A 72,089-nucleotide genomic window follows, 5' to 3' on the forward strand; every position below is an offset into this window, starting at 1 on the left:
CTCATTGACCACGAGAATCTTCTAAGTCTAAGGTCACTTGAGATGGATCACCGGCACCCCCAAGAAGGTAAGTGCCAAATGCTGAGCATTGTACATCTGTGGCAAGTATCACAGCACTCATCCATCAACAGGAACACATTCATAACCGTGTACTGTCATGACTGCATATTCAGAATCATATGCACTCCAGCCCAGGTACACTTTTCATAGGAGAAGGGTCCAGAGTCCAGTTATTGGTATATCTCAGGAGTAAGATGAGCATGATGAACTTTGGCACTCCCCATTTTTCAACACCATAGCCAACACATCACTCACTTCACAGGTTAACAATGGAGAAGGTTTATTTGGTGAAGGTAGAGCATTGTCCCTGGGGTATTATGAAAGGAACAAATATGTTAATCGGAAACACAGTCACACGGAAGCTTCTCCTGACACGCTTGAGGATATAAAACTCCGCGTACTCCTTTGAGCAGATGGCATTGATCTATGTATGCGGGCGTCCAGTTCATTTGATTCTGCAACGAGCTTTATGAGGAAAAGTCTGGATATTCCAAAGGAGTCTGTGTCTCAGATTTCGAGCGACCTGATCAAAATGTGTCAGGCAAGCGTGTCTACAGTATGAAGTGCAGCAAATGCCACAAATTGTGCACGATGTAGCTGACTCAGTGAGATAATAAGCAAAGTGTTTGTATTATGTTCTTGCATGGCAGCTATGGAATCTGTGGGAGTAAAAAAATGCAAAAAGTTTTGAGGGCCAGCTTCTATTCATTAGGATCTATACTGCAGACGACCTTGCAACAGGGAGTCCCTAAGTTCATACCGGTGGATCGTTTTGAACTGCAATAGACCAGTGTTCCTCATGAAACTGTGGCCTCTAGTGGTGTGAAGAATGACAGGGCTCAGGATTTACTAGTTGGTGCTCTTGTTGGCAGCAGTTTTGTGCAAACACCAAGGCTAGCACCAGTGTCAGTGGAACACATCTCAGGTCCGTGAGATGTTGCGGTTCATCGCAGCAAGCTCCTGGGATTGATAATGCTGCCATTGGGCTTGTTTGCAGAAGGTCCTAATTTTGCTTAAAATTAAATCTAGGCATTTCACAGCCATCTGTTCATGGTACCCCGTTCTCCCAGGGAGCACAGCAAGTAAAAGTAGATTATGACACACAGATTACAGAAACATGATTAGGACCACAAGAGCCATTAGCTTACATAAGCACAGTCAATTCATCTCTGGTGATCATTTGGTGCCACCCAGTTCCATAATCTTGCATAGAAATCTATGAATAAAAATAAAACTTTTAATATCCACACACTATTGCACAGTCACTTGTAATAGGCATAGATACATCAGGGTGCTGCTCAGTACAGCATATTTTTATATGCACAATAAGTGTTGCCACTAGTTGAAACAACATGCGGTCTTTGCCTGGTCTACAGAGGCCAAATCATATCAGCATATGCTCATTAGTGATCATTACTGTTAAAATGTAGGGCAGCAGTAATCACAGCAGCCGCACTTACCAGAAATATCTTTACTCGGAACAAAATAAACTCCCGAGGGATGAAATGACACCCACCGAGGGATGAAGTGACACCAATTGAATGATAAAATAACACCTGCTGAGTGATAAAATATTTCCAATTGACCCAAGGAGAACGGGATGCCATTGTAGAATTTCTTTCTTTCAGCAGTGTGTACTTCCAGTCCGTGTTAGTAGCCTTGAACAAGCCCTTAATTGGCATTAATTAGCAGCGGGTGTTAAACTAACTCCAGATTGTTAGTGCTAATAAAGTCAAATTTCACAGGGTGGAAAATCAGTGATAAAAGCTCCAGCTGATGCTATTACTATTTTCCTAGTTTTCTGTCCCATTTAATCCTAATTTCTTTTGGCGCTAACAGGAGAAAACATACCATAGATGTTTTTTTTTCCGATGTATATTATGTAACTTGAAACGCTTTTAATAGCAACAGGCCAGATATATACATAGAGATAAACGGAAAAATCATAAATGCTGACATCTGAAATAAAACATAAAATGTTGGAAATGCATAGCACGCCAACCAGCAATAGAAAGAGAAAGGCAGACTCTGATAAATTCTGATGAAGGGTCATACGCAAAATGTTATGTATCTTTCTCTTTTAGATACTGGCTAACCTGCTGAGCAATTACCAGAATTTTTTTTTACATATAGACCTGGAGTTATCATAGTATGTTACAGCTCAGAAGGAGGCCATTTCGCTCGTCGTGCCTGTGCCTGCTCTTTGAAAGAGCTGTCCAATTAGTCCCACACCCCTGTCTTTCCCCATAGTGCTGTAATTTTTTTCCCTTTTGAAAGTTATTAATGAATCTGCTTCCACCACCCTTTCAGGCAGTTCATTCCAGACTATTACAACTCGCTGCATAAAAAAATGTTTCCTCATGTCACCTCTGGCTCTTTTGCCGATCACCTTAAATCTGTGTCCTCTGGTTACTGACCCTTCTGTCATTGGAACAGTTTCTTCTAATTTACGCTATCAAATCTTCTCTTAACCTTCTCTGCTCTAAGGAGAACAACCCCAGCTTCTCCAGTCTCTCCACATAACTGAAGTCCCTCATCCCTGTTACCATACTAGTAAATCTCTTCTGCACCCTCGCTAATTCTTTGACATCCTTCCTAAAGTGTGCTGCCGAGGCCTAACCAGTGTTTTATAAAAATTTAGCATAACTTCCTTGCTTTTGTACTCTATGCCTCTATTAATAAGCCCAGGTCCCATATGCTTTTTTAACAGCCTTCTCAACTTGTCCTGCCACATTCAAAGATTTGTGTACATACACCTCCAGGTCTCTGTTCCTGTACCCCTGTTAAAATTGTTTAGTTTATATTGTCTCTCCTCATTCTTCCTAAAATGTATCACTTCACACTTCTCTGCATTAAATTTCATCTGCCATGTGTCTGCCCATTTCACCAGTCTGTCTATGTCCTCCTGAAGTCTGTTACTATCTTCCACATTGTTTACTACATTCCCGAGTTTCGTGTCACCTGCAAACTTTGAAATTATATCCTCTATACCCAAGTCCAGGTCATGAATATATATCAAAAAGAGCAACGGTCCTAATACCGACACCTGGGGAACACCACTGCATATTTACATCCTGTATGAAAACAACCATTCACCACTATTCTCTGCTTTCTGTCCCTTAGCCAATTTTTATCCACACTGCCACTGTCCCTTTAATTCCATGGGCTTTAATTTTGCTTATAAGTCTATTATGTGGTACTTTATCAAATGCCTTTTTAAAGTCCGTAACACATCAAATGCACTACACTCATCAACCCTCTGTTACTTCATCAAGGAACTCTATCAAGTTAGTCAAACATGATTTTTCTTTAACAAATCCATGCTGACTTTCATTTATTAGCCCATACTTTTCCGAGTGCCAATTCATTTTTGTCTCAAAGTTACCCAGATGTTAGGCTGACTGGCCTGTAATTGCCGGGTTTATCCCTCTCCCATTTTTGAACAGGATTGTAACATTTGCAATCCTCCAGTCCTCTATGACCACCCCCGTATCTAAGGAGGATTAGAAGATTGTGGCCAGAGCCTCTGCAATTTCTACCCGTATTTCCCTCAGTAACCTAGGATGCAATCCATCTGAACCAGGTGACTTTTCTACTTTGAGTACTGCCAATCTTTAAGTACCTCCTCTTTTTCTATTTTTACCCATCCAATATCGCTACTACCTCCTCCTTTACTGCTACATTGGCAGCATTCTCTTTTCTAGTGAAGACCGATGCAAAGTATAAATTTAGTACCTCAACCATACCCTTTGCCTCCACAAGAAGATCTCCTTTTTTGTCCCTAATTGGTCCCACCCTTGCTTTCACTACCTTTTTACTATTTTCTGTTTATAAAAGACTTTTGGGTTCCCTTTTTTGTTAGCCGCTAATCTATTCTCATACACTCTCTTTGTCCCTCTTATTCCCTTTTTTAGACCTCCTCTGTACTTTCTGTATTTAGCCTGGTTCTCTACTGTATTATGAACTCTACATGTGTCATAAGCCTCCTTTTTCTGTTTCATTTTAAGCTCTTATACCTTTAGTCATCCAGGAAGCTCTAGCTTTGGGTGTCCTTCCTTTCCTCTCATGAGAATGTGTGTACTCTGTACCCGAACCCATCTCCTCCTTGAAGGCCTCCCATTGTTCAGTTACTGTTTTGCCTACCAATTTTTGTTTCCAATCCACCAGGGCAAGATTCCTCTTTAACTCACTGAAATAAGCCCTGCCCCAGTTAAGTATTTTCACGTTTAATCGTTCCTTGTCCGTTTCCATAACTATTGTAAACCTAATGATATTATGATCACTGTTTTCCAAATGCTGCTGCACTGAAACATACTCCATTTGCCCCACTTCATTCCCCAGAACTAGATCCAGCACTGCATGCTTCCTCGTTGGACTGGAAACACACTGACCAAGAAAGTTCTCTTGTTGGCATTTCAGGAATTCCTCCCCCTCTTTGCCCTTTACACTGTTACTATCCCAGTCTATACTGGGATAATTAAAGTCCCCCATTATCACTACTCTATAGTTCTTGCATCTTTCTGTAATTTGCCTACAAAATTTCTCATCTATCTCCTTCCCACTATTTGGTGGCCCATAGCTCAATAGCTCCTCTTTTGTTCCTTAATTCTAACCAAATGGATTCCTCAACCACATCATCACATTCCAGTGCTATAATAGTTTCTTTGATCAATTCTACCACCCCCCTCCTTTCTTTCCTTCCCTATCTTTCCTGAATACCTTGTCGCCAGGAATATTAAGTACCCAATCCTCCCCTTCTTTGAGCCCGGTCTCTGTTATTGCCATTATATCATAGTGCCATGTGGTGATTTGTGCCTGCAGCTCACCAATCTTATTTACCATCGTATGTACATTTATGTACATGCAATCCAAACTCATCTTAGGCTGCCTCGCATTCGCCCCCTGTCTGATCCCACCTATTTCTGAACTATTCTTTACTCTAGTGCTATTTGTCTCTCCCAGTCCTTTGTGCACCTTGTTTCTCCTCTGTAATGTTTCATCCTGGTGCCCACCCCGGTGCTAAATTAGTTTAAACCCTCCTTCACAGCACTAGTTAATCTCCCCGCGAGGACATTGGTCCCAGCTCGAGGGGTGTAACCTGTCTGGCTTGTACAGGTCCCTCCTGTCCCAGAATTGGTCCCAATGTGAGTGCCACACTCCCAGGGGATTCCTGCACTGCCTGCCTATTTCTACTAGTCTACCTGGTGGTCACTCACACCCTCTCCTCCTGAACTCTCTGTAGCTGCGGGGTGACCACCTCCTGAAACGTGCTCAAGCTCAGAAACTCTGAGCTTGAGCAGTTAGCAGCACTTCCTGCGCATGTCGTTTTCCAGGACATACGAAGTGTTCTGGAGTTCCCACATGGCGCAGGATGTGCATGCAATGGACCCCAGCTGTCCTGCCTTGTTAGTTAACAGTTACTTAAAACTCTTTTTTTAGATTTAAGGCTATTTTAACTGTTTAGTTAACACTAAACACAAAGTCTAACCAATCAACTAAATACAACAACAACTTGCATTTATATAACGCCTTTTATGTAGTAAAACATCCCAAGGCGCTTCACAGGGGTGATTTTCAAACAAAATTTGACATCCAGCCACATAAGGAGATATTAGGACAGATGACCAAGCTTGGTCAAAGAGGCAGGTTCTAAGGAGCATAAAAAAGAGGAAATAGAAGCGATGGGCTCGGGTCCGGAGCCCATCTAACACTAACCACCAAAAATTCTAACCAATAAACTACATACTTACCTGTAACTTACCCCTGCCACTCCTGCTTGTGTTGTGACGTCACTTTTTGATTTTTCTGTCCGTTTGAGACTCCGCGCTCGCGCCGCTTTATGGTCTCTCTCAGGTCCCCACACTCTCACCGCTTTATGGTCTCTCTCAGGTCCCCACACTCTCACCGCTTTATGGTCTCTCTCAGGTCCCCACACTCTCACCGCTTTATGGTCTCTCTCAGGTCCCCACACTCTCACCGCTTTATGGTCTCTCTCTCAGGTCCCCACACTCTCACCGCTTTATGGTCTCTCTCAGGTCCCCACACTCTCACCGCTTTATGGTCTCTCTCAGGTTCCCACACTCTCACCGCTTTATGGTCTCTCTCAGGTCCCCACACTCGCTGCTTTATGAATGAAGACAATGATAAAATGTGAACTTTTTTCACTGGGGCTGATTTTCACCCGCTCTGATGGGCACAAATGGGGTTAAAACGGCAGCGCAGTATTTGCCACCCCGTTTGGGCTTCCGTGGTGCCCGCTGCCATCTTTACTCAGATTAGGACCTAGGTGCCCACAGGTATCTGGTGTTTAAACAGGGGTCCTATCATGCAGATAGGATCACGTTGCAATTTTCCAGTGATTCAGCAGGACTACCATTGAGGGCAGAACTCGCACAGGAAACTGGACATTGCAGGAAGTTGAGAGTATGTTTACAGTGCTATTGAAAGGGGCACTCACAGGTAAGTAGCTCTGTTCTAGTAGGAATTATTGATTTCTCCAAAGTGCTGTATTAGTGTGGGAGAAGTTGTTGAACAATTTTTCTGGACTTGAAGAGCCTCTTGGGAGGTAGAAGGTCTCATTAAAATTGAAGGAGTTTTGGCTACCCCTATATGGTTGATGGAGGAGGAAGAGGAGCAGCAGCAACAACTAGATGAAATGAAAACCACACACCATCATTCACACATATCACCTGAAAACTAAGGCTCTGATAATGTGGAATTACTGCGTACACATGCACACACGAACGAACGCATGCACACAATCCAAAGGTTCCACTTCTTTACTGGCTTCAACAATTGCCACCAAACAACACAGTTTGGAGCCTATAAAGCACCATTAATAGGATAATCGCTTAAAATGGACTTGTATAATGGAGATCAAAAGTAATCAAACTAATTGTGAATGTGGATTATAAAAAGGCCTTGAGACAAAGGTATATAAGGTGAACAGAAGAAAAGAAATAAACAGGTCAAAATTTTATGGGAAATTACTTGTTAAATTGACTCATCAAAAATCTTTGAATAGAATTTAAATTTAAAAAAATAAACTGATGTCAAATTTTCCTATCATTTGGTGGGTGGTGAATATTACCGACACCAAAGAAACTACTCAAAGATGCATTCTGGCTGTGTTTTCAATTAGGAACCAGAACAGGATCCCTATGAAGGTTCAGTATTGCATGAACCAGCTAAAGTCTCTGCACAACTTGCCTAATAAGTCCTGAGAGCCAGTTGGCATCTTCACCCAGAGCTGATGAGGCATCTGAGAGAAAGAATGCAGGATGCATAATGAAATTCTATAGTCTTGTAATCTCCCTGACATAGCTGCTTGGAGAGACATTTACCATTCATTATTGAAACGTATGTCCTAAAATAGGAGACCGTGGGTCTTATAAACCAAAGCTAATATTGTGTCTATTTCATGTGGTTGGTAGTCTTGGAAATCAAATTGTAAATAAACCTGTTTAGGATTGTTTCATTACCAGCAACATACCAGGTATCATATATCAAAAAATGAATTCATTGCTGTCTCAGAATGTTCAGAATTGGATATTTTTTTAATCCTTTTGCTCAAGGATTGAAGCATTGGAGCAAGCCTGTTGCAGATACCAGGGGAAAACAGTGGCAGTCAAAACGAGAAAATGTTAGGTCTGTGAGGTCAGACCTCTTACATCTCAACTGACTGTTTCTAGTTATCACAAATGTTGCTTTGACTTGTATCTGATAGTGTTATTGATCTGACAGAAAATATACTCACTATAACTTGTATTAGGATATCTACCTTGAATTCTCTGTGGCCTACAATGTCATTTATATATGTCCGGAAATCCTGCCAAAACCTAGCATGTGGGAATTCAGCTGAAAACAGTTGAAGAGATAGTATCACATTGTTAGTTTTATGCAATCTTCAGTCTCAAGCAATCAAAAGTCAAATTTGCATAAAGTAATTTGTAGCATTCGCCTAGAGAAGTATCCAAGTAAATTGCTTTAATCTAATTTCAATACAAAATATGCATATATATTAATAAAGTTGGGATGAACTGGACTTTTGCCTGTGTTTGGATTTATTATTGGACATGATGGCATTTTTGTGAGCTACTTCATGTAGCTGTGAACAGTGGAGAAGCCCCAGGGGCACATTTCTGAGAAATGTTGCTTTATCTGGCTCTGCCCACTTGTATGCTCTTCCTTTAGCATCTAATTTTGACCTTCATTAGAAACTTAATTGTCCTGTGTTCTAATCTGCTTAATAGTCACTGAATACCATATAGTTTTGAACCAAAATTTTACCTTTCTTATCACTGCCCACATAATGAAAATGTGTTTGAAGATTAGTTGCATAGTGGTGAATCAAACTGGTATTTTAATCTTACAAGTAGAGCAATGGACTCCATAAAAGTTTATGACTGTGAATTTGCATTATTGTCAAAGGACTGCCAAACTAAGTAAATAAATTTTTAAAAAAAATCTCAGCAGGAGGTGGAAACTTTGGACATATATTAATCGCTAACACAAGGCAATATGCACATATCACACTAATATTTTTCAACATGTAAGACATAGGATGGTTGAGAAGAGGCATTATCCTGGCTTTCCTAATCTGAGTGGAATCCTTACATTGCACAGTATGTTTGAGAACAAAAAAATTGGTAAGAGGATCATAGAAATGTTATCATCATCCTGGGGAACTTTCAGGATATTTAAGATTTCTTCAGGATATTCCCTTAGGCCTGGTGCAATCTCATTGTTTTCATGACTAGTGATCTCATTGAATAACACATCTAACAAAATCCTTCAAATTGTCTTGCCTAATTTTATGTTATAATGCAGCAGCTTACAAAATACTAGATAACTTCTAGCTCAAATTCAAGATGCTTTGTTGATGACTCCTGAAAATCATTTAACAAACCTGTTCTCATCATCATTTGTTTTTGTTAATGACTATCCTTTTTAACTAAACTGTATAAAATGAAATTTCCCAACTATTGGACGAAAAAAAGTAATTAAAACAATGAGAAAAGGAATATTTTTAAATGTTCCTACACGATTCTGTAGCTATTCAGTTATGGTTACATTTTATCCCAGCCCTCGACACATAGCAAACTCAATAAGTCAGTGCAGCCCCATGAAAGGCAGCTTGCCTGAGTGCACCTGTTTCCCAGAATCAGTTCATCAATAAAAGCCCTGACCTGCTTTCCTTTCTAATTATCGCGATAGAGTGGAATAGATGAACTGACATTCGCCAAATTGCAGCAAAGCTGTCCTCGAGCACGACCAGATATCAAAACACAAGATTATATTGTGCCAAACGGGACTTCAGTCAGGGTGGTAACAGTGGCGTCGTTCAGCTGCTGTGTGAGCTAGGAGGCAGGAGCAGGAAGGAAAAGATCTTCCCCGTGTGTGTGTGTGTGGTGAGCGCGCTGCGATTGCTCGGAGCTATCGGGATAAAAAAAAAAGCGCGTTTATTCGTGGTTACCTCTGGCAATTCGGGGCCAGTGTTTCCCCCTCCCTGGATTCTTCAAACTATCATCACCATTAACTGCATTTCCAGCTTGCCTAAGTGGAGTCGCCTCAATACCACTGACGGAGGGGACTCCAACACATACTTGTGTTTTCTCTAAGAGACGATAATTGTCATGTAAGAAAAAGAAGCCGCTTGCGTTTGACAAACTCGAAACGCGTTGACATGTTGAAGAGAAGACGTCTGCTCGAGGTAAGAACTCACTTGTGTTTTTTTTCCCCCCTTCAAATTGCCCTTCTTCTCGCTTCGTGTGTTTTCTTGCTCAGTATTGGTGACTTTTCCTCCTGAGAGACAACAGACAAATTTTTTTTTTTAAAAAAGAGTTCCCAGATCATTTACTATATAATCACATATTTTCTGTATCGGTTTATTAAAAGAAACACGGATGCCTCTAATAATTCAAATACGAAACTTGTTTTGGACGTGTGTCGCGCATCAGAATATTCGGCGAAAGTGAGTGAATGGTGTTAATTTGCACCAATTGACTCACCATCCGGGAGGGAAAGGAGCGCGGAAATCCAGGTGATGATAAATATTCAGAGCGAGCTCCCCACCACGTAAGTCACATTTACACGGCTCTCGTGGAATGCTAACTGTGCCGCCAAAACCAAGCCCCCCCCCCCTTCAAAAAAATATTAAAAATTAAAAAAATAATCTGCACTTCTGGTATTATGTTGGAAAGCCCCGGAGCGCTCCTACACTGCAGTCACAATGCTGCTTGTAGCCGGATAGGATGCTGTCAGTTTGATACACCAACCGAGCGTGCGGTTTGTGCTTATTCTGTTTCATGGGGCACAGCTAAAAAATACTGCAAAAAGTGGGCATAATTGCTAAAGAGCAAAAGCTATGAAATGCGTAGTCTTGGACGTCCATCGTTTGTAAACCAGACTGATCTATTTCCTTAAAAATATTTGTATTGTGTTTTCAAATAGAAATCAATGGCTTGCCTTATCTGCTGTTTGCTTTATGCCAAAGGCTGTTACAACTCTAGTGTTGAGTTTTAAAAACAAATCTAAAGCCCGCACAACTGTCTGGGAAACCTCAATATTATTCATGTCTTAACCATGATGCCATACTTCATACAGTATCTATTTGAGTAAGTTTTATTTGTAAATTATATTTCAGGACTAAAATATCATTTGTGTGAACCATCTTATTTAATGCTGGTGCTAAACATATAGCAGAATGTTTCCATCTTGGCAACATTGTGCTTTATTTTACGAGATCAATTGTCATATTTTAACATAAAAATGATCTTAAATGTGATGTATTGCATGACCATTGGGACTGTAATAAGACTTGTATTGCTAAAGAATATTGGATGCAAACTATAGGTATAGGGGGGCAATGATAAAATAAATGTGAAATATGGCATGTTAGAAATAGCATTGACGTTTTGGGTTAAACTATAACTGAATTGACTGATTACCTTTATTGGTGTGGATGTTTAGTGAAAAGTACAACTGCATAATTTTGCAGTTTTTATCATAAAAATTAAATGGGTTTGCTTTTAAATGAGTACAGTGAAATTGCCTTCAAATTCTTTGTACTTTTCATGTTTTTTTTTAAAACTCTTACTCTGTTGTGTTTGTTTACTTTTGTTACTAATTTTCCTGTCTAGGCAATGTTTCATAGGCAACACTTTTGAAGATGTGTATGTAATACTGTCAGCACAAAGCATTATGGATGCTGTAGTTTTCCTAAGCATTTTTTTTATTATCTTGAATGGAAATCTGACTATTGAAAATTTAAAGCAGCAGAAAACACTCCTCTAATCTCAAACTGAACTTTGAAGTGGGGAAGAAAGTCACCCTTCAAAAAATACTAACAATCTTGTGGTTTGAAATTAGAGGTTCAAATGACATTATTAAAATCTATAAAGCAGTTACATAAACTTTCTGCATGCTGTGACTGGATGGAAGAGATGTTTGGATGGGAAAATAGAAAATGCATTTTATTGAATATTCAAACCATTCTATTCAATTTTATGTATTTATTCCCCTCATCCACATATGCATTTGAAGGAAGTTTCTTTTGATTCTCAACAATTAGCTAATTGTTAATTGATTTAATTTTTTCTAAGTGTGAATGGGAACTGAAAGTATTTTTTACTTAACATTTCAAAACAAACTCAGAAGGTTGCTGTTGGGCTCTGGAAGAATTTTGTTAGCCAGAACAAGAATACGTAGATAATTCTTTCTTCTTTTATTAGATGAACACCTGGTAGACCTGTACAAATGTTATCTGATTCCCACATCACGTTGCACTGCTTCCCTGTTCCATCTTCGTTTTACATGCTGCACCTCATTTGACAATGTTTCTAAAAGGCAACACTCTGGGACTGTGGGATGTAAGATGTAGGATGGTTCCAGTTCCAAGATCAAAAGGACAACATCATATCTGGCAGATGAATGGAGAACCACCTCCCTTGATTTGGACTGCTCCAGCTGTACCTGGTCTTTTCAGAATAATTGGCCCTCCCCAGCTTCATCCTCTGCCCTCTCCACACACCCCTCCTGAGTTTCTACAGGTTCCATTGGGATGGCAGGTCCCTTACGATTCTTTCATTCCTTTGATGGTGATGCCTTCTGCACCAGAACCAGCTGTTCTCCAGCTTCCACTTCCAAATATGCAGGTAGGGAATGTGATATGCAGTACACTTCAACATAATTCATAATTTGATGTGATTACACAAGGAATGCTCTTAGGAAATATGGGAAGATACACACAAAGTGCAAGGAACTGAATATTGCTTAAAAGAAAATCACTTAACAATATGTTATTGTTAATCTATTCAACTTAAAATTGGAAGGAGAAATTGTTTGCAAAGCTGACAGAAAATAATATCTCCTTGCTACTACTACTATTGTATAAATAATAAAAGCACTAGGATATATATTTGTTTTATTTCACTTGGGGCTTTCTGGATACTGAATTATCAACAGCTGTTGACATTTCTATAGTGCTTCTGATCAACAGAGATCTTGGAGAACTTTACAAGATGTGGATAATGATTGGATATTAAGCAGGGTGGAAAAAGAGCAGTTAGGAGGGAGAGAAAGCATGGTGACAGAGAAGGACCTTTGGGAGGGTTTAGTAGGCAGGGAAAGAGGTGACAAGGTGGAGATGCTAAACAAGGGGTGGGAGTCATAATAGCTGAAACAGTGACTGCTGATAGGGGAGCAGAGGGAGCAAAGAATGAGAAATAGACTGGTATTGGAAGTGTGGAGGTTGCTAACAGGGATAAGTGGTCTAGATTGCAGATAGAGAAGGGTGAGGCTGTTGGAGAGGTTTGAAGATGAGGAAGCGAATCTTAAAGTCGATCTTCTGAAACACTGGTCATTTGGCAAGGTGATGATAAGACAGGTCTTAGTATGGTTGAGAATATAAGATCCAATGTTCTGATTGACATTTTATGGAGGGTGGAAGTGAGAAGATGATGTTTGAGAGGTGAAAGAAAGCAGTCTTGGGTGATGGATCGGATGTGAAGAGGAAGCTGAGTTCTGAGTTGAGCAGGATGCACTCTGGACTTAACCTGACCTTGCAGCTGGGGAGGTTGATGGAGTCAACATTGGAGGTGCATAGGTGTTTGTGATGTATAACAGATGGACAAATACCAAGCATGAAATGTTTAAGAAGATAAAGCAAAATACTGTGGATGCTGGGAATCTGAAATAAAAACAGAAAATGCTGGAAATACTTCGCAGGTCCAGATAGCATCTGTGGAGAGAGAAACAGAGTTGACGTTTCAGGTCAATGACCTTTCGTCAGAACTGGAAGAAGTAAAGCTTTTAACAGTTTTTAAGCAAGTACAGAGGCAAGGGAGGGGAGGAAAGAACAAAAGTGAAGGTCTGTGATGGGGTGGAGGACCGTAGTGATTAAATAACAAAAGGAATGAAGGTGCAAGACAAAGGAGGGTGGTAAAGGGACAAGTAAAGAACTAAAAGATGGGTCTAGAGGAGCTGTAAATGGCAACAGCGGAACCATTACTGGCACCTGTTGTCCGAAAAAATGGGAGCAGTGGTTATGATCTGAAGTTATTGAAATCAATGTTGAGTCCGGAAGGTTGTAAAGTGCCTAATCGAAAGATGAGGTGCTGTTCCTTGAGCTTCCGTTCAGCTTCATCGGGTCAGAGTGGGAGTGGGACGGAGAATTAAAATGGCATACAACTGAAAGCTCAGGGTCACACTTGCGGACTGAATGGAGGTGTTCAGCAAAGCAATCACCCAATCTGCATTTGGTCTCCCCAATGTATAGGAGGCTGCATCATGAGCAGTAAATACAGTATACTAAATTGAAAGAAGTACAAGTACATCGCTGTTTCAACGGGAAGGAATGTTTGGGGCCCTGGACGATGGGAAGAGAGGAGGTGAAAGGGCAGGTGTTGCATCTCCTACGCTTGCACAGGAAGGTGCCATGGGAAGGAGAGCAGGTGTTGGGGGTGAGGAACACAGATGCTGCTTGACCTGCTGAGTATTTCCAGCATTTTCTGTATAAATGTTTAAGATATATGTTTTAGGGAAACTTGATTTGTATAGAAGTTACAAAAGGAATTATTGAATTTTATCCTACAAATGTTAAAGTAAATGTTGATTCCCTTTAACTGACATACATGAAGCTTATGAATTAGTTTTAATTAGAAGCCCTGAATGTTTGTTTAGAAAAATATTTTAAATAATGCTATATAATTTCCAAGTATGATAGTGTGAAAAATTGTTCTAAATCATTGCTTTTTTTCTCTGGTAGCATATATCTAAGAACCTCATAAATGCTGTTGTAATGCTTCACTGTGTCACATGATATAACCATTGCTACTGTATTCATAAGACTATCATAGCAAACAATTGCTTAGGCTTAGCGCTTTAACCATTTGCAAATATATTATGAATTGGTGAGTTACACAACAACAACTTGTATTTATATAGACACACTGGAACACCATCACAGACTTGAATGATAATTTACAAACTGCTCCATCTTTGCATTTGTGGTATATGATCATCAGAATTTCTCAATTGTATTAAGACCGTGTATTAGAATCCAATCTAATTATTCTTCTGTGTATTTATAAAGCAAAAATGTGACATGGCCGAGCACAGACTTTGTTCTGGTTTCAAAAGGAGATTTATAGTGAGTCATGGATTCAATATTACCCTATGAAATGTGACATTTGGAAATTTTTATTGTCATAAGCACAAAGTTGTGCTATTGCAAATATAACTTTTACCAGCATGCTCATAACAATCCTCATACAGTTAGATTTTTGTTAAAATCTTAGCATACATCTTTGTCAATTGACTAATGTCTAAGATGCTTATCTTGCATTGCTCTCCTCCAGTTTTGAGGTTGTAAAGATTGATTCATGATTCCAAAAGCCAATGAGTTTTCACCTGAATGTATATTCTGGTACTTTGGTTATTCACATGATCTTAATAGTAACATGGCAGTGAGGGGAGAGTTGGGGTGTGACATAGTTAGAGGTAGAAAATATGCTTTGTGCTTTATTGCTTAGGGTACTGCAGCCCGTAGTGTCAGGTACAGAGGCTCAAGATGTACACTATGCCTGATCTGCTGAGCACAGGGAAATGTGGATTAGTGCTGGAACCTTGTGCACAAACTGGTATGCCAGGCTTATTAAGGAATCTTACAACACCAGGTTATAGTCCAACAAATTTATTTTAAAATCACAAGCTTTCGGAGATTATCCCCTTCGTCATCTGACGATTCATCTGACGAAGGGGATAATCTCCGAAAGCTTGTGATTTTAAAATAAATTTGTTGGACTATAACTTGGTGTTGTAAGATTCCTTACATTTGTCCACCCCAGTCCATCACCGGCATCTCCACATCAAGGCTTATTAAGGATCAATTTGTGATGGAAATTAGGCTAGTTCCCCATACTGCACTGGTGCCCTTAAGAAGCAAACCAATTGATCAGTGCCCATTAAAAGCAACTATATAGAGCTACCCCAATAACGAGAGATAGAACTATAGACCAGTTAGCTTAACATCAATGATGTATGTATGGTGTGTAAATAGCAAATGAATTTCAATACAGATAAGTGTGAGGTGATGATTTTGGTAGGAGGAATAAGGAGGCCACATACTCTTTGGAATATAATATTCTAAATAGGGTAGCAGAGCAAAGGGATCTAGGGGTACAGATTCACAAATCAATAAAGTAGCAACACAGGATAACAAGGCCATGAAAAATTCAAACAAAGCATTGGGGTTCATTTCTAGAGGAATATAATTGAAAAGCAGAGAGGTTATATTAATCTTGTATAAACTTTGGTTAGACCCCACTTAGAGTGCTGTGTAAAGTTCTGGCCTCCATATTACAAAAAGGATATGGAAGAAACTAGAGAAGGTGTAAAAAAAATTACAAGGATGATACTAGAACTGAGAGATTATATCTATCAGGAAAGGCTGAGACATTTACTCTAGAAAACAGAAGACTGAGGGGTGACCTAATAGAGGTCTTTAAAATCATAAAGGGGTTTGATAAGGTAGACGTAGAGAAGATATTGCACTTGTGGGGGAGTCGAAAACTAGAGGTCATAAATGTAAGATAGTCACTAATAAATCCAATAAGGAATTTAGGAGAAACATTTTTACCTAGAGTGGTTAAAATGTGGAACTTGCTACCACATGGAGTAGTTGAGGCAAATAGCATAGATGCATTTAAAGGGAAGCTAGACAAGTACCTAAGGGAGAAAGGTATGCTGATGTGGGAGGAGGCTCGTGTGGAGCATAAACACAGGCATAGACCTGTTGGGCCGAATGGCATGTTGGTGTGCTGTAAATTCTGTGTAATCTGTAGGAACACAAATTTATGCAAGGTGGTGACTCATCAGACTTTTTAATAATTATTAAAAATGGAAATCTAAGAATGTTTGCAAAGAACTAGGCATATGTGGTATGTGGTATAACTTAAAATTCATAGCAGAATTTCAACATTGAGATCGATGACTAAATAAACACCAAAGATTCTGTGTATCATTTCCAAATACAGTCTACTCCTCTCAATTCTGGTTTTAAAAAAATTGCAATAAATTCTCATCATGCTATTATTTATGTTGCTTAAATCAAACTATTGGATCATTCAAAAAGCAACTTTGAATTATAAAGAGTAAAGAAAAGACTTGCATTTATATAGCACCTTTCATGACCCCAAAGCGTTTTACAGCTAATTAAGTACTTTTGAAATGTTGCAATATAGGAAATACAGCAGCCAATTTGCGCACAGCAAAGTGCCACAAACAGCAATTGATAATGACCAGATGGTGTTTGTTGAGGGATAAATATTGGTCAGAACTCGCCTGTTGTTCTTCAAAATAGTGCCATGGGATCTTTTACATCCACCTAAGAGAGCAGATGGGGCCTCGGTTTAGTGTTTCATCTGAAAGACGGCACCTCCGACAGTGCAGCACTCCCTCAGTACCGTACTGGAGTGTCAGTCTAGATTTTGTGCTCGAGTCTCTGGAGTAGGACTTGAATCCACAACCTTCTGACTTGGAGATGAGCGTGCTATCCACTGACCCACTGCTGACACCGTAGGCCAAAAATGCCTTATTAGCACAAGGCTCGCTCAGAATATATTAACTAGGGCTTTATTCATTTTAATATGTTCTAGTGTGTAACAAAAAAACAGGGTTTTTTGATCTGTTGATGAATCAGTTGTAGTTGGCACAGCACTTGTATTAGAATTTATTTAATATAGATTAGCCCAATATTTGTAATGTTACAGGTGCTCCCTATTTATCAATTGTGCAGTGATGGTCACTAACCTTTGCAGATGTGTAAAATGCTGTAGAATTCAAGTTATCACCCCAACCCGGTGCTTTTCTTGAGTTCATCAGAATATGAAAAATTGATCAGATCACAGTATGATGTGACCTTTGTGCAGTTTCCTCGGCAGCGTTCCAGTATGCTTCTGGTCTCCTTGATAACAAAGGGGGGGAAAGTTCAGTTGTCCTTGAAGCCTGGATAGAATAAATAACACTTAAAATGGAGCATCCACAAAAGGTATTCTCTTACATTTTTATTGCAAAGGAAAGTATTGGAATTCTACAGTATTAATCTTTCATTGACATACATAGCACAAAGTGCATAGGGGCGTGCAGAGATAGTTGAACCTCTGTTTGCTGAAAATTATTTTAGAATTCACTCGGGTGAATTTTCATCAGCCGCCAGGCTGAGACACCGCCCAATATCCACTGAAGCCAATGGAAATAGAAATTGGGTGGTGTGTAAAACGGGCGACTAATCCATTACCGGCTGTTCTCCATCCAGCGGTAAAGGTGAAAATTCATCCCACTGTTTGTTTAGCAATGAGAATTTACAACTGTCTTTCAAAAAATGTTATATTTATCCATTCTGAATCTGTAGTGTCTCCCAATGGTTTTTACTTATCTTCTACACACTAGCTATTGCTATAAATATTCAGTTAGAATGTTCTAGACAGCACAAGATAAATAATCTTGCATTTAGATAAACTGAGTTTTTTTTAAGGAGTAAAACAGACTGGACTAAGTACTAATTTGTAATTTATATCTTTTAAATGAAACTTATTTTTCTAGATGCAAAATATGGTAATTATTGTGTAATTTGTTTTTACAGTGGGAACGAATAATGCATCCCCCAGTAGTAGGATTTCCTCCACCTGTTGGTGTGGATTTCATTCCCATACTTCCACATATGTACACTTCTTCCCGGCCACCATCAAGTAAGGGTTGGGAAGAAAAAAGGACACCTGATTGCAAGGTAAGATTTTTGTTTAGATGTATTTTGCTCGATATTGAAATGCAGACCTCCTGATTCTCTGTTCCTTGTATCAGTAAAATGGTGGTTAAGGAAGCTGGCAACTTTTTTTAATTCAGTGGAAGGATGGAAAATACTGCAAGTCTGAAGTTTGGGGCCTGACTTTTTTTGGAAGAGAGGCAAGAAATCAGGATCACCGAAGTATCTGTGTAAAGTTCAAAGGACCTGCAGAGTAAATTATATTGTTGGGCATTCCAATTTTCTGCCACTAGCTTGCGCTCAACTATTTACTTAGTTCCCTGAGGGTTTCTAGCTGCAGTGATCCAGCAGTGGAACATTACAATGCTGAAATATTTGTGTATTATTTCCAATTACAATTATGCCTCTTAAAACAAAGTCTTTTTAATTCAAGTAATCTGATAATTCAATTTTTAGCACTAAATTTTCACTTTGCATTGTTTACATTGCTTAATTTAAATTATTAGATATTTCAAATTTTTAGCATTGATTTTCCACTTTCCTACTATTTATAATGTTTAAATCAAACGAGTGGTTAATTCATTTTTTTTTCTTTTTAAAAAAAAGTAATTGAATTATATGAAGGAGACTAACTGTTTTATTTGCACAAGTCATTCAGTGAGAAGGATAGTAACAGACTTCAGGGGGACGACTGGTGAAATGGGCAGACATTTGACACAGAAGTGTGAAGTAATACATTTTGGTAGGAAGAATGAGGAGAAACAATATAAGCTAAATGGTACAATTTTAAAGGGAGTGCAGGAGCAGAGATCTGGGGGTGCACCTACACAAATCTTTAAAGGACAAGTTGAGAAGGCTGTTTTTGTAAAAAAAAATATATGGGATCCTGGGCTTTATTAATAGAGGCATAGAGTACAAATGCAAAACCTTTATAAAACACTAGTTAGGCCTCAGCTGGAGTATTGTGTTCAATTCACACTTTAGGTAGGATATCAAGGCCTTGGAGAGGGTGTAGAAGAGATTTAATAGAATGGTACCAAGGATGAGGGACTTCAATTATGTGAGAAGCTGGGTTGTTCGCCCTGAGAGCAAAGAAGGTTATGAGGAGATTTGATAGAGGTGTTCAAAATCCTAACTGGGTTTGATTAGAGTAAATAAGGAGAAACTGTTTCCAATGGCAGAAGGCTCGGTAACCAGAGGACACAGATTTAAGGTGACCGGCAAAAGAACCAGAGGCGACAAGAGGAGAAAAAAAATTACGCAGTGAGTTGTGATCTCGACTGCATTGCATGTAAAGGTGGTGGAAGCAGATTCAATAGTAACTTTCAAAAGGGATTTGGATAAATACTTGAAGGGGAAAAAAAATTACAGGGCTATGGGGAAAGAGCAGGGGAATGAGACTAATTGGATAACTCTACCAAAGAGCCGGCACAGAAACAATGGAACGAATGGCCGCCTCCTGTGCTATATCGTTCTGTGATTCTATAATACATCAACTAGGCCTTTTTGTTAATTCTAATTAAGATGTTCTAGTTGTAAAAACAAAACCACCTTCATTTTTTTGACACCCCCGTCTGGACAAAACATATTCTTTTATCTTATCAGTTTTTGTGAACTGAATTGCTTGTTAAATTCAGTTGATCTTGAGAGTTGACCGAATTACAATGGTAACGTGTTGGACTGATATTTATACTTGGGTTTCCAATAGGGTGCTAGTGTTGCCAGTCTCCCTTTAGTCAGTGGAGGGAGGAAAACTTTGCCAGCGATGGGTTGCCTGTGGATGAACTATCTTGTTTTTCCAAACAAGAAGCAAATCTAGAATAGGGGAGAAAAAGAAGCAAATGTGCAAATTTTATATATAAGTTGTATCTAGTGCATGCACTTAGTGTGTGCCGCCACACACACTTCCTATTGCACTTCTGCAGAACATTTCCAGTTAACACTTTTATATCCCTCTTAATCATAGGCAGATTTGTACTAACCCAGCCAAATTTACTAGGCAAATTTAATCTTCCCACATGACTGACTCCCCAATTTGATTGTCCCTGCCCTGGCTGCCACTTTCTCTGGCGCTGCAGCAGACCAGAGAGAAGTAAATTAAAACAAACTCTAATAATTATTCAGCTCCAAGCTAGGTGTAAAACGGTAGGAAAATTTAAAGTTTTTGAGCAACGATTCTTATAATTAAGACCATTTATATTTTCTGTCTCCCATACTTGGTGCTCTTTTTCTTACAGATACAAAAACAAACCTTAAAATGCTGCATTTGTTCCCTCTCCAAGAACATACCATTTCCACAATATCTGCAAATCCTTAATTGACCTGCCAATCAAACAAAGCTTATCTGCAACCTGACCCCAAAGTGAACTCACCATTCATTTCAAGAATGGTAAATAATTATATCTTCTACCTTAAAAGGGGCACACACCTACATGTACCTGTCCTCATAACACAGTGCTTCTTTGGACTTATACTGATTCATTAGTTATATCTATATAGATTAAAAATCTTGTATGTGGTGCACAGTTCCTGTAATCCTTTTACATCAACACACATATAATGGAAATTGCCTAAATATTTACTAAAAAAAAGTGTGGAAACATTTATAGTGCAAAAATGTTAAATTAATATTTTATAATGGGAAAATCATATGTATGCATTTTGCTGTCACAGTTTGTCGAATCATTGAAAATTCTGGTCTAATTGCTTTCAGTAGGTGAAATTTCTAATGTCCAAAATAAGGTTTTAAACAATTAAAAAAAAATTTACATTAACATTACCCATTGAATTGTCTTTTAATGCCTTTCTTTAAAGTTTTTACTTTAAGATCTTAGTCTATTTCAAAAGCTTAACCAAAGAACAGTTGAATGGTGCTTTCAACCACATCTGTTCTGTTTGTGCACACATAATTTGCAAAATTTCCTACCTTTCAATTTGTACATGAGAATGAATTGAAGTAAAACAGCATCTCCCCTTACCCTTTGTGAGTTTCTCTGCTTTTTCCAAAAAACTTTGAAAGGGATTGGAGATTGAATTCTGAATTTTTTTATTTCAGGCACGTGATGATATTTACAATTACAGGTATTAACAAACACACTTCCTAATATAAACATTGACAAAGACCAGTTGGGGTGAATGACCTCCTTCTGTGCTGTAGATTCTAAATGACAGAAAAAGTAGGCAAGGCAATGCAGTGGATGTCGAATCATATAATGGTTACAGCACAAAAGGAGGCCATTCGGCCCATCGAGTCTGTGCTGGCTCTTTGCAAGAGTAATCCAGTTAGTCGCATTTCCCCACGCTTTCCCAGTAGCCATGCAAATTTTTTCCTTTCAAGTATTTATCCAATTCCTTTTTGAAAGCCACAATTGAATCTGCTTCCACCATCCTTTCAGGCAGCGCATTCCAGATCATAACTACTTGAACGACAGAGAAAGGAACAGCGATGATCATGGTGATTTTAATCTACATAAAGATTGGAAGAATCTGATTGGCAAAGGTAGCCTGGAAGATGAGTTCATAGAGTGCTTTCGGGACAGTTTCTTAGAGCAGCATGTTCTAGAACCAAAGAGCAGGCTACTCTAGATCTGGTAATGTGTAATGAGACAGGATTAATTAATTACCTCATTGTAAAGGAGCCTCAAGGAGCAGTGATCACAATATGATTGAATTTTGCATTCAGTTTGAGGGAGAGAAGAGTAAGTCTAAGACTAGTGTTTTAAACTTAAATAAGGACAATTATGAGGGTCTGAAGACAGAACTGGCTAATGTGAACTGGGAAATTAGGTTAAGGGATATGTCAGTAGAGATGCAGTGGCAGACATTTAATGAGATAATTCGTAATATTCAGCAAAGGTACATTCCAGTGAGAGAGACTCCAGGGGAAGGACGGACCATCCATGGCTAACTAAGGAAGTTAAAGATAGTATTAAATTGAAAGAAAAAGGATACAATTCTGCGAAGATTAGTGACAGGTCAGAAGATTTGTCAGAATATAAAAACAGCAAAGGATGACTAAACGAGTACGAGAGAAAGCTAGCTAGAAATATAAAAACAGGTAGTAAGAGTTTCTACAGGTATTTAAAATGGAAAAGAGTAAGTAAAGTGAATGTTGGTCCTCTGGAGAGTGAGTCTGGGGAATTAATAATGGAGAATAAAGAAATGGCGGATGAATTGAACATTTTTTGCATTCATCGTCACTGTAGAGGATACAAATAACATGCCAGAAATAATTGTGAATCAAGAGGTGAAAGGGACTGAGGAACTTAAAACATTTACAATCACCATGCAAAGGGTTCTGAAACAAATATTAGAACTAAAAGCTGACAAGTTCCCAGGTCCTGAAGGACTTCATCCCTAGGCCTTAAAAGAAGTGGCTGCAGATGCATTGGTATTAATTTTCCAAAATTCCGTAGTTTCTGGAAGGGTCCCATCAGATTGGAAAATAGCGAATGGAACTCCTCTATTCAAGTGAGGAGGGAGACAGAAAGCAGGAAACTACAGGCCAGTTAGCTTAACATCTGTCGTAGGGAAAATTTTAGAATCTATTATTAAGGAGGTTATAGCAGGGCACTTAGAAAATCTCCAAGCAATCAGGCAGATTCAACACTGCTTTGTGAAAGGGAAATTGTGTTTGACTAATTTATTAGAGTGCTTGTTACTTCCTCAAAGAAATGTGGATAAAGGGGATCCTATGGATGTGGTGTACTTGGATTTCTGGAAGGCTTTAGACAAAGTGCCACATCAAGGGCTACTACACAAAATAAGAGCTCATGGTGTAGGGGGTAACATATTAACATGGATGAAGGATTGGTTAGCTAACAGGAAACAGAGAAGGCATAAATGGGTCATTTTCAGGTTGGCAAGATGTAGTGAGTGGAGTGCCACAGGGATCAGTGTTTGGGCCTCAACTATTTACAATCCATATCAATGACTCGGATGAAGGGACTGAATGTATGGTTGCTAAATTTGCTGATGACACAAAGGTAGGTAGGAAAGTAAGCTGCGAAGAGGACATAAGGGGTTCCATTTTAGCACCTGCTATCGGGTGCGTTCCTGGCGGGGGGGGCTCTGAAAATCGGGGAATCCCAGCTCCAACCCGCCCACTTCCGGGTTCCCCACAGACGTGCTGACATGCACGCGCAGCCCCCGCATGTGGGACTCCTGCAGGCAATTAAAGCCGGCGGGGTGCCACTTGAGAGTATTTATCTTGTCATTTCAGGTCATTAACAGACCTGATTAAGGGAATATGTCAGGAGGGGTGGGATTTTAGAAACTACTGGGATGGTTTCCTGTACTGGAGGAAACACTCCCAGTTGAAATGGACGTGTTGCAGCTATCAGCCTGTGGCAGCTGCAAAGGTCCACTTGACAGGTGGGGAGACCCTCACTCATTGCAGGAGGCCACTCTGTCACTTGGGACAAAGTTTGGCCTCCACCACCCTCCTCCTGACAATCAAATTCACCAACTTGCTCACTTACCCCGGGGTCCAGAGACATGTACCTAACTTGCGAACCCCCTCAGATGTACATCATCCGGATGGGGGCCGCCATAGCTGCAGTCATGACCTCCTCGGAGGGTGAACAGCCTCGCCGGCCAAGCCGTCCACCTCTGACACGTGGAGCTCCACAACACGGTGCTGTGACACATCAACCTGCACAGCAGGAGGGACGGCAACCGCAGAGAGAGATGCGGCGCAGGGGGCACTACCCTCGCCACAGGGTCCACAGACCGAGGCTCAGCTTCCTGGACCTCTCTGAGCAGCAGTGCACACGGAGGCTCAGAGTCACTCGACATGTAGTAGTGGGCATCTGTAGCCTCCGTCATGCCGAGCTGCTCCCGGCTGGGCCGAGCACCATCTTCTTACCTGTCGCTGTCAAAGTCACCACTGCCCTCAACAACTTCTCCTCCGCATCCTTCCAGGGTGCCACCGGGGACATTGCCGACGTCTCTCAGTCGTCGCACAAAAGAGCCCTGCAAATACACCTACACCCACTTTGCAGTGACACAATGGGTGGCATCAGGTGTGGGTCTTCATTGTGATCCTCAGGAAAGGGCATTATTGCACAAACCAGACAAGATTCACAAAGGCGTGGCAGTAGTGGTGCCAATATAATATGTGATGAGTTAGTCAGAATTTAAATTCTAAGTAAAAACCATGACAAACCCTCTAACACCCTTGTGCATCCCCTTCATGCTCACGACACGTTTGCCTTACGCTTCCTACTGCACATATGTGATGCATGCCCTGTGGCTGCAGCACAGGTAGTGGCAGGTTGAGTGAGGCTGACCGTGAAAGAGATGCACGAGAGGGTGAGTATGAGATAGAGCCATGAGATTGTATGAGGATTGGGTTGAGTGGTAGTGGCGGGATGAGTACTGGCGAGGTGAGTAAGTGCAGGTACGATGAGGATGAGGTTTGAGTGGGTGTGAGGGGTGATGTGACAGAGTAGTGTTGGCAGTGCAGAAGGAGATGTAGGGTGGGGGCGGTGATGTGGCAGATGGAGTATAGGGGAAAGAGTAAGTGTACTCACTTTGGCTGACCTACTGAGGACATTGGTGCGCCTCCTGCACTGTATGCAGGTATGTGATATGTTGGTGGTGCAGGTGACCTCCTCTGCCACCTCGCGCCACGCCTTCCTGGTGGCAGAGGCAGGCCGCTTCCTCCCGCCCGCCGGGGGGGAAGATCTCTGTCCTCCTCACCCCATGTATTGATACCTGGAGTGAGGCATCATTAAACTGGGAGCAGCCTTCCCCCTGGGCTGCTCCATGCTGTATTTTTTTTTTCCTATTTGTTGCAGCATCAGTCAGTGAAGGACTGCCCCTTTAAATAGGGCTCCTCCAGCTAACAGACCTTACTGAGCATGCGCAGCCCGCCCGACGCGCAGCTCCGCAGTGGGGAACCCGGAAGACCAGGTAAGTGGATCCAATTAGGCTGCGATCGCGCGCGGGGCAGACTGATATTGCCGGGCGCGTTACCCACGCGCCCAGTAGCCCCCCCCAGCCGCAAACCCGCAGCCCTGGTAATATCGAGCCCAAGGAGTCTGCAAAGGGATCTAGATAGGTTAAGTGAGTGGGCAAAAATTTGGCAGATGGAGTATAATGTGGGAAAATGTGACCTTGTCCACTTTGGCAGGAGGAATAGAAAAGTAGTATATTATTTAAATGGAGAGAGATTGCAGAACTCTGAGGTACAGAGGGATCTGGGTGTCCTAGTACATGAATCACAAAAAGTTAGTATGCAGGTACAGCAAGTGATTAGGAAGACAAATGGAATGTTGTCATTTATTGCAAGGGGAATGGAATATAAAAGTAGAGATATTTTGCTACAGTTGTACAAGGCATTGGTGAGATCACAGCTAGAATACTGGCCTCCTTATTTAAGAAAGGACATAATTGCTTTAGAGGCGGTTCAGAGAAGGTTCACTCGACTGATTCCTGGGATGAGGGGGTTATCTTATGAGGAAAGATTGGACAAGTTAGGCCTGTATATACTGGAGTTTAGAAGAATGAGAGGTGATCTTATTTAAGATCCTAGAAGGGGTAGATGTTTCCCCTTGTGGGAGAGACTAGAACTAGTGGCCACAGTTTCAAAATAAGGGGTCTCCAATTTAAGATGGAGATGAGGAGAAATTTTTTCTCTCAAAGGGTCGTGAGTCTGTGGAACTCCCTTCCTCAGAGAGCAGTAGAGGCAGGGTCATTGAATATTTTTAAGGCTGAGTTAGATAGATTCCTGATTGACAAGGGAGTCAAAGGTTATAGTAGGTAGACAGGAAAGTAGGGTTGAGGTCACAATCAGATCAGCCATGATCTTATTAAATGGCAGAGCAGGCTCGAGGGACCGAATGGCCTACTGCTCTTAATTCGTATGCTTGTATTTGATGCGTAAAAAAGTTTTTCATCATGTCGCCTCTGGTTCTTTTGCCAATCACCTTAAATCTGTGTTCTCCGGTTCTCGATCCTTCTGTCAACAGGAACAGTTTCTCTTTATTTATACACTGACATTCAAAAGGCCTTTGATAAGGTTCCATATAAGAGATTCATGACTGGTAAGGGCAAGTGGTGTCAGTGGCCAGGTTGCAGAATGGATTGAAAGGTGGCTACCACACAGAGGGTAGGAATTAAAGGAAGTTTCTCAAACTGGCGGAAAGTGATATGTGATGTCTCATAGGGATCTGTGCTGGGACCACTGTTATTTACCATATACATAAATGATTTGAACTCGGGAATTGGAGGTTTGCTGTCGAGATTTGCACATTGTAGCACTGCACCTGTCCATTGCCAAAGCAAAGGAAAATGGGCACCCTGAAGTTGACAATAGAGATGGAATTAGTGAACTTTTGAAAAGGCATAGGCTACTTGGGGCAGTTGTAATGGATTTTTAAAGGGCAGGTTGTGTTTGATCAATTATTTGGAGCATTACAGTGCATAGATAAAGGAAATGTGGTGAATGTTGTATGTATGGATTTTCAGAAGCCACTTGATGCCATGTAAAAGATTTGTTGCATAAATTAAGGCACACTTTATTTGGAATGTAGCCATGTGGACTGAGATGCCTAAGGGATAGGAAGCAGAGGATAGTTGTAAATGGATGTTTTTCAGCTTGACAGGATGTGGTTAATGGTGTACCCATAGATCTGTGATGGCACCTGTTGTTTCTGTTTATACAAATAATTTGGACATAGGCACAAGAGGATGATATCAAAGTTTGCTGATTGCATCAAATTAGAGACATTGCAAGTTATGAGGCAGAATCCAATCTGTTGCAGGAGGATAACAACAGCTCAGTGGAGTGTGAGTAGCTGGTACATACAGTTTAATATAGGGAAATATGAAAAAGTACATTTTGGAGGGAAAGAGACTGTGAAAAGAAGTATACCCTAAATGTTAGGATTCTTAAGAGTGGAGGAATAGAGACATTTAGAAATAGATGTACACATCTTTGAGGTGGGAACAATGATAGAATAGGGCATGAAAAGGCAAATAGAATTCTGATTTTCATGTGTATGGAAAATTAATGTAAAAGCAAGGAAGGGATGTTGAATTTGTACAAGGCATTGGTTAGGCTTCCGTTTGAGTATTACTTGCAGTTCTGGGAACCCCATTGTTTGAAGGATATTGGAGCCATGGAGAGGATACAGCTAAAATTCACTAGAATTATACCAATAATGCGAGGATATATTCACGAAGACAGCTTTTAAAAATTGGGCCTGTTTTCACTGGCATAAAGAAGGCCAAGGCAGGTGATCTAAGAGATTTTCAAAATTATGAATGATTTTGGGAGAGGAACTAGTGGAAGATTGTTTCCACTGGTTGGTGAATCAGTAGCAAGGAGCAATAAAATCAGGATTATCACAAGAAGAAATGAAAGGAGAAGTTAGAAGAGATGTTTCCACAAATAAGACTATTAGAACATGGACTGCTTTACCACAAATGGCTGTTATCAAAGAGATCACCAGGAATTTCCTCGGGTTTTCCCAATTGGCCATTGTAACTTTGGTGGAAGATTGCCAGAAACACTCTTGAAACAAGATATCTGGGGTTTCAGCCAATCTTCTGCTAAAGTTATGGCAGCTGATTAGGAGGGGAAAATCCCAGCAACTGTAACTTGATTTAAAAGGGAACTGGATAAATATTTGAAAAGGAAAAATATAGTGGGGTCCAGGAAATAAGATTAGAGTCCATAGCTCCAGTTATAAATTCAGCCCTAGTAAAGACATGATGGGCTGTCTTCTGTGCTGTAATTTCATTGATTCTAAATGCCAGTTAGCTGTGCTCGGCTGGAAAAGTTTTTTAAGCCATGGTTAGTGTTAACAAGTGTGTGACAAATGGAGTTAATAATTCTAACAACACCACATAGAAAATGGCTACATGTGATTACAAGGGAGGTTGTTCATTGAGGAGTTCAGATGACATCATAAGAAAGAACTTGCATTTATATAGCGCCTTTCATGACCTCATGACATTCCAAAGTGCTTTTATGAAGCACTTTATGAAGCCGATTAATTACGTTTGAAGTGATGTCACTGTTGTCGGGAAACGCGGCAGCCAATTTGCACAGAGAAAGGTCCCACAAACAGCAATGGGATAAGTGACCAGATAATTTGTGCTTTTTGTGATGGTTGAGGGATAAATAAGATGGATGAAAGTACCCTGTGGGAAATAGACCTAAACAGATAAATGGAGGGCTGAACCATGACAGTGAACCCCAAAATCATATTCTAACCTTAAAATAATTTCTACCTGATTATTTTAAAGATTCATTCTGTGGTGTTTGAAGGGAGTTTATTTTCTTAGTGGCAGGCATCATGGTGGACAATTATTGGTACTTGATTATGTAGACAGTTTGGGGTTAATGATTGAGCCATATTCACTGTAATTATGCACTGAGTACTAATTTAAATCTGATACAACAGTGTCTATCATACAGTTCAAACACATTTTCAGAAAATAGGAAAATTTGCATTACATTCAATAAAGCTGAAAGAGTACAACAACTTACATTTTATATAGCATCTTTAAGGTAGAAAATATCCCAAGGCGCCTCATAAAGGTGTAATGAGAAACAAATCGATGCCAGACCGAAAGAGTTATTAGGAGGGGTGATGAAAAGCTTAGTCAAATAGGTTGGTTTTAAGGAGGGTCTTAAAGGAAGAGAGGGAGGTGGAGGGGATGGGCTTAGTCAGATAATTCCAGAACGTGGCTCTTGGGCAGCTGAAGGCATGGCTGCAATGGTGGGGCAAAGTGGGGAGGGAGGGGGTGGGAAAGGAGAGAGGGATGCACAAAAGGCCAGATTTGAAGGAACTGAGAGGTTTGAATGGAGATAAGGGAGGTTGGTTGTATGACTGGAGGAGGTTAGAGATAGGGAGGGGTGGGATCATGAATGGGTTTAAACATGAGGGTGAGAATTTTAAATTGGAGATGTTGGGGGCCAGGAGCCAACGTAGGTCACCAAGAACATGGGTGATGGGTGAGCAGAACTAAGTGCAGAATAGGATAAGAGCAGTAGAGTTGTGGATGAGCTGACGTTTACGGAGGGTGGAGGCTGGTTAGGAGAGCATTGGAATAGTCAAGTCTAGAGGTGACAGTGGTATGGATGAAATTTTCACTGTCAGATGGGCTGAAGTAGGAGGCAATATTATAGAGTGGAAGGAAGTCTTTGTGAAGCTCAGCATGGGGTCAAGTAGGGAGCCAGGGTTGTGAAAAGCTTAGTTCAGCTTGATGCAATGGCCGGGGAGGGGGGTGTAATTGGTGGCAGGTTTTGAAGTTGATTGCTTCAGTCTTTCTAATGTTCAACTGGTGGAAATTGCAGCTCATCCAAGAGTGGATGTTGGGCAAGCCATTTTTCAACATAGTGATAGTGGAGGGGTCGAAAGAGGTGGTGGAAATGTAGAGCAGGGTATCGTCAGAATATATGTCTTTGAATGATATCGCCAAGGGTGGCATGTAGATGAGGAAGAGCAGGGGATCAAGTATAGATCCTTGGGGGACTCTGGGGGTAATCAACAAGTTTAATTTGTGTGTAGAGGTCAAGACCACTACTATTTGGTAGAGTGAAAACTTTAAGATAACTCCTTAGGATCCTTACAATTGATAAGAGAGGGCACCTTCATCCATTTAGTTTGAACTGGATTGGGTGATTTGGATCAAGATAATGGTAGTCCAGGAGCTGTGCTTTGACCTACTGCATAATCCATTGTGCTGTAAAATGCACATTTTAACTTAATTGACCCATAATTATACATAGAAAGATCTTTCAAATCAGTACAAAATACACTTACCCACTCAGAAATGGCTAGATAAAATTGCATTAAGGATGAAAAATGTATGATGCAAATGCTATCGTGGAACATATATTTAGGAAAAGACACAATCAATTACTGTTGGAGGGGAAGGGGAGGACTCTTAAGTGATGTTAACTTATTTTGTTGTATAATGCAATGTACATGCTCTTAAAGCTAATTAAAAGTATGCATATTTTAAAGAAAGCTCTGGTTGTAATAGTAGATTAAAAATTGAACAGTGTAAGTGCATTTTAACTTCAGATAGATGTGTATCATGCTACAGAATGGTTGATAGACATTCAATTATCTGAGATAAAAGCCTTTGTAATAACTTACTTTTCAAATCCAATGGAAGCATTTCTGCTTTGATGGGGCACTTCTCATTGATGGATGCCAAATTGTTTCCAAATGAAAATCAAGTTTAAAAATATGTTTAGTTATTATTTTCACTTCAATTCTTCAGTAGAATGGCAAACTACTATATCTCGGCCAGCTTACTTAATTCAGCACATTTAAAGAAGGCCCAATGTGCTAAAGTATAATAAAATGTTTTTTTTATAATCATTGACATATTTTCTGCACTGCAGAAGTATTTATTAAAATATTGACAGTATTTACTGTTATTTTTTAATGGAGTTCAGTCATGAGGTAATTTTCTGACTTTCCCATCCATTTTCGCATCTGTGCCTACTGCATATTTGCTAAGTGTCATGTGTTTATCCCAACAAGGTTCATATCATCTTAATTTCATAGATTGGGTGATTTGATTTATGCTTCTCACAGATCTCAGTTTTGAGAGAGATTATGTTGATGGATGTTTTCCCATTACTGGCAGATGGCACTGCAGCTATAGCATGATTTTTCAGAATCCCAACATACAACTTATATCAATAACTGTTGAGGTTAATTTACCTTTTTAGTCATTCTTTGTGTATATTTGAAAGGATCAAGGAAACTAAATTTGAAAAGGAAGTATTTGAAAAAGTAAAGAACTTAAGATGGCAATATAGTCTTAATCAAAAGATAACTTGTATGAGAATTAAAAAAATTCTAATTATTCAATCAAAACCCAACACAATTTTAATTTGTATTAAATAATTTCAGGAATCCGTATTCATTTTAATGTATAATTAATTAATCTGAAATAAATTAGCCTCCATCACAGAAACCAAAATAGGCCTAAGTCTATTTATGGTTAATATCTGCATAGTTTTAATGAAATACTTTGTGCTTAATGCTAATTGTAGCCTGAAAAGTTAGTGACTAAATGCACTTTATATAACAAAGTAGATATTTAATTGTATCTGTGTTTCTTTTGTAAATGTTCATTTACTTTTTTGAAGCTTCTCCTGATCAATTATAATACATTTTATATTTATTCCTCTGAGCTAGTCTTAATTGGGCTTGTGTGCTACCTGTCACTCATTGAGGAATACCCTACATAATGACTAACACAATAATTCCAATGTCTATTGCTAAAATTGTCTATTCATATGCTCTTTTGTTGTGCACAGGTATATTTCAACAATGCAATTGCTGTGGAATCAACCTGGGGGAAGTCAGAGGAAATAAAATGTTTCCAAGGGCACAAAAAACCCATTTTAAAAGCAAATCAAGTAGCAGTGGCACTATCAACAGTGACTAAACCTACATCGTCTACAGGCTCCAGACCCTTTCTTGTGGTAACACCTCAGTCCATTACTGGTGAGATGCTTAAAATGTTTAAAATAGTTAATGTAAACCAATAGTAAATCATGTATTCTTTTTTATTTTTATTTTAAGCACCATTATCTCTTTCATACAAGATAGGCCCTTCAGCACATTTAACCTCATCCTTTTGAAATACCAATTCTGCTGTCGTCCCATTATAGCATCTACCTGTTTCATTTTGAAATGAGTCCAATGTCCTAGTTTGTCGTCCTTCCCTGACGATGCTGTCATGCTTTTAATCACCCTCTGTGTAAAGAAATACTTTTTTACATCTGGCCTAAATTTGTCCTTCACAACCCTGAACCTGTTCACTCTTAAATTGCCCTGTTACAACTGTAAGCATTGTTTTGGGCTTGCTTTCTCTATCCCACTAAGTATCTGCTATACCCCTATAAGGTCCTTTGCAATGCCTCTCTTTTTGAGGCCTAACAGCCCCAACTTATCACGTAGTGCCATGTGAGATAATCCCTCTGATACTGAGAATCAGTCTCACTGCATTCCTTTGCACTGCTCTTGATGTCTTCTTGTCTTATGGTGACCATAACTGTTAGTGCTCCAGGTGCAGCCTGACCAGAGCATTCCACAGCATCAGTCTGACTCAGCTGATTTCTCTATATAACCCAGCACTCTTTTTGTTTACATTTAAAGCATAGTGAGTGAAGCAACACCCCAAGGTCTTTTTCAACTTCTCCTTTGGCATGTTCTTTCTACCGATGAAGTACATATGCCTCATATTTTGCTTATATTCCGTGCATTTTCCGAATTAAACTTAATTTGCTACTGATAATCCCAGGTGCCCACCCTGTTTAGTTCATTTTGTAACATTTTGGTTGCCTCCTCTGAATCCACAGTCATTTTACATGCCCCCTGACTCCAACTTGGTGTCATCTGTTAATTTAACTACCTGGCTTCAAGACTTCTATTCCAGATCACTTAAGCACATCAGAAACAGAGGAGTCCCAGCAAAGACACCTGGGATAATCCCCTCCCCTCACCCATCGACCTAGCTCTCCTTACGACTACTCTCTTCTGTCTTCCCTTTACAGTAACTAATCTATGTCCACATCTTACCCTAGTACCTACTGCACTGAGTTTGTGAACAGTTTCTTGTGGCACTTTATCAAAGACCTTTTGGAAGTCTAGGGAAGCATCACAGCTTAAATTTTTGAATTTAGAGTGTAACACCCTTGGTCATACAAGATCTACTCCTTTTAAAAGCTGTGTTGGCTGTTATTTACGAGGTTATCTTCATAGAAGTACTCTTTCCTTTTTGTTTGATTATTGGTTCCATTAGTTTTCTGATTACTGAGGTCTGGCTGACTGATCTGTAATTACCCTTTGTGGGAATTGTATTTGCCTGTTTCCAGTCCATTGGCACCTTCTCGGTGTTTATTGATCCCTCGAAATGGCCATCAGTGACTCTCAATTGGTTGTTCTGACTCTAAGCTCTGGGGTGTGGTTCATACATCCTGGGGATTTATTATTTTTAGTCTACCTAAAACAGGGATGTCCGTACCTGCCTGTGGATCATATCTGGCCCTTGAGCTTTGGTAATCTGACACACAGGAAACTCATTTCTATTTATGAGTGTAATTTTTACTTGCTGGTTTCTCCCATTTGAATTCTGTGGTGCTAGAGGCTTTGAAAGGCCTGTTTTTCATTTGTGGATAAATGCTAAATCAGTACACCAAGATATATTCGTATTAGCAGATCAAGATACTTACAAGTTAGTAGCAGCACTGACTTAAGCTTTTGTGGCCCTTGAAGCTCCAAAGTCTGTACCTAAGCAGTTATGAAGACAAAAAGCTTGGATAGCCTTGATCTAAAGTCTCTGCATCACTGATGTCAAAAATCCAGGAGTGCACATGATGTGTATTCAATGTTGAATACATGATGTATTGTTTATCTCCCGCTGGCTTAAAAACCAGCAAGTAGTCAATTAGCATGTTAACTTTTTTATTCATTCTCATGTTCAAGCCATATGGTTCCCTTAGGGTTTAACTCCAGAAGAATGTTTTGGCATTATATTTTACATCAGCTGCTACTCCCCTTTCAGGTTTCTCACAGCACTCCTGATCTCTGTTTTTGACCTGCTATATGCTCTTGTACTCAGCCCAATGGTAACCTTCTCACATTTCCTTATTTTACAAATCCTTTTTTCCCCTAATCCACCTTTTTAATTTTCCAGTTGATCCTCTTTTATTTACTTGCTGTAGCTGCACTTGGGTATATACTTGTCTTGCATAATGCTTTTGACTGATGTTCATTTATCCTTGACATTGATTCTTAAATAGTGCAGTCTACCCTTTGTTAATAAACTGGACACTCATATCCCTGAAGATTTCTGGTGTAAAGTTGTATAATAGAGTTCTGTAACATGTCTGCACTGTTTCCCAAGTCACATTGAAAGTTATTATACAGTGGCCACTGTAACCCAATCATTTTGTTACACGCCCACATCCCATGAACAAATTAAAAAAAAGAACATAAGAAATAGGAGTAGGCCATACGGCTCCTTGAGCCAGCTTCACCATTCAATAAGATCATGGATGATCTTCGACCTTTTTTTAAAATTTGTTCATGGGATGTGGACATCGCTGGCAAGGCCAACATTTATTGCCCATCCCTAATTGCCTTTGAGAAGGTGGTGGTGAGCCGCCTTCTTGAACCGCTGCAGTCCGTTTGGTGAAGGTTCTCCCACAGTGCTGTTAGGTAGGGAATTCCAGGATTTTGACCCAGTGACGGTGAAGGAACGGTGATATATTTCCAAGTCGGGATGGTGTGTGACTTGGAGGGGAACGTGCAGGTGGTGCTGTTCCCATGTGCCTGCTGCCCTTGTCCTTCTAGGTGGTAGAGGTCGTGGGTTTGGGAGGTGCTGTCGAAGAAGCCTTAGCGAGTTGCTGCAGTGAATCCTGTGGATGGTACACACTGCAGCCACAGTGCGCCAGTGGTGAAGGGAGTGCATGTTTAGGGTGGTGGATGGAGTGCCAATGAAGCGGGCTGCTTTGTCCTGGATGATGTCGAGCTTCTTAAGTGTTGTTGGAGCTGCACTCATCCAGGCAAGTGGAGAGTATTCCATCACACTCCTGACTTGTGCCTTGTAGATGGTGGAAAGGCTTTGGGGAGTCAGGAGGTGAGTCACTCGCCGCACAATACCCAGCCTCTGATCTGCTCTTGTATCCACAGTATTTATGTGGCTGGTCCAGTTAAGTCACTGGTCAATGGTGACCCCCAGGATGTTGATGGTGGGGGATTCGGCGATGGTAATGCTGTTGAATGTCAAGGGGAGGTGGTTAGATTCTCTCTTGTTGGAGATGGTCATTGCCTGGCACTTGTCTGGTGTGCATGTTAATTACCACTCATCAGCCCAAGCCTGTCCAGGTCTTGCTGCAGCGGGCACAGACTGCTTCATTATCTGAGGGGTTGCGAATGGATACTGCCACACTGTGCAATTATCAGCGAGCATCCCCATTTCTGACCTCATGATGGAGGGAAGGTCATTGATGAAGCAGCTGAAGATGGTTGGGCCGAGGACACTGCCCTGAGGAACTCCTGCAGCAATGTCCTGGGGCTGAGATGATTGGCCTCCAACAACCTCTACCATCTTCCTTTGTGCTAGGTATGACCCCAGCCACTGGAGAGTTTTCCCCCTGATTCCCATTGACTTCAATTTTACAAGGGCTCCTTGGTGCCACACTCGGTCAAATGCTGCCTTGATGTCAAGGGCAGTCACTCTCACCTCACCTTTTGAATTCAGCTCTTTTGTCCATGTTTGGACCAAGGCTGTAATGAGGTCTGGAGCCGAGTGGTCCTGGAGGAACCCAAAATGAGCATCGGTGAGCAGGTTATTGGTGAGTAAGTGCCGCTTGATAGCACTGTCGACAACATTTTCCATCACTTGCTGATGATTGAGAGTAGACTGCTGGGGCATTAATTGGCCGGATTGGATTTGTCCTGCTTTTTGTGGACAGGACATACCCGGGCAATTTTCCACATTGTTGGGTAGATGCCAGTGTTGTAGCTGTACTGGAACAGTTTGGCTAGAAGCGCGGCTAGTTCTGGAGCACAAGTCTTCAGCACTACAGCCGGGATGTTGTTGGGGCCCATAGCCTTTGCTGTATCCAGTGCACTCAGCCGTTTCTTGATATTACGTGGAGTGAATCGAATTGGCTGAAGATTGGCTTCTGTGATGGTGGGGATATCGGGAGGAGGCCGATATGGATCATCCACTTGGCACTTCTGGCTGAAGATGGTTGCAAACGCTTCAGCCTTGTCTTTTGCACTCATGTGCTGGACTCCGCTTTCCTGTCCAATCCCCATATCCCTTGATTTCCCCTAAAGTCCAAAAAATCTATCTATCTCAGCCTTGAATATATTCAATGACTCAGCATCCACAGTCTCTGGGGTAGAGAATTCCAAAGATCCGCAACTCTCTGTGAAGAAATTCCTCCTCGTCTCAGTCTTGAAAGGCCGACCCCATACCCTGCGACTATGCTCCCTAGTTCTAAACTCTAGCCAGGAGAAACAATCTCTCAGCATCTACCCTGTTAAGCCCCCTCAGAATCTTATGTTTCAATGAGATCACCTCTCATTCTTCTAAACTCCAGAGAGTTTAGGCCCATCCTACTCAACTTCTTTTCATAGGACAAACCCTCTCATCCCAGGAATCAATCTGGTGAACCTTCCTTGCACCGTCTCCAAGGCAAGTATATCCTTCCTTAGATTAGGAGACCAAAACTGTACGCAGTACTCCGGGTGAGGTCTCACTGAAGTCCTGTACAATTGTAGTAAGACTTCCTTACTCTTGTACTCCAATCCCCTTGCAATAAAGGTCAACATGCCATTTGTTTTTTTAATTGCCCGTTGTACTTGTATACTAACTTTTTGTGTTTCTTGTACGAGGACATCCAAGTCTCTCTGAATACCAACATTTAATAGTTTCTCACCATTTTTAAAAAATATTCTGTTTTTCACTCAAAGGGTGGTAAGTGTCTGGAATGAGCTGCCAGAGGCAGTAGTAGAGGCGGGTACAATTTTGTCTTTTAAAAAGCATTTGGACAGTTACATGGGTAAGATGGGTATAGAGGGATATGGGCCAAATGCAGGCAACTGGGACTAGCTTAGTGGTATAAACTGGGTGACATGGACATGTTGGGCCGAAGGGCCTGTTTCCATGTTGTAAACTTCTATGACTCTATGTTCTTCTTACCAAAGTGGATAACCCCACATTATACTCCATCTTCCACCTTGCCCACTCATTTAATCTGTCTGTATCCCTTTGCAGACTCTTTGTGTCCTCCTCACTGCTTGCTTTCCCACCTAGCTTTGTATCATCAGCAAACTTGGATACATTACACTTGGTCCCTTCATCTAAGTCATTAGTATAGATTGTAAATAGCTGAAGGCCAAACACCAATCCTTGTGGCACCCCACTAATTACAGCCTGCCAACCTGAGAATGACCCGTTTATTCCTACTCTCTGATTTCTGACCTTTAACCAATCCTCTATCCTTGCTAATATATTACCCCCAACCCCATGAGTGTTTACCTGAATAATGTCTTGGGCAGTCACAAGAATATAATCTAGAAGAGAGCTTCCCCTCTTGGGCTTTATAACACATTAGGATAATTTTTACCTCACCCATTGCTCTGGAAATGGGTGGGTTCAGGTCCGCAGCCCTTTTTACATCCTGCTTGATTTTGCTCTCCATTGAAGTTAACTTTGGCAGGAAATCCAGTTGGACAACAACCTGTAGTTTACCATTAATGAAAGAGTTCCCCATACTAATTATCAGTTAATTTCAGGCTGAGATTTGAATTTGGTTTTGATCAGAATTTTACCAGAACTGCTTGGACTTGCAAAGTTGGTTGACTTTAAGTTTGAATTTATTTTTTGGCATGGAGGCTTAGTGAAGGGCACATTTTGTAGTGAACTGATTACCAAATGATGTTTCTGAATTTGTTTTGGTTAATCACAGAACTGAATTTTTATCTTTCACCCCTCATTTTGTCCAGTACATGTTTTCACCAAGGATTATTGCCTTGAGCTGATGATTCATGACATCAAGCACTTCTGATCTGATGATCAAAGCTGCCATGTTTATGTGGACATTGCATTGTTAATGTGCACAGGGGCTTTAACTTTTTACTTTGGAAAGAACTGATAGTATTCAATGAATTGAGATTTTTTTTGTTTCCACTGAAAAGAAGGTGGGTAAACCTGTCACTGAACAGATTAATGAATTGGTAATTAAATGCATTTCTCTTCGTTATCTCCTAGCTGGCCAGAAATCAGTGGATAAAGTTGGAGTTTATTTTGCTCCTACCGTAGCTACTTAATAGGCCAACGTTTGGAAAATTTCTCTGCTGCCAGCAAGTTCGCTACCGTTAGCCTACATGGTTTCAATGGGTTGTTGTCTTGAGCATTTCTGATGTGCCAATCAAAGCTGGCTTTAACATGAAGATCTCTAGAATCCCACTGCCACTTTGGTGTAATTCTCATTGTATGTAGAGACTGAGCAAGTGAGGGAAACTGTAATTACCAACTGAAGGTTTGATTATCTCCTTCTTTGAAAGTTCAACCTCAAAACACAGCATTCTTGCCCAATCTAACCTACACCTTGGACTCAATTTTTAAAACTGAGCCGGGAAAGGGCGGGGTGGTCAAATTGAGGTCGGGAATCCCATTAGTACGGGTTTCCTGGATGTCCTTATGACTTTGACGTAAGGACGTCTTTTATTTTTTGTGTCGGTTTCCCGTTTGACTGACCGGCCTGATGGGCTGGTCTCAGTCGGACAGGAGACCAGCCAGGGAAGGGACGTGTTCAGGTAAGTCTTTGTTTGTATGGATACAGGGGGACATGGGTGGGCATAGGTTGGTATGGGGGATGAGATCGGGGGTCAGTCACGGTTGGTGGGGGGGGGGGGTAGTGTTGGGATCAGGGGTCCACGGGAGTCCGCAATCATTGAGCGGGAGGATTGAAGTGGGGGAAAGGTCGGAGGTGGGAGGATCGGTGTCGGGAGGAGGGGGGTCCGCGATCGGGGGGGTTGGGTGTCCACGATCGTTGCGTGGGGTTGGGGGCGGTGCAGTTGGGCTTGTTGAGCCTGGGGGAAGCACTCTTGCTGCTCCGGGCCCACAAGCTGTACCTTTTTGACACCTACCTGTTAGCCTCGGGCCTTCTTGCCTCCTTTCACGAGGCGTAAAACAGAAGGCCTGGGAATCCCGGCTCCCTGGAGTTGAAATCGGGAAGTCCAGAAAAATGGAGGCCCAAAGCCTCCTTGAATGGTTTTAAGGCCTGATCCACCCCCTGGGAGCTGGTTGGTCACCCGCCCCTCGTCCAGCCCCGGTGAAAACCGGAAATGGGTGGGTTGGGGGCGGGTCTGAAATGGTGGCAATTTTCAATGCCTCCTCGCTCCCAACCCACCTGTTTTTCACTTTGAAAATTGAGCTCCTCGATCCTCTCTGAATAGATGCTTCTTGGTCTTTTTAAGTTTTGAATTTTTGTGTGTCGGGATTCCGCACTTTGGGGATGGTTTTCAACTTGAGCATATATGTGGTTGGCGAGGCAATCCTATTAAAATAAAGTTGTCGGGCTGCCAGCGTTAAACAATTGCTGATGGGTAGCTCACTGAACCGGTTGCGGAAAATGCTGCATTTCCTTTGCAGAGTCGAGCCAACAGGGACACTTTAGGGGAGGGGGCAATAACAGGGCAGGGACTGGTAGCAGGCGGGATGAATTTTATGGGTTTAGGAGGATCAATCGTGCTACTTTCAGTATTTCTGGAGCAGTCCCTTTAAGGATTGCTGGTTAGGCCACTCAATGCTCAGTTCCAGGAGTGGGCCTGTGCTACATTCAGTGGTAGTCCAAAATTGCATCGCGGACCTAAACGCATCTTATGACTGTATGATTCTATACAACCAGTGACTGGGAAAAGGTATAGTTCAAGAAATTTCTGGGCTTAGATCAGATATGAATTTATCTGGATTCAGTTAAGAAATTATGTTTCTAGTCTATTTTCCAGTAGCTATAGATCTGATCAGTAGCAAACGTTCAGAAATTTATCTTCCTTTTTTACCATGGCTTTTAAAGAGGAGATAAATTGAAACTGGTGACAAAGAATTGAAATAAAGCAATGAAATGAGCTGAGTATCCACATAAAACATTATACACAGGATTCCTTTGGGTGGTTGTTGAAATACTCAATTTACCATTGCATTATTATATTGTATTTTACTTGCAAAACTGATGGATGCATTTACTGTTTTGTCAATTATTGTTTAGTGCACTAAATTTCTGTTAAGTGAATTATCAGTTTGTAATAAAAGAACGTTTGTGTAGAAATTTGCAATAAAAACAGCATTTTTCCACATCAAGAATAATAATATTGAAAAATTTGCCTGGTCATTCCCTGATGGCTCAGCTGGTTAAGGGACTAGAAGAAGGAACTTGTCTTTGTACAGCACCTTTTGACATCCTCAGGATCTCTCAAAGTGCTTCATAGCCATTGTGAATAAAATGCTTGGACCACCACAGGATTATAAACAATAGTATTCTGTTTTGTGGCTTCATTCAGCACCAAATGATAGAGGAAGAAATCCAAATAATTTCTGATGTACAAGCCATACTACTATGGGCACTATTTTTCCTGTAGCACATTGTTGGGGGAGTGGCTTGTACAGTGGTATGATTTATAACCTGATGTTGCGGGAATAAGCAGGTCAAGATCGTTGCCTAGCTATTGAATTTTGCCAGTAGTAGCAAAGGCTTTTTACAACGTTTGGCCAACACCATTTTAGTCCCTGCCCCTGAATGTTGCCAGGAACCGGCCCTCTCCCTGTACTGCCAGTCCCTGGTTTCTCTTTACTTGAGTGCTGGCCAGGACACAGGGAGAACTTCTGGTTCTTCAAATAGCACACGAACCATTGGAACAGCCCTTGGTTTAACACCTCACCAGAGAGTAGGATTTCCAGTGGGTCTGCCACCAATTTGAAGTGTGAATGCACCTCTTAAAGCGAGGAATCATTCAACGCAGTTCAAATTGGTGCTGCTACTGGGAGGTTTTTGCACATCATCATGTTACAGGCAAGAGCACCTTGCTTCTCAGATACAGTAGTGGAGCAGCTGAGGGCACGCAGCCAAGTCCTGCTCCCTTCAGTTGTCTTTTTACCAGTTGCATCTTTGTTTTGTACATTTCCTTTTTAGTTCTATGATTTTCTTATAACTGTTCCTCTTGTACAGCTTTTCTCTCTGTTCGATTCCATCTTGTACATACTAGTTTATTTTTGTAGTCAGGATGCCAAGAGGGACAGAATGAAAAAGAATCTGGAAATGTCAGCATGAATGTGATTAAAAGCTACAGAAATGGGGACAGAAAATGAAAAAATGAGCCTGCATTAGTTGTATGTGGTTTCGGGTTGGTTTTAGGTCAGTATGCACACAAGAAGTGATGTCGCTCAGGAATTAATTTCCTGTCCATCCATTATTTTTGGATGTATGTATGCACAGTACTTTTTCCCTTGTATTGTTTCTGCAAAAGAAATGATATATTGGAGTGTACAGAACCACCCAGATGAAGAACAACGGATGCAAGAGGTGCAAAATTCTAATAACCAGATAGCAGCAGGTACACAAAAGCAGATGTGGACAAAGGAGGATAAAAGACATCTGGGAATAATTTCCCCTTGTTGCTATGTGTAATGATATCATAACCAAAAGAAATCATGCCCAAACTCTGAGAATGCAATTTTGCGGCATACATTCCAGATTTAAAATTTTTGAACATTGGGGGCTCGATTTTACCAGCGGGTTTCGTGTGCGTTTCCAGCGGGGGGGGCCCGAAAATCCCGATATCCAGGCACGTGACTGGATCGCACCACGATCCAGCCCACTTCCGGGTTCCCCGATGACGTGCGGGGGTGCGAGCGCAGCCCCCGCTGGTGGGAATCCCGCAGGCAATTAAAGCCAGCGGGATGCCACTTGAGTGTATTTATTTTGCTTGTTCAGGTCATTAACTGACCTGATTAAGGGACTGTGTGTGATTTTGGAGAAACATGGGACTGTTTCACACACTGGGGGAAACAGTCCTAGTTGAACTGGACGTGCTGCAGCCGTCAGCCTGTGGCAGCTGCAAAGGTCCATTTGACAGGTTGGGGGTGGGGAGACCCTCACCCATTGCAGGAGGCCGCTCTGTCACTTGGGACAAAGTGTGGCCTCCACCACCCTCCTCCTGACGGTCAAAGTCACCAACCTGCACACTCACCCCGGGGTCCGGAGACATGTGCCTACCTTGCGGACCCCCTCAGATGTACATATTGCGGATGGGGGCCGCCGTAGCTGCAGTCATGACCTCCTCGGAGGGCGCACAACATCACCAGCCTCGCCATCCACGCCGTCCACCTCTGACACGTGGAGCTCCACAACAGAGTGCTGTGATACATCCACCTGTACAGCAGGAGGGAGGGCTACCGCAGAGAGAGAGATGCGTCGCAGAGGGCACTACCCTCGCCACAGGGTCCACAGACTGAGGCGCAGCTCCCCGGACCTCTCTGAGCAGCAGTGCACACGGAGGCGCAGATTCACTCGACATGTAGTCGTGGACATCTGCAGCCTCTTTCATGCCGAGCTGCTCCTGGCTGGCCCCAGCACCATCTGCTTATCTGTCGCTGCCAAAGTCACCACTGCCCTCCACAACTTCTCCTCCGCATCCTTCCAGGGTGCAGCCGGGTACACCGTCGATGTCTCTCAGTCGTCTGCGCGGAAGAGCCCTGCAAATACACCTGCACCTACTCTGCAGTAACACAATGGGTGGCATCAGTGGTGGGTCCTCATAGTGATACCCAGGAGCGGGCATTATTGCACAAAACAGACAGGATTCGCGGAGACATGGCAGTGGTGGTGCCAATATAATGTGTGATGAGTTGTTCTGAAATTCAATACAGGTAATACCCATGACAAACCCTCAAACACCCTTGTGCATCCCCTTCATGCTCACGACACGTTTGCCTTACGCTGCCTACTGCACATATGTGATGCATGCCCTGTGGCTGCAGCACAGGTGGTGGCAGGTTGAGTGAGGCTGGCCGTGAGGGAGATGCACGGGAGGGTGCGTATGGGATAGAGCCATGAGATTATATGAGGATTGGGTTGCGTGTTAGTGGCGGGGTGAGTACTGGCGAGGTGAGTAGGTGCAGGTAAGATGAGGATGGGGTTTGAGTGGGTATGAGGGGTGATGTGACAGAGTAGTGTTGGCGGTGCCGAAGGAGATGTGGGGTGGGGGCAGTGTTGTGGCAGACGGAGTGTAGGGGAAAGACTACGTGTTCTCACTGTGGCTGACCTACTGCGGTCATTGGAGCGCCTCCTGCACTGTATGCAGGTGGGCGATATGTTGGTGGTGCAGGTGACCTCCTCTGCCACCTCGAGCCAGGCCTTCTTGGTGGCAGAGGCAGGCCGCTTCCTCCCGCCCGCCGGGTGGAAGAGCTCTGTCCTCTCCCTCCTCCTCACCCCATCTGATGATACCTGGGGTGAGGTATCATTAAACTGGGAGCAGCCTTCCCCCTGGGCTGCTCCATGCTGTAATGTGTTCTATTGGTTGCAGTATCTGTCAGTGGAGGACTGCCCCTTTAACTAGAGAGCCTCCAGCTGACAGATCATACTGCGCATGCGCAGCCCGCCCGACGCGCAGACCAGCAGCGCGGAGCCCGGAAAAGCAGGTAATTGAATCCCATTAGTGTGTTGCCTGCTACGATCGTGCAGGCAACCCACTAATTTCACCGAGCGTGTTGACCACGCTCCCGAAACCCAACCCGCCGGAAACCCGCAGGCCTGGTAAAATCGGGCCCTGGGTATTAATAAGGGACCTGTTGGTTGTCATAATTTTGAATCAGGTTACTTTGGCATCATAGAAAATGTTAGAAAAACTTAGCAAGCGAGGCAGCATCAGTGGAGAAAGAAACAGAGTTAAGGTTTCAGGTCGAAGATCTTTCGTCAGAACTGGAAGATGTTAAAGTTGTTGAGCTTAAAAACTTTTGGGGGGAAAAGTTCGATTGGGCGTAGGTCGCGTGATCCGCTATTAACCCACACCTAATGGCCCCTGCGTAGGCAGTATGAGAACTTCGTCCTCCCTCAGAACTCACCGCCAATCTGCATTGAAATCCAGACCTTGCACGTCAATTCAATGCAATTTGTACTTTCCACCAGCAGGGGGCGCCCCAATCTCTTAAAGGGAGGATGTCTCTTAAAATCTCAAAGATAGCCAGTACCCGTTACTTGCTAAAAATAACAGTCTGCTGTCTGCAAGGAGTCTGAATGGCGATCAGACATCGCACATGTAAAGCGCAGATGCCGGTCCCATCCCTAAGTTTAAACACTGAGGAGTTATGTTGAAACATTGAATAAAGGTTGTGCACTACTAAATCCCACATCCTCCGATCTGCATGCCAGACCTTACCAATCTGTCAATCTGAGTTTATACCAGGCCTGCGAGAGTGCGTGCACCAAGGTTCTCTGCTGATGCACTGGAGGCCTTGGTGCAACAGGTGAACACAAGGAGGGACATCCTATATCTGCAGTGGGGCAAGAGGCCCACCAGACACATGCTCAGGAGGCAGTAGGGGACGCAGTCAATGCCAGATGCACAGCACCATGAACATGGATATAGTGCAGGAAGGAGTTCAATGCTTTGACATGAGTGGTCAAGGTGAGTGAGGTCAATGGTTAAGTGGCATCACCTACCAGCTGCACCACACACTGCACCCCACATACCACCAAACTCTTTCCATCAGTACTCAACTCTTCCAATCAGATGCTTTCTCTCACCCTCAACTCACAGGCCACACACACTGGCAGCTATTCAACCATGACGGGCACATCACCTAGACACGTCCAGCTTTCTTGCAGGAGAAGGTGGCGCATAACAGGAGGCAGCAAGTGATAGTGGTATTTAGCCCCTTGAGCCTGTTCCGCCATTCAATAAGATCATGGTTGGTCTGTAACCTAACTCCATATCCCTTAATATCCTTGGTTCACAAATCTATCAATCTAAGATTTAACATTCACAAGTGAGCTAGCTTCAGCTGCCGTTTGCAGAAGAGTATTCCAAACTTCTCCCACCCTTTGCATGTAGAAGCATTTCCTGACTTCACCCCTGCACGTCCTGGCTCTAAATGTTAGTCTATGTCCCCGCGTCCTAGCATTCAAATATAGGAGGCCTCCAAAAACAGTTGCAAATGTATTGGCAGCCAGAAGCAATAATCCAGCCACTAACCTGTAAATCCTGCATGGTCCCTTTTAAATAGCACTGGTGGTGGTCTGCCAGGCACTCTAAGACATGTTCAGGTGTGCGTGGTTAAGACTGGCCGTTGAGTTGAGCGTTAAGTGCCAAAATGATGTTTATCAGCGTTGCACACTGTACCCATTTTCTCCTTACTTTACATGCTTCCGGCGTTTGGTATTTGCGTATGCGCTAGCTCCTATACTAAGATGGCGTCCAGCACATGTCATGCTGCAAACGTGTGTGCGCAGCCAAGACGCTATCTTAGATGTTCGAGAGGTCACGTAGCGCCGTAACGACTGGTGCTACACGGCCCAATTTAGCGCTCTTTAACATCTTTCAGTTCTGACGAAAGGTCTTCGACCTGAAACGTTAACTCTGTTTCTTTTTCCACAGATGCTTCCTCAATTGCTGAGCTTTTCCAGCATTTTCTGTTTTTATTTCAGATTTCCAGCATCTATGTATTCTGCTTTTGATTTACTTTGGCATCACCATGTCCTTAAAACTAGGGCTTCTTCATATTTGGCCTTGGTATTTTGCATTTGACATCCTACAGACCCATTCAAATATCCTGTGTCGTGTTAGAATGACTGGGTACTATTTAATCTTGTGGTAGATTATACCTTTTCTCCCTCCCCTGTTAAATTTAGATTGGTATCAAAAGTGGGAAGTAAACCCATAAATTGGCCAACATGGGAACTGAATTTGAACTAGTTGATAACTAAGCTATTTCTTAACTAACTTGGATCTGTTGCAAAACTAACTCTAGAGTAAGATTTTTAATAACTTTCATTGATTTGTTTTACTGCACTGAATAAGAGAATTAACATGGTGCTTCAACATGCATATTAGTTGTAAAATTAGTTGCACTAAAAACCAACACAAAGTATGAAAAAAAATGTTAACTCATAGATATTGGCAGATGTTTGGAACTAGTAACAAAAGATGCCACTCTTTGTTTAACTCGACTGACTATTCTAAATAGTGAAAACATTACAGCATATTTAAAGATCTGGATCGAGGTACTGATGACTTATTCTGTTGTATTAATTCAGCGACTCAAATATAACTAACCTTATATGAGTGCTTTTTTGGATGATTCCTTTTCTGTAGTCAAGACATTGCATGCTATCAGTACAGTGTGTCGATCAATCTTCTAGTGATCCAATTTTAGGCTGTCTTGGTGGCATCTTTACAGTTTGCTGCCTGGTACACATGTATACACATTTCAGTGATGGGCTGTTCATTCACACTATAATTTTGGAATACTGAAAAATCAACAGGCCATTGTATAAGCTCAGTCTCTCATCTTTCGTATTTTTATCAATGATGTGCAATATATTGGTAGACAGAAACTGGCTCCCTATTGTCAACCGTCTGTACATTTGCTGAGATAAATTTTAAAGATAATTGTTCAAAACCATTAATAATAAATGTATGTATCTAAATTTTGCTTGTGAACTTGAACAAAACAAACAACCTATTGTAGTGCCAGTGACAGCAATTATTGTGCGACTTATTTGATGTCAGTTTAAAAACATGGTTTGTAAATAATAATGACCTTGTCATTCAGCAAAACAGCCAAATAGTTGGCAGTTCTGCAGAGAGCACACCGCTCCGTGTAGAATTTGATTTTAAAAGCTATATTTTCACAAGCTTTGCATGCATTTTTTGCTTTGCATTCAGATTATTTTGTCTTGAATATTTTGTATATTAAAAGTAAAAAATTTAAAGTGAGTCAAATGAGGCAAGTCAGTGGCACATCATTTCAGTGTACTAGAGTATTGCTCTGCAGCATGATAGGATGCAGGTTTGTGATTTCAATTTTCTATATGGTGTGAGTATGTTCCCTGTTGGGCTATCAGTTAGTTTATGCACACAGTAAAGGATTGAAAATCAGAGAGCTGATCTGTTTCACCATTTTCGGATGCCTCCCAGCAACTGGTTAAAAAGCGCCACAGAGATCAGGTTGCTTGACTTGTTCACTTGGATTGAGACTGCCTTCTGAGAAAAAGAAAACATAGCAGTATTTTTTATTGTGAAAATGCACTTTGTGGTCTGTTAGTATGCCATATAGACTGAATTACTGATTTCACTGAATTAGGTGGGTTACGTGACATCCTGGGGTTAGGGAAAGAAAATCAGCTTGGGCTCCTGCTTCTAGAGGTGGTTGGTTGCTTTTTGGCTACCCATTTAAGAACAAAACATTTAGGCTAGTGACTACCAAATTTATTAAGGAAATGAGTTGAGAGACAATTGGGGTAAATTTCCAACTTTGACCTCCCGTTGTGGAGCCTCTCTCACTATAATAAACATCAGAAATTCAGCTGCACATCAGTGATTTTCTGACCATTGATATAAATGTTGGAAAATCACCAAATCTGCTCTTTGTGGGTGAGACTTGTTGCCAGAAGTATAAAGTTTCAATCCTTAGATCCTCCCCCATAATTTAGGATTTCAGAGCTTTAACACATCACATAATTAGAATCAAGTCCTCGTTGAGATAACTATCACCTCAGAACCTTCCAGCCTTTGACTGGCTAGGTGATTTGTGCAATAATCAACAAGCAGATGGAGATAATTGTGTAATATATTTTCTGTGTTGTGAAAGAAATATAAAAGAACGATGGACTGAACATGATTTGTTGTGGCTTGCCGTCATGGGTGATGTACCACCATATGCTTCTAAAAAATTACAGCTCAGGAAAGTAATTTTCCATTATTATAAGAAAGATGTCTGCTGAGCATTTTAAATGAAAGCTTGACCAAATCAGCCGATACCCAGAAATGAGATTTAAAAATACTACTTTCTACAAGGAAAGAAAAAAAACCTGTAAATTTGTCAGGTCATTCAAATATACTTCTATTTTCCTATTTCTTATATTAATCAAGTACTTTTTAATAACCTCTGATCTGAGAATCCTTTGTGAAGCTATTGTACTTTTAAAGCTTACTATTTGAGAAGTCTTGGCCAAAATGATATTAGGTCTTCATTTGGGGTTATTTAATCATGATACTGTAAACAGTCTTAAAGGAAAAGTCAATGTACGGATAAGTGTTCCGAATGGCAAGCACTTCATCGTTTAATGTATTCCATGTTTTTTTGAAATCTAATGCACTTCTTTAGAAATATGTTTTTGAAGGGTCCCTCTGTAGCTCAGAAGGCAAGCTCCAGTGTTAACAGCAAATGGGATCTTGTTTTCAAATCAGTCTGGAACCATTTCTTTAAAAAATGGTGTTCCCTGAATTTTTTTGATGCAGCAAGTATTTGGTAGTGACTGAGTGAATAAAGATGATAATAAAAGATGCACCAAATAATTCCTGTATTTTAATAAAATTCCTATATTTAAAAATCTAGCAGGAATACTGTCAAATATTTGCTGTTGAGAATCTGTGAAAATAGCATGCTTTGTTACTAGTTTCAAACCTCCATCAATGTTTAACAACCTTGGTCAAATCAATTTTGCACTGCAATGAATTTTCAGTTCCAAAAAGGACAATTTCTATTCCTTGTGACAAAAACACAATCTAGAGTTAGTAATTGTATCAATGTTTTACTTATACATGGAGAACAAAGTGGTAGATTTTTAAGAGTTCACTAAGTATATTTTATGAGTTTGTGCTTCTGGTGTGGAGATTCATCCAGCAGGAGCGTGTCCACAGTGTATATCAAGAATTCAGACACAAGAGGTCAGTGGGCCTTGTAGGATTTTCTGACCATTAATTTTAATTGATGAGAAATGCTGAGGAGGGGGAGGTCTCCTGTTTCTCTCCCCCACCCCCAATGCCCAAATTTTTGATATGCACTCCTGCAGGTGAAACTACATGAGGAACATGAATTCCAAAAATGTACCTTTATGTGTTGCTATTATTACTAGACTGCCATAATGCCAGTCTCTGTGCTGCTTCTGCTGTTATTCCGCTTACCCTGGGGAAACAGAAGCACATGTATAATATTTCTGAAATCATAGTTATAGCATATTTGTGGAATTCCTTCCATGAATGGTATTCATTTATATAATTTAATATATATAAAAGTTGCTAAGTGGGTTGCAATATTCCAGTTAGTGCCAAAAAAAAACTGCCCATGTTTGCGTGTAGTTGCAGCCTCTGGCGGTCAAATGTTACTGGGGAGCATTTTTAAGCTTTTAAGCCTCTTAGCTAGCAGCTATGTTTATAGAGATAAGTGAAGGAGGCAAGTATCAAGGTGTAAAAGTCAATTAAAAGCCACTTGGGCTTCTTAGCTTAGAAAGGAGGCCTCTAAGGTGTGCTTTTACAGAGGTATATAAGGTTGTTAAGGGTATACAAATAGTTAACCTGGACTATTTTAAATTAAAATGCAGAAGTAGAACTAGGGGGCACAGGTTCAAACTAGTAAAAGAGTAATTTTAGGACTGATGGCAGGGAATTCTTCTTTACACAAAGAGTAATAAACTTGTGGAATAAACTTCCAGATAGAGTTGTGCAGGCCAAAACCTTGATATCATTTAGAAAACAATTGGATTTTAGAATGGAGGTGGATGTTAGAATCTTTCTGCATCGATGAACTAAGATGGGCCAAATAGTCTTCCTCACCCTTAATTACCTTGAGAGATCCTGTAAGAATTTGTGAGTTCCTTTGCTTCTCCCAAAAAATGAAGTGGAGGTTGAATTCTTAAATTAAATCTTAAAGCCTCATTTCAGGCAAGCTTCACATTTTAGGATTTTAGCAACTGCTCCTTTTAATATGAACTTGCTCAGTTTTTGCTTTGTAGTCAGTTAAGCATCACCTTTTGATTAACAGAACCTGTATTTGATTGTTGTTGATTTTTAGAAAGCAAAACAAAGATTGTTTGTTGAGAGTGTACTTATTTTTCCCAGTGGAAAAAATCAAATAGTGCTTCAGTTTGTTTTTCCAAGTGATTTAAGCCGAACTGGAAGATGTGGAGATGCCGGTGATGGACTGGGGTGAACAAATGTAAGGAATCTTACAACACCAGGTTATAGTCCAACAGTTTTATTTGAAAATCACCAAGCTTTCGGAGCTTACCTCCTTCGTCAGGTGAGTGAGTGAAGGGTTCTAAGATCTCATAGCATATATTAGCCTGGGAGACGATCACAGCAATCAAAGATGTCGTTGGTGTTCAGACAGGTTAGCCACGGAAAACATTACATCCCGTGGCTAACCTGTCTGAACACCAACGACACCTTTGATTGCTGTGATCGTCTCCCAGGCTAATATATGCTATGAGATCTTAGAACCCTTCACTCACTCACCTGACGAAGGAGGTAAGCTCCGAAAGCTTGTGATTTTCAAATAAAACCGTTGGACTATAACCTGGTGTTGTAAGATTCCTTATAACTGGAAGATGACTTTGAATTATTGGGTCAAGCCTGATTAACCATGTTAATACCAACAAGTCACTCCTCTCTTCAGTTCAGTTGGCTTTCAAATTCAGTTAAAAATGTGTTCTCTTCTGAGAAAGATAGTGAGCCATTCTTGGAGTTTGAGATTTTTATGTTTAAAATTTGGAAGAATTATAAAGATGAGTTTTTGTTAAAGGAAACGTGTTTTTTGAATGTTTTAAGGCAGTAAACATGCTAAGTACTTTAAGGTGATCATGGCATAAATGATGGGGAAGTGACTGATGGCCCAAAAAGGGAACTAACTGGGCCATACAGATGGGGCCCAGGAGTTAATCACCCAAGCCTCTCACTGCTGAGGTCATGGGGTTTGGCGCTTGCCTCGATTGGCTCCCGATTCCCGCTCTGGGTTAAAATCAGGGTTTAAGTGCTTTTTTTCCTTGGCCCTCCCTGGGCCTGCATCTCTCCTTGTGGGCGGTTCTGTTGCACCTCTGCAAGCTTGGGCTACCTTTCCTAACTATTTAATTGACACTTGTCTCGCAGATTTTGTGATGGGGAGTCCCACTCCATTGCACTTGAGATGGCGGAGCAGGGGCCCTTGACCTTTGCGGTCTGTCTTCGTGCCAGCCACAAAGTTCAAGTGAAACGTTCTTGTTGTGGAAATTGTCGTGCTTCACAATATTAGAGGGGTTCACCACCTTGCTGGCAGCAGTGAGAGTTCACCTAATCTGCATGCCAAGGGGGATTCTTGGTCTATGCAAGTTGACCCAGCAGTTATGGGATTGAGTGTAGGCAGTTGTGAGGCTACTTATGATTCCTGAATTGCTGCTTGGGATGATTGGATGTGACTGAAGGAAGAGAGGGCTGACCAATTTGTAGGGTAAGTCAGCAGAGCACAGGCTTCTTTCCAGATTCATAGGGCAGCATTTTAGCACCCGCTATCGGGTGCGTTCCTGGCGGGGGGGCCCCGAAAATCGTGAAATCCCGGAGCGGGACCGGAGCCCGCCCCGAACCCGCGCACTTCCGGGTTCCCCGCTGACGTGCCGGCGTGCGCGCGCAGCCCCCGCTGGTGGGAATCCCGCAGGCAATTAAAGCCAGCGGGATGCCACTTGAAGGTATTTATTTGGCTTGTTCAGGTCATTAACTGACCTGATTAAGGGATTATGTGAGGAGGGGTGGGATTTTAGAGCAAACTGGGACTGTTTCCCACACTGGGGGAAACACTCCCAGTTCAAATGGACCTGTTGCAGCCAACAGCCTGTGGCAGCTGCAAAGGTCCATTTGACAGGTGGGGGGGTGGGGGTGACCCTCACTCATTGCAGGAGGCCACTCTGTCACTTGGGACAAAGTTTGGCCTCCACCACCCTCCTCCTGACAGTCAAATTCACCAAGTTGCACACTTACCCCGGGGTCCAGACACATGTACCTACCTTGCGGACCCCCTCAGATGTACATCTTCCGGATGGGGGCCGCCGTAGCTGCAGTCATGACCTCCTCGGAGGGCGAACAGCATCACCAGCCTCCCCATCCACGCCGTCCACCTCTGACACGTGGAGCTCCACAACAGAGTGCTGTGACACATCCACCTGCACAGCAGGAGGGAGGGCTACCGCAGAGAGAGATGCGTCGCAGAGGGCACTACCCTCGCCACAGGGTCCACAGACCGAGGCTCAACTTCCTGGACCTCTCTGAGCAGCAGTGCACACGGAGGCTCAGAGTCACTCGACATGCAGTCGTGGACATCTGCAGCCTCCTTTCGTACCAAGCTGCTCCTGGCTGGCCCGAGCACCATCTTCTTACCTGTCGCTGTCAAAGTCACCACTGCCCTCAACAACCTCTCCTCCGCATCCTTCCAGGGTGCAACCGGGGGCATCACCGACGTCTCTCAGCCGTCTGCACAAAAGAGCCCTGCAAATACACCTACACCCACTCTGCAGTGACACAATGGTGGCATCAGTTGTGGGTCTTCATAGTGATCCTCAGGAAAGGGCATTATTGCACAGACCAGACAAGATTCGCGAAGACGTGGCAGTAGTGGTGCCAATATAATATGTGATGTGAGTTGGTCAGAAATTCAATATAAGTAACAACCATGACAAACCCTCAAACACCCTTGTGCATCCCCTTCATGCTCACGACATGTTTGCCTTACGCTGCCTACTGCACATATGTGTGCTGCATGTCCTGTGGCTGCAGCACAGGTAGTGGCAGGTTGAGCGAGGCTGGCCGTGAAAGAGATGCATGAGAGGGTGAGTACGAGATAGAGCCATGAGATTGTATGAGGATTGGGTTGAGTGGTAGTTGCGGGATGAGTACTGGCAAGGTGAGTAGGTGCAGGTACGATGAGGATGAGGTTTGAGTGGGTGTGAGGGGTGATGTGACAGAGTAGTGTTGGCAGTGCAGAAGGAGGTGTGGGGTGGGGGCGGTGATGTGGCAGATGGAGTGTAGGGGAATGAGTAAGTGTACTCACTTTGGCTGACCTACTGAGGTCATTGGAGCGCCTCCTGCTCTGTATGCAGGTGGGCGATATGTTGGTGGTGCAGGTGACCTCCTCTGCCACCTCGAGCCAGGCCTTCCTGGTGGCAGAGGCAGGCCGCTTCCTCCCGCCCGCCGGGAGGAAGATTTCTGTCCTCCCCCCTCCTCCTCACCCCATGTATTGATACCTGGAGTGAGGTATCATTAAACTGGGAGCAGCCTTCCCCCTGGGCTGCTCCATGCTGTGATTTTTTTCTGTTTGTTGCAGCATCTGTCAGTGGAGGACTGCCTCTTTAAATAGAGCTCCTCCAGCTGACAGATCATACTGTGCATGCGCAGCCCGCCCGACGCGCAGATCAGCAGTGGGGAACCCGGAAGACCAGGTAAGTGGATCCAATTATGCTACAATCGCGCGGGGAGCTGACTAATTTCACCTGGCGCGTTACCCACGCGCCCGATAGCCCCCCCGCCGAGATTCCGCAGCCCTGCTAACATCGGGCTCATAATGTTCAAATGACTAGTGTACTCCTACCTTTTGCAGGTGTGTATAACAGGCAGGTTTGACAGGGGAGTGAGTTGGCAGGCTTCAGCCATGGATTCTGTTGCACCCAGATCCAACCATTCTGGGCACAATCCATAATAATACAAAGGCCTTGACCAACAATGAGATCTTTTTAGATCCATGCCCCTCTCTTCTGTCCCCAGGAGTGCAAAGGTCAGCTGAGATGCAAGGACGAGCACAACTCCCATTGCGATCAGTCAGTAGGTGCATGCCTGTACTATGGTAGAACTGTACTCCTCCCTCTGCATCACTGACACGTGTAACAAATTTGTAACGTTTACCCAATACCATTTCAACATTTTTCACTGTAACCATAACAAGTTTCAAGGAATTTTCCACAATGACCCCTAAATACCCATTCTGAGGAGATGATTTTCTCTGGTCACTATGTTTATCAAAATAGTAACTTTTTTTTGGTCACACATGAACCCATCGGATACTCCTTACAAGTGGCATATAAGTTTCACTTCCCTGGATCTCAAAGGGACCCAGTGGCAGGTCAATGGAGGTATGTCTGGTGAGACCAGGAGTACCTATCCATAAAATGGTGCAAGTGAGGTCCATGAGATCGAAGCCTAGACCTCCGAAGAGAACGTACACTTTTGAAAAAAATGTTTAAAAGTCACCCCTTAGAAAGTGGGTGTCTGAGGGCACCTGAAAGTTGATTTCCGGTGGCACGTGGCATGTCTCCTCCCCTCGTTGGCCAGTCTTCCAACCGACTTTCTAGTTTCTTCAGCGAACAAGTGGAGTAGTGGTGTGGGCGCCTGCCACTTTAAATGAAGTGACCTCCTGTGACCTCACAAAGGTTGACAGGGTCAGTGTGGAAGGGAGTCTCAGTTTTTAGGTCAGAATGCCCCTCTCCTTCGTGGATTTTCAGGGCCAAACTATTAGAGTTTATTGTTAGATTGTACTAGCTTGATTGTATAGGGGACTGTGGCATTCCATCTAGTAGTGAAAGAAGAAGCATGTAAATGTTAAAGGAGACTGTGAGAGACAGAGCTCCTGCATGCAAAATGAAAATAATGGCAAATAGATATCTGAAACCCTTCTTAGGATTTGCAAGATTGAGTTCCAAAATTCTGGGTTCAGAATAGGCATTTGGGAGTGCAAAGCCTACTTGACATTGGTTTTGGATCTTGCAATTGGAGAAAGTAGTGAATATAGGAAATCTTCCTGCTATGTTTACAATACATCGTAAGCAGAGAAGATCTTTCCCTCTTATCAGCAACTTGTATGAGCAATGTTTCATTCAGCACATACTCCTTATTTTGTTTCCCTGCATTTTAAACTGGTCAGCTTGTACATATGCCTAATAAACATTTGACATACCAAAACTGTTAGATTTAGTGACTGTAATAAGTATCAACTAATTGATTAAGACGACTCGGCAAGCCTGGTGAACATAGCTGCTTCCTCCTCCTCGTGCTGCCCTTGTCCATAACTGAGGCTGCATGAGAAATTTAAGTGAGATATGTTTCTGAGCATGGTTTTCTAATGTTTTATAGTCATCTAGCAGACTTAAGGTCAAATTTAATCTTTAAACTGTGGTACACTTATTCAAAGGGGTAGATACAGAGAAACTATTTCCTCTGGTGGGGATATCCAGAACAAGAAGGTATAATCTTAAAATTAGAGCCAGGCTATTTAGGAGTGAAATCAGGGAGCATTTTATATACGAAGGGTAGTGGAAATCTGGAGCTTCCCCCCCCCAAATAAAAAGCGGAGATGCTAGGTCGATTGAAATTTTCAAGATTGATATCAATAGATTTTTGTTGGAAAAGGGTATCAAGGAATATGGAGCAAAGGCAGGTAGATGGAATTGAGGTACAGATTAACCATGACCTAACTGAATGGCAGAACAGGCTAGAGGGGCTGAATGGCCTTCTCCTGTTCCTGTGTTCCTATATACTTTGTACACACAGTCATGCAAGCACAGAATGGCTGCAGGGAAGAGGGAGGGTGGGGTTGGTCAGAACATTGCTCGAATATGACTTGGGCATCTTTTGTGCCCAATTCCTTCTGACTGCATATTTCCAACGCACTGCATTTTGTCTGCTAGAGTGCTGGTGCACATTTTGGGGTAAATTATCAGCTTAGCTAAAAGTCATGGGCAGCATGTGCCTGATTTTTTTCATACACATCATATGACATGAAGACAAACATTTATCCCTTTTGTTCCATAGCCTCATTAAGGTTCCAGAATGAATGCAAAAAATATTTACATGAGTATCTGGTATACTTTCCCAGCTTTTGCGCAGGGATGCACTCCTCTTGTCTTCAACACAGTTTGAATCTGTTCAAGGGAAGCTCCAGGTTCTATAGAACTCTTAGAGGAACAGTTTTAAACAATGATAACATTTTTGACCATTATTCTCTGCTAAGTCAACATAAACCAGACTTTTAAAAATTCTTTCATGGGATGCGGGCATCGCTGGTGAGGCAGGCATTTATTGCCCATCCCTAATTGCCCTTGAGAAGGTGGTGGTGATCCGCCTTCTTGAACCGCTGCAGTCCATGTGGTGAAGGTTCTCTCCCAGTGCTGTTAGGAAGGGAGTTCCAGGATTTTGACCCAGCGACAATGAAGAAACGGCGATATATTTCCAAGTCGGGATGGTGTGTGACTTGGAGGGGAACATGCAGGCAGTGTTGTTCCCATGTACCTACTGCTCTTGTCCTTCTAGGTGGTAGAGGTTGCGGGTCTGGGAGATGCTGTTGAAGAAGCCTTGCTGCAGTGCATCTTGTGGATGGTACACACTGCTGCCACTGTGCGCTGGTGGTGAAGGGAGTGAATGTTTAGGGTGATGGATGGGGTGCCAATCAAGCGGGCTGCTTTGTCCTGGATGGTGTCGAGCTTCTTGGGTGTTGTTGGAGCTGCACTCATCCAGGCAAGTGGAGAGTATTCCATCACACTCCTGATTTGTGCCTTGTAGATGGTGGAAAGGCTTTGGGGAGTCAGGAGGTGAGCCACTCGCCGCAGAATACCCAGCCTCTGACCTGCTCTTGTAGCCACAGTATTTATATGGCTGGTCCAGTTAAGTTTCTGGTCAATGGTGACCCCCAGGATGTTGATGGTGGGGGATTCGACAATGGTAATGCCGTTGAATGTAAAAGGGAAGTGGTTAGACTCTCTCTTGTTGGAGATGGTCATCGCCTGGCACTTGTCTGGTGCGAATGTTACTTGCCACTTATGAGCCCAAGCCTGGATGTTGTCCAGGCCTTGCTGCATGCGGGCTCGGACTGCTTCATTATTTGAGGGGTTGGGAATGGAACTGAACAGTGTGCAATCGTCAGCGAACATCCCCATTTCTGACCTTATGATGGAGGGAAGGTCATTGATGATGCAGCTGAACATGGTTGGGCCTAGGACATTGCCCTGAGGAACTCCTGCAGCAATGTCCTGGGGCTGAGATGATTGGCCCCCAACAACCACTAGCATCTTCCTTTGTGCTAGGTATGACTCCAGCCACTGGAGAGTTTTCCCCCTGATTCTCATTGACTTCAATTTTACTAGGGCTCCTTGGTGCCACACTCGGTCAAATGCTGCCTTGATATCGAGGGCAGTCACTCTCACCTCACCTTTGGAATTCAGCTCTTTTGTCCATGCTTGGACCAAGGCTGTAATGAGGTCTGGAGCGGAGTGGTCTTGGCTGAACCCAAACTGAGCATCGGTGAGCAGGTTATTGGTGAGTATGTGCCGCGTGATAGCACTGTTGACGACACCTTCCATCACTTTGCTGATGATTGAGAGTGGACTGATTGGGTGGGAATTGGCCAGATTAGATTTGTCCTGCTTTTTGTGGACAGGACATACCTGGGCAATTTTCCACATTGTCGGGTAGATGCCAGTGTTGTAGCTGTACTGGAACATCTTGGCTAGAGGCGCAGCTAGTTCTGGAACACAAATCTTCAGCACAACAACTGGGATGTTGGGGCCCATAGCCTTTGCTGTGTATCCAGTGCACTCAGCCGTTTCTTGATATCACGTGGAGTGAATCGAATTGGCTGAAGACTGGCTTCTGTGATGGTGGGGATATCGGGAGGAAGCCGAGCTGGATCATCCACTCGGCACTTCTGGCTGAAGATGGTTGCGAACGCTTCAGCCTTGTCTTTTGCACTCACGTGCTGGACTCCGCCATCATTGAGGATGGGGATTTTTGCAGAGCCTCCTCCTCCCATTAGTTGTTTAATTGTCCACCACCATTCATGACTGGATGTGGCAGGACTGCAGAGCTTTGATCTGATCCTTTGGTTGTGGAATCGCTTAGCTCTCTCTATAGCATGTTGCTTCCGCTGTTTAACATGCATGTAGTCCTGGCATACTCTTCTACACTCCTCATTGAACCAGTGTTGATCCCCTGGCTTGTTGGTAATGGTAGAGTGAGGAATATGCCGGGCCATGAGGTTACAGATTGTGCTGGAATACAATTCTGCTGCTGCTGATGGCCCACAGCGCCTCATGGATGCCCAGTTTTGAGCTGCTAGATCTGTTCTGAATCTATCCCATTTAGCACGGTGGTAGTGCCACACAACAAGTTGGATGGTGTCCTCAGTGCGAAGATGGGACTTGTCTCCACGAGGACTGTGCGGTGGTCACTCCTACCAATACTGTTGTGGACAGATGCATTTGCGACAGGTTGATTGGTGAGGACGAGGTCAAGTAAGTTTTTCCCTCGTGTTGGTTCGCTCACCACCAGTCTGGCAGCTATGTCCTTCAGGACTCGGCCAGCTCGGTCAGTAGTGGTGCTACCGAGCCACTCTTGGTGATGGACATTGAAGTCCCCCACCCAGAGTACATTTTGTGCCCTTGTTACCCTCAGTGCTTCCTCCAAGTGATGTTCAACATGGAGGACTGATTCATCAGCTGAGGGAGGACAGTAGGTGGTAGATCAGCAGGAGGTTTCCTTGCCCATGTTTGACCTGATGCCATGAGATTTCATGGAGTCCAGAGTCAATGTTGAGGACTCCCAGGGCCACTCATTCCTGACTGTATATCACTGTACCGCCACCTCTGGTCGGTCTGTCCTGCATTTGCAGGATTCCAGCAGAACAGGATGAAATAGAAAAACAGAGCGCATAAAAAGGAGTTATTCCAATATCTACTCTCATGGGAGCTCAGGAATCTGTCAGTCATCTGAATGCAATCTACAGAGTTCCCTGGTGAGTACTGTGTGAAGGTAAAGTTAACCATCACTTGGATGTGCCCCGAATACACTGCTCTATGATTGAGCTGGTACAAGAAAGCATATCAGGGAGATCAGCAGGCACCTGAGCTGCACTAATAGTACCTGCTATTATGCCATTAAGCCATAGCTGCAGACTTTGGCACACACACCTGCCAATGACCGAGGATAACTGCCTCTGCAGGCTTTGGATCAAAACTGAGTCAGTTGCAGATCTTTGCCATCTAATGCAAGGATATCTGCAGCAACCCTGTAACACAGGAATGGCACTGCCAGTACCAGCCAAGGCCACCACTGCCATCAATTTTATGCCTCTGCTCATTCCAGGCTAAATGTATCGGCTAATGTCCATCAAACATGTGACTGATGCATTAGTCAGCATAGCCAGCACTTTTGTTTCTTTTCTCATTGAAAAGCCAGCAGGAGCATGATATGGCTGCCCAGTTTCACTGCACAGCTGTATTTAAGAAAATACATTGGGGGGCCATTTGGTCATGAGGCCAGCAGGTTCCTACTCCTCTTCTGCTGCCACCACTTGCTCCTGCTTTCTGCCTCAACTGGTGGAATCTTCTCCTGCTCCCTAACTGTATCTTAACTGTGTTTAGCTGAGTTGGTGTGTGTAAATGTTGATTAGAGTGATGCAGGGTACTATGTAGTTCAGTCTTATCATGGACCACTGACATGGCTGACAGGCTACTCTTCTAAGCCTACAATGAGAGAAAAGAAACAAATGTTGGCATAAGCCATACCTTCTAAAGGATCTTTCCTTGTAATATGCAATATGTGGTGCTTGTGGGGCTGTATAGTCTGTGTGCTGAGAGTGTGAAGATGTAGAAGCAGGGTGAGCTTGAAGGAGACTTGTAGCTTCAACTTCCCCATCTCCCTCCATGCTCTCATATGCCAGGATGGCTTCCTTCTTGGGAACTGAGGGCTTCTAATGTCTGAGCCCTTTTGAAGTTTGGGTTTCTTCTCTTGTATTGATTCTATCTTGTCAATCAAGCAGAGACATTTTATTGAGATGATATAAGTTTTCCTTCAATGGGGAATTTGGGTAGAGGATATTGAGTAGGGTGTCATCAGCATACTTGTGGAAGCTGACCCCATGTTTATGAATGATGTTGCCAAGAGGCAGCATTTCGATGAGGAAGAGGAGGGGAGCAAGGATGGATCCTTGGGGGTTTAAAGGCTTGAAGAGAAGCCATTGCCAGAAATGCTCCAAATAGCTAAGAGTGGAATAAAATAAAGATAATCCCACTGAGCTGGACCATGGAGGAGAGGCACTGGAGCACGATAGTAAGGTCGACCACATCCCCTCCTCCAAAACCTTTCTTAAAACTCTCCTCTTTAACTGAGCTTTTGGTCACCCCTTGTAATCTTTCCTTCTTTGGTGCCCATTTCTCCCTCTGTGAAATACCTTGGGATCTCCACAAATGGGATTTCTCATCCTGTATCATCCCAGCAAAATATAATCTTTTTGGTTTCCAAACTTGCTGAAAAGGAGTAAACTTTTATTGTTTGTAGCAGGCAATCTAATCTCATAGAGCCTTAGCCACTCACTTCATGATTTTCCTTGACTATAATTTGCTCAAAGGCATATATATCTACAGCATTTCATCTAACAATCTTGAGAAACAAGACTGCAACCAATTCTTCCAGAATCAAGGAGTATCCTGGGGCCAGTTTAAAAAAACTAAGATTGATTACCTCAGGCTTAGACATTGCAAAAGAATGTAATGCTGGAGAGTATGGAACATAAGTCACATTACTGAACTGAAGAACCATTATTAACTTCGAGAAAGTGAGTAAGGTAGGGGGAATATCGTCAATCCTCTTGTATCACTAACATTTGGATAAAGCTAGGATTCCTGTGCATTTTAGCTGGATGGAGACAATCAAATGCTCTTTAATATTTTGCATTTGGCCTGGCATAACTCCGAAGTATATGTCATTCTTCTTACTAAGTGAATTCCAGTGAGTTGATAAATATTCTAGTATTCAGTCTTCTCCCCCACACCTGCCTGAAGTATGAGGAAATAATATGACGTAAAGGGGTGATTCTATCCCTATCCACTAGACAGAACCCGGTTGGACAGTTAAAATTGGCTGGGTGACTTACCTGCTGACATCCTGCACCAATCCTGCTATCTTCTATTTTAATCTATTCTTCTAAGCAGGCAACATGGAGATCCACATGAAGTTGGTAGGGTCCTTCCTTAAATATGCAAATCAGGATCAGAAGACATCACCAGGCCCTGAGTGCAATTTTAATTGTAGCCTGAGCGTGGAAGACTTTGTGGCTTTCCCACCAGGTGAAGGGAGCAGGAAGAGGGTCCAGGACCAGAAGAAACCCAAACAGCTAAGTTATTTTACTTTCCATGTGGAGCTAGGAGCCTCCGGGCCTCACAAGGAAAGTGTAGGCCTCCCCTGCCCTGGGCAAGAGACCTTCCCGAAACCCCCTCCTCGTGACGTCTTGTTGCCAGTGACCATTCCTATAGTGTTGGCCAGTGGCCTCCTGCCGTCTGAATTTCCGTCCCCACCTGTCAGCCAACTGCAACCTCCCACCCATTTTGAGCAGGCTTCTGACCAGCGGCATGCAAACGGGGCCCGAGAGTTAAAATTGCCCAGGCCTCACGCTGCCGAGCTCTGATACTTGAATTGCATTCCCCCCACCCCCGGCATCTGCCCAATTACCATTTCCCATTAAAATTGGGACTTCAGTTTCTAGGTGTCATCCATTATGGGCCTTGGTGGAGATATTATTCATGCAGGTGGTTTAATGTATGAATACCTGAGAATGCAAATGTTTCCTGTTAGCAGCTTACTGATACCTACATTTTGGGCCCTGCATCCAAACTGAAACCAATTATCAGATGCCCGGCATTAGTTATTCCAAAAAGAAAGGATATTTCAATGTCCGCGAAACAGGCTATTTATGTGTTTTTGTGAGATAAAGCTGAATCTTTTTCACTGCACACCTTAATTATCGGATGTATTTTTCAACCTGCTTTAAATTGTGAAAATGGAATCAAATTTTATGCTTCCATCAAGATTGTTATAAGTCTGCTTGATCCTTTGTTGTCCATGGTTGTAAATATAATAAAACATTAAATTGCTTCTCTATACTCTGGATGAATCTTCAATTGCAATGTGCAATCCTCCACAATTTCATTGGGATATCAGCAGATTTTTACACTGAGAAGTAATGTCTTTTTCCACAAAATTATATGTAAGACCTTTGGGAGTTTTTTAAGCAGTGATAGATGTTTGTGTTGAACAGGATGATGGAATAGATTGGAAATAAAGACACTATTGGTCTTGCTGATATTTGGTACAGTTTAACCTAATCTATAGAAGCAAACAGAATGATAACAGTAACTTGAACACTCTCTATTTAAATTTAATATTGGAACTCAGCACTGTAATGATAGTGAAATTGGTTAAATAGCTGACAGAAAATTTTTCATCTGTGCAATTCTGTAATTTTTTGCTTTGTTTTGACTATTGTCTGCAATAGTATCGTTACTTATCATGAAATAAATCTTCTAATATCTTTTTATTTGTAGATATTTATTGAAAACAAAAGTGATTTAGTGGTTAAAATAATCTTCTTTAGAGTTGTGAATGTTATATTTGAAGTCAAACTTTCACTATATAAATCATGATGATATAACGTGAGTGTGATTTCTTCACAGGAGATTATGAGTCAACTTTCAAACGTGTTGCCAATAATCAGGCAGTTGTGTTAGCTACAGCAGCAGCAGCAATGGTTGCAGTGGAAACAGAAACAACCCAGGATATGTCTCCTGCAAGTACCCAACCATATCACCTACTGACACTGTCCCCAATCAAAATCCCATTCTTAACAACACATCTTCCAGGTAAGTTAACAGGGATCAATTGATTTCATTTTATGCATCCCTTTTTCAAAATTTATTGTAGCAAAGAGTTTTGTATTGCCAAGGAGTGGCTGTAAAGGATAACCAATTAAACTTGGCTCTCATCTGTCTTTCAGATGTTTTATCATTTACATCCTATTAGGAATTTATAGTGACCTTATTATCTGCATGCATCCAAATACCCATAAGTGCAAAAAAAATTAAAAGTGTAAACTTGTGTAATTCTAGAGACTGAAAGAATACCAGTATACTCCACAAGTGAATGTATTTATTAGATATTTTAGGTTAACTTAGCAGGGAAACATTAATAAGTAGAAGACATCCTGCTGATGACTTAGGGTTAAAGTGTTTTTTTTCATGTTTGTCATAAATCTATACCTCTCCAGGACTGTGGATGCAAGTAAGTTCTTACAATCGTTTGAGAACAAAAGAATGCTTGGAACCTCCCACATCTGTTGACATTATTCTGTTTATTGTAATGGTTCATGGCTTCTGTTATGAATTTTAAAGTATCAGCTTTTGTGAAGATCACAAGCTGCAGCAATACATTGAGTGTATTGTCACACTCCGAATAAAACAATTTGTCTGTTTAAGTTAGAGAGGATATGTTTAGGACATATAAGTTGGGTATCCGTTGTTGCTAGGCTGCCTCTTTCAATAGAAGGACATTTAAAGGGACAGCCATTAACTTTCAGTTGTGATTTAGTTTTTTTACTTTTGCTGATCTGGGATACAATTCCACTAGTATCTTGGCTATTATTCATGTGTGAGCCTTGACAGCTGTCATGCTACTCACTGTCAAGGCTTGCATTACAGCCGAGTTTGCTCATCTCCCACCAAACATCCATAAGTGTGCATTCCAGATGGGGTTGCTGGATAACAACCCCATCTGGAGTAGATGCTTGGCCTACTTTACCCTCCCTACCTTGGGTCAATGAAGCCAATTATAGTCCTCTGACTGCCAACCCTGCTGAGATCAATTAACTCAGCACAGACTGAGGATTGAACCTGGGATCTTCCCAGTTGGTAAGGGTCAACTACTCGTGATAAATTTGCTGAACAATTAAGGGTACCCATGATGTTTTAATAACTAGGTGTAATAGTGAAAGATTACTGTATTTTATTTCTGGGACCTGAGTTTGATTCTATCTGTCTGCTGCAAGAACCCTAATAAAATATGTTTGGACAGTCTTCATTGAGTTTCTAGTGGTTGCAATTTTTATGGCACAAAAGTTTGAAATTGGGAATGTATCAGAGGCTACAAGAAAGGTATGGGAAATGGAAACAGTCACACTGATGTGGGGGCAGTCTTCTAAAATTTAGGTTAAGGTACATTGTTGAATCGGAGCTGCTTCTGGCCCTTGCTACTCCTGACTTGGGAGTGCTTAATACTGACACTGAGTGGAAAAGTATTCCATCTTCCAACTTTTTTGTTCATCGAGATAAAGGACATCAAAGTTCAGACTGAATACAAAACTGTTTATTAAACTGATTGGGGGAAAATCGCTGACTGGCAGTTGTGGTCTCTGACTTGTGGAAAATGTATGTAGCATGCTAGTAATTTCATCTTGCTACAATCACATGTCACCATCGAAACTGTTAAGTGTCCACTTCACAGCTGAGTTACTTTTTAAAAAAAAAATGTATTACTTTTAATCATTGGATGAAGTAGACTAGAACCCTCCATCATGGTGCTCTGGTGCCTTCACGGTCCAACTCCCAGTCTGTTACTGTGAAATGCAAGTAGTCAGCCCTGACTCTGGGTATGTGTGTGGAGGGGCATGTGACACCAGGGCTGTTAATGTTGTCCTGCTACAGTGCTATCAGGATAGCTGCTCCTTAGCAATGCCACAATGGCCTTGCATAATAATGTGAGGTCAGCAAATTTAAATATTTTAGTGCTGCTCGTTGTGCTTGACTTGATGGCAGTAATGGGGGTCAAAGGCCAGAATGTCAATTGCCCGGACCAATAGAAGAGCTGCTGGCTGTTTCATTAATGGCACCATTTTTTCCCACAATAAGTGAGTGACCCCACTCATTAAATAGCTATTGGAGGCCAAAAAATGGAAGCAGCAGATAGAAGGGTAGCCCTACTGGAAGCCCTACTATAGCAAGATATTCCTTTCTGGTAAGGGACCCTCCCGAAACACCGTTTGTAAATAGGTGCTATGCATCTGGAGCGTTAGTCAGGTACTCCTGCCACGTTATGGGAGGGCTCCTCATTTGTATAAAAAGCAGGGTTACAATGGAACTAGTGCACAGGAGATGCACTGCCTCTGAGCAGCAAAAGCACTTCAAGATGATTGGGATACTGAACAGGTTTCAGTGGCCCTTTGGTTTTCTAGATAATTAACTGTACCTCCTCTTTTGGTATCGTCTGCAAATTTTGTCACCACTCCCTCTAGGCCTATATCCAAGTCACTGATATACACAGTGAACAGAAGTGTTCCTAGAATTGATCCCTGAGGTTTACCACTACTCAGTTCCAACCACTCTGAAAAACAGCCCTTAACCCTACTGCCTCCCTTCTAAACAATTTTAAATCTAGTTTGCTATACTCCCCGAATTCCATACCCCATAATTTTCTCTAGTAATGTCCCATGTGGTAACTTGTCAAAGGCTTTTGTAAATTAAACAGTGTAAACCTATATACATATTTCTTCAAACATTATATTCTGTTTTTGTTTGCGCAACAAGATTACTTATTTCTTTCTTAGAAGTACTTCATTTCAGGTTCTGCAAAAAGAATTGAAAAACTGCCAGGTTTGTTCATTTAATCCTTGTGGGTTCTTTCCAGATTTCTTGTATATTTACTTACCTATACTGCTTACTTATGTGAATCATTAGTTTTGTAAATAAACCTGTTGAATAGTCTAGCCTATTATGAAAACTGACAGGCATGGCTGATATTATCTGTCTTCTGAATTGGCGTGAAATGTAGTAGTGTCTATCTAGCAAGTTGATAATAAAAGGGAGGATTGTTTAGCCTGTAACATGCTATATCCCATATGCTCATTTTATCCTCATTCTAATTTGATTTCTTAAACAAATTGAATTTTGAAAGCAATCAAAGCCTCTTTTGAGGAAAACAGATAGGAAGGCAGGACAGGACGATGAGGGGAGGAGGGAAACTGGTTGAGGGCGAGGGGCACTCTAGACTCTAAAACCCATCCTTTATGGGGGGTGGAGCGAGTGGGAGTGACCGGCATTGAATGGGAGGCTGAGGGTGAGATGAGTGACATTGGAGCAACAGGGAGGGGAGGATACAGGAATTGAGTGGATTGTTTAGAGACAGAGGTTGGGTGGGTGTGAGGGTGTGGTATGATCTGAGCTTCTACTTATTTGAAGGTTTAGGTCATTACCCTAGGCCAATACAACTCAGGCACAGGCCTTGTGCCTTGAAATCAGGGGTGGAATTCCAACTACTGCTGCAGATCTGAGGGTACTCGTTGCCAGCTCTGAGGCCTTCTGGTTGTTGTCGAAAAACAGAAAGCTACCACCCCAATAAATCTAAAGCAGGAACCTGCAAAAAGGACACTTGCCTTTTTGGGTCCTCCCTGCCCTTGCTGGCTATCTCTCTCCCATTGTTCATGAAGCTTGGCGTAAGGCCCGAGATCTAGTTCTTCTGGGTACCTTTCCTAATTGGTGGCTATCCAGTATTGGGGGAGAAGGATGATGTGGGAAATGCTGTTATGTCATTCCTTCCTCATTTAAATACAACTTGGATGCTCGCATCTACTCCGGGAGCAAAAGCACTGTCCCTCTCTCACCTCGGGGTAACACTTGAAAATCCCAGACCAATGCAAAGGAGGTATCATAATTCTCTAAGTGTTCCCCGAGTGCAAAGCGGAGGAAAATGGGCTCGACCATGTTCATTATTAATGTTATTTATCAATCTAACATTAAATTACAATGCCAGTTTGTGTTATTGATCTCAATGCAGTTATGGTCACTCAAACAATTATTAGCAATAAGATTTAGATGCTTCAGCTGGCAGTGATCAGAAATGGTGTTCTTCCTGGCAGTAATGAGATGTTCCACTTAGTGAAAAGAATGCAGTACAAGCAAACGTCTAATTATCCTCCTCTCATAATTGTCTATAGTGGAAATCTGCTGCAAGGGTTCAGAGGAACCAGCCCATCACTCTTTTCTGGTTGTGCTATGGTAGACAGAAACAAGATCAATTAGAATGTGGTAATATTTCTACATTGGTAGCTAGACTTTGGACAATTACCTGCTTAGACACAAGACATAAATCCTGTCTTTTATGGGATGGTTCTTTAAACATGCTTTGAAGTGTTTTGGTTTTAGTTATGCACTATCTATTTGACAAGAATATTAGTAAGGCTTTTAGAGAGTCACTAAAATGTAGCAGGGTACATAATTGTACAAAATTGTTGTGGTTTTGAAATTAAATTGAAAATTACTTCCTAACAACCCAATTTGTTATGTAACCAAGTCTAATTAGTGCATTTAATATTGTTAGTATGTTATCTGTAGCAGTATTACAGACGTCATCTCTAATGTTGAAAGATATGGGCCCGAATTTGCTGCTAAAATAATGGTGAGTTCACATGCAAGCTGTCATTAATGCATTAAAAAAAACAGCAATTTGTGGCGAGGAAGAGATACGCTGTGAGTTGCGAATCGCCACAAATTGTTGGACGACTTGCGCCACTCTGCTGTTAGCCTCGCAAAAACCAGATCGCGCCGTCAACCTCGCCATGAGTGTCAAGAAATTGACCTCCTGAATTTTAATATCACTTGCTGCTCAAAACAAATCTTTATTGAAGTATCATATATACCCTGGAAGTTAAAGTATTAAGATGAGCCTACAGGCTGTAATCAGGCTTTGTTACCTGGCGTGCATAGTCATGGCTACCATTACTTATAATCGGAAACAACAACTTTAGTTCAAAAATCATTCTCTTGAATGTCATATTATATCTGCAAATTTAATTCCTCGCTAAATTTTGTACATAGTTTTTCAGTTTTTATTTGTGAACTCAACCATTAATTTTTGACACTAGAAACAAAACACTGGGGAGGTTGATGCATTTGATACTGAAAATTGTAACAGACACTTTTCAAATGTGTTCTTACAGGTTCGATAGATTAAGTAAATTATGCAATGTTTTGTGAGTTTTCGTTGTATATCGGGCTCGTAAATTGTTCGTAAAATAACGGTGAGCCTAACAGCACATGTGGAGGCAAATACGGAAATCCAGAACTTGCTTTTCCTGATTCACCGGTGATCTGAAAGCTCCACGGATTGACAGATCGCCGGCTGGCTCTCCATCAAAATCAATGGAGCAGCATGCACTTGCTGCTGGACCACAGTAAGTAGCCACTAAAATAGACTGAAGAAGTTAGGGCTGCTCCGAACAGGTGCTAGGTGCCTGTCCTGCTGCCAAGTTAATCTCATGCGTAATTAATGAAGCCAGGAGTCAGCCAGAAGGAGTTTTTTTAGCTGTCAGAGTTGTTTAAGAAATCTGAGAGCCGGGTGTCAGAATTTTCAAATGTGGAGCCTTGTTCCTCCTGGTTTTAATAGTTTGTGGACATTTTAATTTTATTTTTTTACTTTGTCTCTTTTATCTCGGTCTTTTAAGTTTACCCCCTCTTTATTTGCATTCTCTATCTGATGTTATAGTACATTTACTAATCTTATCTGGCATTTCCTGGTTCTCAGTCTGCTCAGTTTGTGAATGAGATTCACTTCCCGGTTCTCACAGCATGGCTTGCTTCAAGCTGATTGGTGGAAGGGACAGAGAGTTCCTTTCCTCCTCTCACAGCTCAGAGAAGCCCTGGAACGAGCGCTGCATTTCTTGCAGTTCTCAATTAAAGCAAGTTGGTGCCCAGAAGCCAGTGAAAAGTTCATGGGTGAGTTAGTTACATACCAGCGGCAGGCGACATGTGTTGGCACAGTTTCCGGTCCATCATTTGTAAATTATGGATGATTAGCATTTTTTTGTACTGAAGCTTCCTATATTCTGTGGAGGTAGGATATTTCTTAGAGTAATGTATTAGTGGTATTAAATCAAATTTAATTTGTGCCTCTTGAAATTAAGGTGTAATTTTAAAAATAGTTATGGGATACTGCAAACACTTTTAGTGGCAACTGATATTACTGTTATTGAATTTCCTAAGATCCTTTTAGATGTTACTATCAAAGATCTAACCGAAGTCATGGGGGCAATTTGTGCCTGCCTACCGTAGTTGGCTTTCCAAGGCGCGACTGACTCGATTTTTGAGCAGGCCTCAAAATGGGTGGCCTATGCTCCTGCCTGGAGCTTTATTACAATAATTAAATTGGGGTCCTATACCAGTTGTAGGTCACGATGCAATTCTCAGGTACCAGTAGAGGGTGTGCAGTGCATGCTCTGCCCATTGGTACTGGACGTAGATTGGCATAACTAGCAGAGCTTAAAGTGCTGGCTGCTCCAGAAACATTGCAGGTAAGTTTTCAAAATTATTTTTATGGGTCTCGTGCTCCTGGCCCCACAAAATCTTCCGTGCCTCCCTCCCTCCCCCTGGCCAAAAATGTCTCCCCTAACCTTCAAATTAATACTTCCGGCTTGGCTACACAGAGCATCTTGATTTCCCGCCCCTCCCTCCTTCCCCATTCCAATTTGCAAGCTGTATGTCATCACTCGTTGAGTGCTGGCAGCTTTCCAATCATATTCAAATGAGGCATGACCATGAAAATGGCTCGGACCTCTGGTTGGTGCTATCGGGCAAGCAGTGAGATCGCTCTGAACACCGCCCACATGATGTGTGCTATAAATAAAAATCAGCCCCCACATATCTGGTCCGGCTGTAACACACTTAATCAGATAGATTGAATTGCTAATACCATCACCAGATTCTGGCCTGCTATGCATGTTGCCTACAACTTGCTGCTATAAACAATAGATTAAAAAATACAAGTTGTATTATTGCTGGAGAAAATTTATATTTGTTTCCATATATATTTCTCTGATATTATAAGGAGTGTGACCATTTGATAGCCCTTTAATATCATAGTAGGTACAGCACAGGAGGGAGGAGGCCATTTGGCCCATCGTGCTTGTGCCGGCTCTTTGAAAGAGCTAGCCAATTAGAACATAAGAACATAAGAAATAGAAGCAGGAGTAGGCCAATCGGCCCCTCGAGCCTGCTCCGCCATTCAATAAGATCATGGCTGATCTGATCCTAACCTCAAATCTAAATTCATGTCCAATTTCCTGCCCGCTCCCCGTAACCCCTAATTCCCTTTACTTCTAGGAAACTGTCGATTTCCGTTTTAAATTTATTTGGGACAATTAGTCCCATTCCCTTGCACTTTCCCCATAGCCCTGAGAATTTTTTTTCCCTTCAAGTAATTATTCAGTTACCTTTTGAAAGTTATTATTGAATCTGCTTGGACCACCCTTTCAGGCAGTGCATTCCAGATCATTACAACTCCCTTTGTTAAAAAAAAAAGTTTCCTCATGTCGCCTCTTGCTCTTTTGCCGATCACCTTAAATCTGTGTCCTCTGGTTACTGACCGTTCTGCCACTGGAAACAGTTTCTCCTTATTTAGTCTGTCAAACCCTTCATGATTTTGAACACCTCTATCAAATCTCCCTTTAACCTTCTCTGTCTTAAGAAGAACAGCCCAGCTTCTCCAGTCTTTCCACATAACTGAAGTCCCTCATCCCTGGCACCATTCTAGTAAACCTCCTCTGCACCCTCTCGCAGGCCTTGACATCCTTCCTAAAGTGTGGTGCCCAGAATTGAGCACAATGCTCCAGCTGAGGCCTAACCGGTGTTTCTTAAAGATTTTGCATAACTTCCTTGCTTTTATACTCTATGGGAAAAAATTCGATAAGGCCTATTATCGGACTTGGGCGCGTGATCCTCTATTAACCCGTGCCCAATGGTCTCTACGCAGGCAACACGTGAATTTCGAGCTGCTTGCTACTTACCATGATAGATACGTGCAGCCAGCGTTTCCTGCACTGCTGAGAGGCTGCACGGAGAATGAGGAAGCCCGAAATGGGGCGTGCTCAGCATACATCATTGGCAGCCTGCACCTCTTAAAGGTGCAGATGCACATTTTAAATGGGACATGCGCAGTCCACTGGGGGAGGGAAAGATGGCCGGAAGGATGGCAGGACCGGTGCGAGAGCGGGCCCCACACTTCTCTGGTGATACACTGGAGGCCCTGGTGGAGGGAGTGGACAAAATGAGGGCCAACATGTACCTGCAGGGTGGCAGGAGACCCTCCAGATTCCAGCTTTGCAGGCATTGGGAGGCTGTGGCCTAGGAATTCAACGCCAGGAGCATTGTACCACACACGTGGGTGCAGTGCAGAAAGAAGTTCATGGATTTGACACCAGTGGTCAAGGTGAGTGAATGCAAGTGTCAAGTGGCACATCCGACCAACTGCACCACTGCTTCACGCATCACATCCCTTGTCACCCACCCACCAAAAAATACTGCCCATCTATACGCAATGCTGCACTCGGCATGCTGCATTTCACCCGGACATAGTACCATATTTGCAGACCACACAACCACCATTCACAGGTCACACATGCTGGCAGCTATTCGACCATGACAGGCACATCACCCAGACACTTTGTAGGATACTCTGACACTGCTCTCTGACTGTCTTTCAGGAGAAGGTGGTGCATAACAGCCGGCGGCAGGAGAGACCTGAGGGAGGACGCGCATGCCTACACGTCCTCGCCCCTTTGGAGGAGTCTGTGCTTTGGATCATTGGCTGGGCCGTCGCTGCAGCCTTGACCACATGCCGCGCTGGAGGTCCCGGTCAAGAGGGTCTCTGCATATCTAATGCTGCTTCTCATTTCCCACATCTCCCTCCTCCCATAATCTTTTCTGACTCATGTGTTGCAGATACTGTCGGTATGCATGTCTTACTTGCTCCTCTCCCCACTCCACAACTCAACCTGTTTCCCTTTGTCATTGCAGATACCCAAGAACACGTAGCGGCACCATTCCGGAGGAGGAGGAGGAGGACACTGAAGGCACATAGTCACTCAATCTGGCACTCTCAACCACCAGCTCAGAGACTGACACTGCGTGTCCTTTAGAGGCTAGGTTAAAGGGGGGATCTGCACGTGGTGTGACACCGAGCACAAGTGCAAAGGAGCCGGGGCGGGGGGGAGCGGATGCCAGAGGTGCCAGCTCGCTGGAGGGCGAGGTCACTCACTAGTTCTGCTGCAGAGGAGTCAGATGAGGACGTCTATGTGCCAGGCTACAGAAGGCGGCTGATGGGCGTACACTACCAAATGCTTGGGGCACTGGAAAACCGACCAGAAAGCATGCACACAATGACAAAGGGCATGGAGAAGTCCAGCTCCAACTTGGCATAGGGCTTTGCGCAGAGCTTGGAGCCCAGCTTTTCCAACATGGAACGGGTGGTCACCTCCATCAACACACCTGTGGAACCCACCATGATTCAGCGCCTGCTGGCCAATGTCGCGGCTTCCACTGTAGCACAGGCCGATGTCATCAAAGGTCTACAAGCTACAGTTGCAGTTCAGACTGCTGCAATGGAAGCTC

General features: G+C 42.4%; 1 long non-coding RNA gene across 1 annotated transcript; it reads left to right on the forward strand.

Moving 5' to 3' along the window:
* The first annotated feature begins 9,291 nt into the window (after positions 1-9,291).
* Positions 9,292-18,338, forward strand: LOC137340098 (uncharacterized). The gene is made up of 3 exons (XR_010966703.1): positions 9,292-9,772; positions 11,793-12,215; positions 18,203-18,338. It is a non-coding gene; the product is annotated as an uncharacterized lncRNA (long non-coding RNA).
* The last annotated feature ends 53,751 nt before the right edge of the window (positions 18,339-72,089 follow it).

This window comes from Heptranchias perlo, chromosome 21 (genome assembly GCF_035084215.1).
Source record: "Heptranchias perlo isolate sHepPer1 chromosome 21, sHepPer1.hap1, whole genome shotgun sequence".
NCBI lineage: Eukaryota > Metazoa > Chordata > Chondrichthyes > Hexanchiformes > Hexanchidae > Heptranchias > Heptranchias perlo.